The sequence below is a fragment of the Notamacropus eugenii genome, chromosome 2, assembly GCF_028372415.1.
Source record: "Notamacropus eugenii isolate mMacEug1 chromosome 2, mMacEug1.pri_v2, whole genome shotgun sequence".
Lineage (NCBI taxonomy): Eukaryota > Metazoa > Chordata > Mammalia > Diprotodontia > Macropodidae > Notamacropus > Notamacropus eugenii.
Window position 1 is genome coordinate 357,835,993 of NC_092873.1, and position 70,939 is coordinate 357,906,931.

The window sequence follows — 70,939 nt, forward strand, 5'->3', positions numbered from 1 at the left end:
GTTTTCTTGGTAAAGATACTGGAGTGATTTGCCATTTCCTTCTCCAGTGAGTTAAGGCAGAGGTTAAGTGACTTGCCCAGGGTCACATAGCTAGTAAGTATCTGAGGACAGATTTGAACCAAGATCTTCCTGATTCCAGGCCTGGTGCTCTACCTACTGAGACATCTAGCTGCTAATAATAATAGCAATAGCTAACATTTAAATAGTGCCTACCATATAGAAGACACTGTGCTAACTGCTGTACAAGTATTATCTCATTTGACCCTCAACAACCTTGAAAGGTAGGGGATATTATTATCCCTATTTTACAAATGAAAAAACTGAGGCAGACAGAGGTTAAGTGACTTGCCTAAGGTCACACAGCTAGTACATATCCCAGGGCAGATTTGAATTCAGGTCTTCCCAACACCAAGCACAGACCTGTATCCACTATACCATCTATTTGCCTCCAAACCAAACTGACCTACCCAAGATCACCCATTTAATAAATGTCAGAGCTGTGATTTAAACCCATGTGCTTTAAAACTAAATGAAATATCCTTTCCACTGTACCACACAGCCTCTATGGTGATATACACATGCCTCCCTGCAATTAGTTGATGACTTGGTTCACCAAGAATTAGCCATTACCTTCTGCTGGAGTTCTTCAATAGTCCTGAAATAAGACTGATAATCAGGACATATGGTGGGCATTTGAGATTGGCAGGTTTCTTGAATCTTGCTTTCCAGATTGGCATTCTCTTGTTCCAGCTGGCGCACTTTCTCCAGGTAGTTGGCCAGGCGATCATTGAGGAGCTGCATGGTCTCCTTCTCATTGGCATTGAAAATGCCATCACAGTACCAGTTGCAACCCCCCACAGAACAAGGGATGCTGCAACTTCCTGGTAAGGAGCAGGATGGATGACAGCTGCTCGGCCGACAGGGAGATGACAGGTAGGTCTTAGGGAGGCAACTGGTTGGCCGGTAGGTGGTAGGCAAGCAGACACCGGGCACATAGCCCATGGGCTGGCAGATGTAGGACGTGAAGACCTCCGGTCTACAGCTCATGCTGGTGGAGCAGACTGAGGCAGCCCTGGTACAAGCCTTGCCAGTCCCCAGAGAGCCAGTGGCAGTGACACAACAGTTAGATGTCATGGTATGAGGTACCTGTTTGGCTGGTGTCTACTCAACTTAATCTTCTAAAAGCCTTATATACTACGGAGGATAGAGAAGAGGGGGCGTCAATCATGAAAGTTCCTGGGTGATATTGTTTGTGTTTAGACTCAGCACCCAAGGAAGCTAGTAATTAATTTGTTACTTAATTTCCGGAGGTTCCATTGCTCATAAAATATCCTAGGCTTGTCATTTAAGCAGAGAGGACTCGGAGCTCTGACTATTGATAGTCAGAGTAAGAGCTTCTGGACACATCTTCAAAGGCTGGAATGACCCTCATTACAAGGGTGGGGCATCACCCACCTTCCTAGCCCCCTGGCAAAGATGGACATGGCCCCCGCCTCTTCAGGGCCCTGGGAAAGCTTTCAGTCAGGTAGCACACTGATCATTGCCCATAAAAAGGGCATGCTGAAGACCTCTTAAGACAGAATAGTGTGGGAGGAAGAAGTTATAATGAAACTGAGATTGAGAAAATGTAAATGAGACAAGGGAGGAAAGAATAGAATGGACCAGCGGAGGATGGAGAGGCTCTTAACAACCTCCTTCAATGTGGGAGAAGAACTATGTTAGGCAGGACAGAAACAAAGACTTATGAGAACAGTGGGGACATCTGTCCAGTAGACTCCTATTGGGAATGGGAAGAGCTAAGGTTTCAAGCTTGGAGAAACAGCCAAATATTATGGGAAAGGACTTGCCACCAGAACACCTACTTTTGCTTTCCAGTTGATGAAAAAGAAAGACAAGCCAAACATTTAACAACTGGCTTTCTAGAGAGAAAAAAATCACCCACAACATAGCTTAAAGTTTAATCTGAATTATTAAAATTTTCTTCATTACTTTCTTAAATCTAGACAATCAACAAAATAGATCAAGTCCTGATTATAACATTTGAATATTTTTGAACATTTGACACAATTGAACATTTCCAAGGTATAAATGCTCACGCTGAAAATTTAACAGTTGGCTTTTGCTAGCTGGTTCAAGCTGGCTCCAGCACAGCCCTGGATATAGGGAACTTTAGGAAGAGAGAAAGACAGCTCACAAGAGATTCTCCCTCCACCTTAAAGGAGCAGCCTTCCTGTAAGTGAAGAGCTATCTTATCATATGAAAGATTAGACTTATTCTACATGGCCCCAAAGGATAGAACTGGCACAGAAGTAACAAGGTAGAAACTGCGATCTGACTTCAGATCAATCTGAGAGTGAATTTCCTACCAATTAGAGCTGTATAAAAATGAAATGGGATACCTCATAAGATAGTGAGTTTCCCATCACTAAATGTGTTCAAGCAAAAGCATGATAAATAGTCAGAGACATGATATAAGAAATCCATTTATCAGGAAGAAAGTCTCCTCTAGATCCAAGTCCAAAATTTTAAGATGCAAATAGAATAAACGAACATCCTCAGAATAGGCAGCATTCCCTGATGTAACATTAGTCAAGGAATGAAGTCAGAGAATTGTTATTGTTCAGTCATTCCTAACTCTTCATGATTCCATGGACATAGCACCCCAATGTTGTCCATGGAATTTTCTTGGCAAAGATACCAGACTGATTTGCCATTTCTTTCTCCAGTGGATTAATGCAAATAAAGGTTAAGTGATTTTCCCAGGGTCAGAGAGCTAGTAATTGTCTGAAATTGGATTTGAACTCAGATCTTCCTGACTCCAGGTCCATCACTCTATCCCCTGAGCCACCTAGCAGTTAGAGAATAGGTGTCTCTAATTACAAAATGGAAGAATTCTAGATTGACAATAAAGATATAAGTTTGACCATAACACTGCAGGCAACCTAGGAATAGCAGTGGGGTTACTGCCTGAAAAGTCAGATCCATAGAATGCTAGGCCTGATCCAGTGGCCAAAATATTGGATCTTGGAACCACTATAGACCTGACTGAGCAAAATTTCCAGAGTAATAAAGGAATCTTGGGGGAAAACAGAGAACAATGAGAAGAAAATCAAATGGCAGAGACACCTGTCTGGATTCATCACAGAAGAAGGGAGGCTATTCCTAGAAAGAAAAAGTCCACTGGTTTCAAAACATTTTATGACTGAACCAAACTGATTTAGAAAGAAAAGATATCATGGAAATACAAGGTAGTTCAAAGACTGCATAGAGGTAGATGGGAAATGGTTGGACACCCCTCTGGACAGGCCTTCCACATCAGTGTTTGGTGGGACCTCAATCCAAATAAACATTAAACAACTCTATGGAAGCAAAATACCAGTTTAGTTTGTTTGCTGGAGAAAGTGGAGTGAAGGAGAGGAAGTCAAAGAACGCAGAAACCTATTAAAAAGCCCTTGGGAAGAAATGCTGGTGAAAATCTGGGAACATAGATAAATGGATTCCCATCATAGATCTGTAGCTGGAAAGAGTCTGAGAGTTCTGATTTGGGGAGGCAACAGAGCACAACGGAAGGGATTTTTATATTCAAGTTGGAGAATCTAGGTACATATCCCACTTCTGGCTCTTCCTACCTGTGTGACCTTGGGTGACCTTCCTGGATCTCAGTTTCTTCATCTGTAAAATGAAGGCGTTGAAACAAAGCCTCTAAGGTCCCATCTATGATGTGAAATGTCATTTAGTGCAAGTCCATCTCATTTTCCAGCTCATAAAAAAGAGGCCCAAGAAGTGACTTGTCCAAAGGCAAACAGATAATAAGTATCAGAGGTCAGATTTGTAGGAAGCAAAGGAAAAAGTTCCATTTCCACAGGGTCAAAACTTTCAGTGGGGAAAGTTCATCAGAGTTGTGACCTAGAAGAGTCAGGTAAAGAAGGTCAGAAACTTGTGCACAGGCTTAATGAGATGTTTGAAGAAAAGCCTATCAGAAAAGAGAACATAAAATCATTGTAAGAAGCCACCAAAAAGAAAAAACCCAACTGTACTTGTTAATGATGTACAGTGGGTGTGTCAAAAGATTGTGACCTGCAAGAGAACAGACCAATTTGTCCCCTGATGGGAGGATCTGTCCTGCACTGACTATAAAAATGCCCTCACTTCATTTCTCTCTCTCTTTCTCTCCCTTTCTGAAAAAGGGTAGAGTTCACCTTGGTCAAAGAGTTCAATTCCTCTGAACTCTACTTTAATAAATTTCTTTGATACCTTTTTGTGTGTCAAGAGCATTTTTAACAGATTCGAAACCATCTCTTCTATCTCCAGAACTATAACTCCTACCACTACATTAGACTGCCTCCCATTGGGTTAAGGAAGAGGCAGCTAGGTGACACAATGAAGTGAATAGAGTACTGGATCTGGAATCAGGAAGACCTGAGTTCAAATGTGACCTCAGACACTTACTTAGCTATGTGACCCTGGCCAAGTCACTTAGACCTGTTTGCCTCAGTTTCCTCATCTGTAAAATGAGCTAGAGAAGGAAATGGCAAACCACTCTAGTATCTTTGCCAAGAAAACCCTACAAGGGGTTACAAAGAGTATGACATGACTGAAAATGACTAGACAATAAGGTTAAAGAATAAGAATGTGGATAGTTTCTGGAAACAGCATCCAGGAGGGTGAATGATCTGAGAGGGAGAAAAAAAATACTGAGGTTTTCTTATGAAAAATGAGCCATTATTGCTGCTGCTGACAGATTTACCCTCTGGGATTAGTCCATTGTTTTTTCTCTTGGGATAAATTCAACAATCCTTGTCTGTCTCTCTCTACCCCATTCTCTCCTAGGTTCAGAGGAGATAATTGGATTTTTCAGAAAACCTAGCAACTAGGAAAGTGTGGGTTTCCCTCCAGGGCCCTCATTTGGCTGTTCATTCACTTCTTGTCCACTCATCTTTAATTCAATTAACAATCAACAAGCATTTATTAAGCATCAATTATGTGAAATACTGTGCTATTTCAACTTACATTTATCAAGTGCCTACTATGTGCTAAGCACTGTATTAGGTGGTGGAAAATTCAAAGATAAAGTGGATCCTATCTTCTAAGAGCTTTGGTAGAGGGAGAGAGGAAAGGGAGGAAGGGCAAGGAGATTGTACAATAACATGTACAAAAGTAAGCAAATACGAAGCATTTGTTGTTCAATCTTTTTAGTCATGTCTTATTCTCTGTGACCCCATTTAGAGTTTTCTTGGCAAAGATATTGCCATGGTTTGCCATTTCCTTCAGCTCATTTTACAGGTGAGAAAACTGAGACAAAGAGGATTAAGTGACTTGCCAGGTGACACAGCTATTAAGTGTCTGAGGCCAGATTTGAATTCAAGTCTTTCTGACTCCGGGCCGGACTCTACATCCACTGCAGCACCTAGATGCAAAGTAATTTCAAGAATGAGAGAGTCCTAATTAATACCTGGCTGGGGAGAAGGGGGAGAAAGCTTTATGCAAGCAGTGACATATGATTTGAACTTTAAAGAAAATAAGGGCGTCTACAAGACAGAAGTGAGAGAAGACATAGAATGCTTCCATCAGTTTTCATATCATCTCTGCACATGTTTCTTGTGCATCATTTCATCTTGGCAAATCATCTCTACATCACTGACCAGACTTTGATTCCCCTCCTTTCAATGTGGGAAAGTTCTCTGCATAATAAAATGCTTCCTAGAACATAAGAAGGCCTAAATTCAAATTCCCCTCTGATACATACTTACTGTGTGACTGGGAAAATCATGTGATTTTCTGTCCAAGAGTATTATTTGACCACTGCCCTGACTACACTCTTCTCCCTTCCAATTTGTTTCATTTCTTCTCATTTAAAGTCAGAAGGGACCTTAGAGATCTGTATCCAACCCCTTCATTTTACAGAGGAGAAAACTGACCTCCTGTACCAATTCAACTCTATACTCTCCACTCAATTATCCCCAATCACACCTTGCCAAACAACTTTGATTATTCCTGCCATTCATCCCCTTTGTTTCTACACCAGTGCTGCTGAATCAAAAAGCAGGAAGTAATGGAACTGGGTGGACCCATCTCACTACTAACTCATGTTATCTATTCTCAGCTGGATGAGACTAAGGAGAGGTAAATAGCCTGAGGTAGGCCAGGTGTGATAGTGAAAGGAGTTAAGTGGTCTGGGGTGGGTAAAGAGCCTCAGTGAAAGGAATGTTGAGTATCTAGGTGGTCTAGGATGGGGCAGATGCCTCAGACAGGACCCTAGAGATCTGGGCCACTGAAATGTGTGGGAAAATTGAAGGACTGGGCTGTTTTCAAAGACATGGTCTTTTTGGGGGGTCCAGATTCCATCACCCCATCATCCCCTTGACATCATCCCCTACTGTTTCCTCCACTGTAGTCTCTAATGAAGAGATGGCCCTTCTTCCTACCAAGGCCAACTCCCCTTGATCATCCTTACCCATCTTATCTTGCAGATTTCCGCCCTATCATCCTCTCTTCTCTTCAGTCTTTCCCTATTGTGGAAAACATCTACAAGGCATATATGCATACATGCATACATACATATATTTATAAATATATATTTATGTGTACATGTGTATGTATGTATTATGTATATGTACATATGGAGTGTAGGGTGTGTTCAGGGAGGACCAGTACCTCTGGTGTGATAGCTGCCGAGTCCTTTTTGGGGCTCTTCCCACCTTTCCACCTTCCACCTGTTCCACCTAACTCTCACCTGTGGCCCCAAGAAGCTGCAGCATGCTCAGCGGCCACATCCAGGTAAACTGTTTGGGCAGGCTGGCCAAACCAGGTTGAGGGTAACCAAGGGGATCCAACCCATTGATGAGTTAGGGAGGGTGTCTACCCAAGCATATGAAGACTTCGTCTGGTGGAATGGGCAGATGGGAATAATTTGTTCCAACAGCCATGAAGGCAGATGAAGCAGGCAATGTGGGGCACTTAGAGCTTGGTTAGACACCAAAGATGCCAAGGTCACCCACTGCATCCTGTACCATCGCCAGCCATCTTGACTCTGTCCTGTCACTGGACTATGATGACTGTGGAGGAGAGAGTGAGGCTGACAACTTCGTGCAACTCTGCCTCACTGAAATCCAATTTATGCAGGAATAAAAAGACATCCCCCAAAAGACATCAAGCATATGTACATACATGTTGTATACACACACACACACACACACACACACACACACACATGAGAAATGTTTAAAAAAATAATAATGTTACTATATCCGTGTCCTGGTCTGAAATTCATGGTCTCACACGAATGAAAAAGATCTAAAACACTTCCTTGAATTGAAAACAATCAAATTCACAAAGAATTCCCTTAAACCAAGAGACTATCTTATTTGTGGTGACTCATCTAGGAGTGGAAATGTCTGTATTTCATTCAGTTTAAGAACTGCAACTTTCAGGTTCACCTTTGACCAAGACAGGAGAATGTTTACAGGGAGGGAAGGTCATTCTCCCCAGGTACAGCCAATAATGTGGACATTACTATTGTTCCCTTTAAGCAAATCAAAACCACTAAATCCTGAACTTTTTACCTGTCTTTTATCCTGCTGAAGGAATTTTGTCTTTTGTTTTCTGAACAATTAAAAAAATGTAAGAAAACATTGCCTGAGTTAGGAAGAATTTCAATTAGCAGGGCAAGCTTTGCCCACTTGTAATTAACTCTGGGTAGTAATAGTAATAAATAAGCTGTCTCTGACAGACTTTTGGCTACAAATACGGTGTACTAAGTTGTTGGGTTTTTTCCATGTATCTACTGGTTCCTTCTCTGGTGCCCACATACACACCCAAATTTCCTCCTTTCTTTTGTAAGGTACCAACTTCTTTGTTATGAGGATATTTGGGGTGCTGAAGTAGAAAGAAAAGGAAGTTTGTCTGTGGAACACTAATAAAAATCAGCTTGAGAAGAGACACAGCCCATCATATAAAAGTGCTTGAGGAAAGAAATAATTTGTTTTAAGAGGATCAGAATGAAAATGGTCTTTCTCAGCAATAAGAGCACTGTCTGTGGTGAGAATCAATGCAAGCAAGGCCTTGTTTTTCATCAGTTCATTTACTTATTGAATGTTTTCAGGTCTTTGAAATTTGTAGTTAAGAAATTACAAATTCCAGAGTTTTTTGCAGACTGTGGGAAGATTGTTATATTGTCTTTGTGCTGTAATTAATAGAACTACAGATTTGAGGATTTTTTCAACAGATATTATGTATGAGGCATTGATTTGAGATATTAGAAGACAGAAAGAAGATTCCAGGTGAGCATATAAAGTAGGAAGAGAAGAAGAATGAGGAGGAGGAAGAAGATGAAGAGGAAGAAGAGAAGAAGAGGAAGAAGAACAAGGAGGAGAATAAGGAGGATGAGGAGAAGAAGAAGAAAAAGGAGAAGAAAAAGAAGAAAGTGATTAAAGAAGCTGCTTTTAAGAAACAGAGTATAGAAGTGGGAGTATCTGAAGCTAATGAGAAGAAGTGTTTGATTGGAGGAGAGTATTGGCAGGTAGCCAGCTGGAGGAAAGCAGAATCTTCTCACTGTGTAGAAAGAGCTAATTGAGCTTATTGCCCTATATAGCCTGAAAGGGGAAATCTCACAGGGGCACCTGTATTGTTTTGTCCCACCCTCTCCAGCTTAAGAGAGAGGAGGTAAAAGACAGGATTTAAATTTGTTGTACTTGGAAGATATGAAGATCTTTTTTTGCTAAAAAGAACTTAAGCCCTCCTCAGCAAGGGTAACTCTGCCAGAAGAAGTTGGCACTGCCTCAGTGACCTATAGATAGTAGAGAAGAGCTCTTTCCTAGAAGGACAACTGTGAAGACCAGAAAGGAAGCAGACAGATAAATAGCAAGGAAGTCTTTTGCCCAGCAAGTGACATGTGGCTTAAACTGTTCCATAAAGATATCAAAGAGTTTCCCTAGGCACAGAGGTTTCCCTACTCATGTGACTCAATGTTCAGTTTCTTTAACTGTATGTCCACTCCACTCCCATATCCACTAGACATCTTGTACATCAGTGGGAAAGTGTGATCCAGGTTTATGCGTAGACTGTAATGTTTTGATTTTTTCCTACTTTTACCTTATTCTGAGTAAATGTAACGGCCATTTGGCCTTTTGCCTTCTAATGAAAAATGTTATAATTATTCTTACTTTTGCCTTATTATTAAGTGTTTCATGCGTAAGGGTCAGTAGTATCATTGTGACTGATTTTTACAGATGGGAAGCATATTCATTGGGACTCAGGAGTTACAGTGGCAAGGAATAGAAGTCTATCAACTTCTCCCATGATATTGTTTCTTTTTCCAGAATATCTCTTGGATACATACCTTTGTCTCTACTTACAGAAAGATCTAGTCTAGATACAGTTTAGTCTTATACAGTTGTCTAGATTCAGAAGTGGTTAAATTATCTGGACTCAAAGACTATTGGTTAAGAAAGAAATGTGACAAATCTAGAGAAATCTATACCTCCCCTATTAACTCTAGTAAATAACTGAAAACAGTCCCCCCAAAAAAAACTAATGATAAGGAAATTTGAAAAGACACAAATGTAAGCCCCTCCATTCAGTCTAGAAGTGCAAAGGACAGAATCAGCTCCTGACTGAGGATCATGCAAACAAGAAGCAAAAGGGGGGCCACCAAGGACTGAACCACAGGGGGCCACCAAGAGACTGAGACAAAAGCCAGGGATTGAAGCAAAGGGTAGAACTTAATACCAGAAAAAAATTTGAAAATTTAATTTTTTTTAAAAAAACTCAATTCCAGCTACCCTCTCTAGACCAGCAGTGACATTGAGATTATGGAGAGGACAGGAGCAAACAAGACCAACCCAACCGATCTAAGTGATCTCAAGGGGACTGGTGGCTCAAGCACAAAGTTCTAACAACTAAGGCTGAAAATATAAATAAAAAGAGTAAAATACAAGAAAACTACTGATTAAGAGACATACAAAAGGTAAACCAAGAAAGAGAAAATAACCCCACAGCTATAGACCATTGTAACGGGACAAGTTAGAGCTGACCCCTGCCCATCGCAGGACGCTACACCGAGAGCCTGCCTAGGTAACATAGGGGCTTGTCAGTAGGGGTGGAACTAGATGGCGCTAGGAGGAAGGGTCTCGTCCTTGTTGGCAACGTGGCAGTTCCAGATACAGTTCCAAGTGCGTGGTGGAGAAGACATCCATATAAGGAAAAATGTTAGGTGATAGGTTCAATGTATATACTTAGGTATGTTTACATCATCAAGACTCTGTATGTATGTGAGCTAGCTGGAATAAACGGAGTTGATCGCCATCTTGCCTCCTGCCTCATTCATTACTCACTAGATCAAGACTCTTGCTGGACAAGAGTCTTGGGTTTGGGGTTTCGGGGACCCGTGAACCCCAACAGAGCATCTGATGGGAAAAAATATTACTTGACCACAAAGACTTCGAAAGTGAATAGAAGAAATGAAATGAAATAAAAAAATTAAATAAGAAATAAAATGAGAGTTTGGGGAAGAAAATATTGATTGATTGGCTAATAAATGTTTGTTGAATTGAATTATTCTCTGAATTTAGGAATCATTTCTATAGCAGTTCAAGAAACACTTCCATCCCTCTGCTGAATTCACATTCTACAACTTGAGAACCATCATACGGTGATATTAAGAGAAGTACTTTGTCTCCATGTTGAAGTAAGAAAATATGGAAAAAATGGAAATGGTTTTTAGATTGTTTGAAATTGAGCAAGAAGGAAGAAAGTGGCAAAGAACTGTAGGATGTCAGAGTTTTCTATGTCAATCCAACTCCCATATTTACCTATGACATAGAGGGAGAAAATAACTCCTCTAAGGTCATAGAACTCCTAAGTGGCAACTCTGATGCTAGAGTCCAAGTCTTGTGACTTTCAACCCAGGTCTCTTTAATAACGTGATCTGAACATTAAAATACGTGTGTATATGTGGTTGTTCAGTTGTGTCCAAATCTTTATGACCCCATGGACTTGACCATGTAGTTTTCTTGGCAAAGATACTGGCATGGTTTGCCATTTCTTTCTTCAATGTGTCCGCATTTTACTGATGAGGCAAATAGGAGTTGCCCAGGGTCACACAATTAGTAAGTGTCCAAGGCTGGATTTGAATTCCAATCTTCCCAACTCCAGGCCAGTGATCTATCTGTCATACCACCTAGCTGCCCCTATATGTGTGTGTATGTATCATATATGAATGTGTATATGAAATACAGACATAGTATCTTCTAAAGCACTGAGCACTAAGATAAGGAGGGAAAGTAAAAGATAGTTGGTATCTTGTGGTCCTAAGATACTATGAGCCTCCTATTTCCTTGCCCACCAAAAAGCAGCCCTGCTTCTCACATCCCATGAATAACTAAATTCTAGTTGAGTCACCCCAGCTATTCTGAAAGAGAGATACCATGACTCTAGCTGGAATGAGTCCAGGACACACTCAGCCAAAGGCTGTCCCCTGAAAGGGGGTCTGAAGAAACAAAAATTCCTTCACTCTGATTTGGATAGAGAAAAATAACTGAGTTTCAGCCAGGGAAAGACCACAGATAGTCAAGAGTAGTCTCACTCTGGAGAGGCCAGATCTGTATCCCCCTCTCCCCCTCCCCCATCCATGACACTTGCAAGCCTTGAGATTCATCCATTTAATCAATCCTTCTGCTTTCAAGCAGCTCTTAGGCAATAAACCAAATAAACAAACAGAGCAGCCACTGTGAAAGCAGGCATGAGATGCCAGAGCAAAATCACCTTTATTAGCCAGCTAACAAAAGCACTCCTATGTATTTCAGAATCCATTTTGACCAGTATCCAGAAGCAAAATATGATACAAGAGATATCCTGAGAACAGAGACCATGACACCCATTGAAATATTGAAATGATGAGGAGTTGGGACCTTCAAGAAAACCTAGCCTTAGGGATTGTTTTAGAGTAAATCTTTAAAAATTTTTCTTTTTTAGCCTTCCCCAGAAGTGGGGTCAGTACCAAGGACTGCATGCCACACCCCAAAAGAGTAGGATTGTGATTGAGCATTTTTCACCAAACAGAGACCCTGAAATAAAAGATCCTGAAGCTTCTCCAAGCAGCCTGACTTCAGTATCGGCCCCCAGGGCAGGGCACGCAGACCACACGTGGTGCACAGGCTGTCCGGGTCACACTGGGGCTGCAGGAGGCGGCTGTGGGGCAGGGGAGGCATGGCTTGCAGGGTGAGAAATCAGGGGTACAGGGGTTACAGGGGAGCCTAAGACAAAGAAAAAGATAGAAGGGTTAGTGCCATTATTCAAAGAATCCTTTTCAAAACTCAAGTCAATAACCTAGAAGAAGAAAACGGCAGAACTTGGTAAATGGTATTCTGGACCCTCCAGAACACTTACTTGCAGTCTTCACTCTCCAGTAGGCCTCGGTATGTGGCGATTTCACATTCCAGTCGGGCCTTAACATCCAAAAGGACTTTATATTCCTGATTCTGGCGTTCAAGATCAGAGCGGATGTCAGCCAGCTGGGACTCGATGCTCCCAATCATGCACTGCATCTGGGACAACTGGGAGCTATAGCGACCTTCAGTTTCTGCCAAAGTGGATTCCAAAGCATCTCTCTGGGGAAGAAGAAAGTGGCTTTGATGATCCTTTAGTTCATTCCCATTTGACAGCCAAAATTCATGCAACTCAATTCAATTAAGTCCCTGCTTTGTGAGAGGCAATGTAGTATCAATGCCTCAGGGGCTGGTTTTGGAGTTAGAAAATCCTGGGTTCAATTCCTGACACAAACTAGATATGTGGCCTGTGGAAGTCATTCAACTTCACAGTGCCTCGAGGCAACTCTGTAATGCTATCAATTATAAAAGAGTCCCTGATCTGCATCAGTGAATGGTTTGCACATTAATGGTCTGGACTGACCAAGTTCAAGATGCAATTGTTTAATGTGCTGGCTGCTAGGGAAGAAGCAAAGCTTTGTCTTAAGATTCACTTAGAAGGTAGGAAGGACTAAAGCCATCCCCAAAACGTATTTGTCATAGTGGAAAAGATGGGATTTCACTTGCATATGGAACTCCCAGAAGAAACTCCCCCTAGAAAGGAAAATTGACACTTTCTTCTCCACTTATAGTCTTAGCAAGTGCCAGGAGCAATGAAAGGGGGGATATTCCCCCAGAGTCACTCAGCAGCACGAGTCAGAAATGGGTCTTGAATGGGTCTTCTGGCTCCAAGGCTACCCCCCAACCCCCATGCCTTGCTGTCTCATTTGGTACAGACTAAGCAAATTTCCCCATGCATGAGGTTCGAGAATCCAGAAATGGTAATCTGGGAGAGTGAAAGGAGCTGGCAGCTTACCTGGCTAGGCCATGATAGAATGAATTTGCCAAACAATAGGCACTGGCAAGGTCGCACAAAGTTGGCACATGCTAGATTGGAAATCCAAATAAGCATCTCATTGAGATCAGTCTATTATTCTCCATGTGTCACCAACCTCTGTGACCTAGACAGTATCTCATCTGTTTCCTGACATCTGTGAGTAACTAGTAATTACTCATAAGCTTTATCTGTTCACTTACATAAACACAGAAGCCATTGCTGGGACTTGTCTAGTCCTCCTAGGCTTTGAGTCTATAATCACTCTGTGTTTTACACAAGATTTAAGATTTGGGCTCAGGTGCCCTCCACATGCCTTTGCATGGGGCCTATGACTCCCAGAGAAGCCCAGATTGGGGGTATTTACTGCATTTTGTACAAGGCAAAAAATTCAGGGGTGAGGGTGGGGGAACAATTAAGTGTCTATGCAGCTGGATTTTAGAAGATCTCAGTGGTGGTGCTCACCAGGCTGTTCTGGGCCTGCAGTTCGATCTCCAGGGAGTTGACAGTACGTCTCAGCTCGATGATCTCTGACTGGCAGCTCTGCAGCTGTTCTGAGCTGGATACCACCTGCTGATTCAGCTCCTCTGTCTGAAACACCCCCCCCCCCCCCAAAAAAAAGGACTGGGTCAAGAGCCAATCACTTAGCACCAGAGATGCTGAGAGGCAAGAGGTGCCAGTGAGTGGTTAGTCCCCTACCTGTGTGTTGAACCAATCCTCAGCATCTCGGCGATTGTTCTCCACCAACGTCTCATACTGGCACCTCATGTCATCCAGCACACGGTTCAGGTCAACAGGAGGGGCGCAGTCCACCTCGATGTTGAGCCGGTCTCCAAGCTGACAGCGCAGCGTATTCACTTCCTGAAGCAAGAAACAAGTATAAGCCAAAGATATCACAGACTCTCACTAATCCAGCCTCAAAGGCTGGTCTTTACCTCCTCATGATTCTTCTTGAGACAGAGCAGCTCTTCCTTCAGGGACTCCACCTGGGCCTCCAGGTCCGCCTTGCACAGGGTTAAGTCATCCAGGATCCTGCGCAGGCCATTGATGTCAGCCTCCACCAGCTGGCGCAGGGACACCTCTGTCTCATACCTGTGGACATAAAATAGTCCCAGAAATCAGCCAGCAGAGTGATGCAAGATAAAATGCCTATTTCCTAGACCTAGAGATGCAAGGGATCTCAGAGACCACCTTCCTCGCTTTACAGATGAGGAAACAGAGACCCAAAAAAGATAAACAGTCCAAGATCATACAAGTAACTTCAGAGGCAGGCTTTGAATTCAGATCTTCTGAATCCAGCCACTGGGCTCTTCCCTATGCCATCTTGCCTCCAATTTGGAAACTAGAAATCAATACACTTCCACCTGTACTGGTGGTATTTCATAGGCTCATAAATCAAGAGTGAGAAGGGACTCCAGACACTATTTAAAAAAAGGACTCAACCTTTCTTTGTGTCATGGGACCCTTTAGCAATCTGGTAAAATCTATGAACTTATTCTCAGGAAAATGTTTTTAAATACATCAAATAAAATCCACAAAATTAAGTCTATTGAAATAAATATTTCTTTAAATAAATATATTTTATTGAAAAAAATCTGTTTTTACCTTCCAAGTTCATAGGCCTCCTGAAATTTACCCATGGCCTTTCCTTGAACCCCAACTCAAGAATTGTTTATCTAATTCAACCTCCATATTTTACAGATGAAGAAACTAAGGCACAACACAGCTGAGTCTTTTCCTAAGAACACATGAATACAAAGGATCAGAGGCAAGATTTAAACCTAGACCCTCTCACTCCAATAGACTTTCCACTACACTCAATCCAAGTTTCCATTCAAAACACTTAGTTGCAGCATTATTAGCACCATGGCTCTACCAGGAAGGTGGGAGGATGTCTAGGGATAATGCCAGTTCCCTGACTCTTCCAGAAAACTTACTTGGTTCTGAAATCATCAGCAGCCAGCTTGGCATTGTCAATCTGTACCACCAGCCTAGCATTCTCCGCCTTGGTACACAGAGTCTGAAAACAAAAAGCAGAATAAATTAATGAATAAATTAATGAGCCTTGGAAATAATGCGAGGTAGAGGCCAGATGGAAATGGATCAGACTCCTTCTGGGGCATTTCATTCCAGACTCCTAGAGAATAAAATCTTCATCTAGCTCAAAGGCAAAAGGAAAGAGTCTAAGTGTCCCCTAGAATCTGACTTTTTTCTTCTGTTTGCATATGTCTCTCGCTAACCATAATTTCAAGGAACATGAACTGAGGAGAGAGTAAATGTCTCTATCTAAGCAATGTAGTACAGTGGAAAGGGTGGCATGTTTAATGAGGACCTAAGTTAAAATTCTGGATCTGATGTGTACCTGCCTAAAGACTGCTGGGGGTACAGTGGATAGAGCATGGAACAAGAGTCAGAATGACCTAAATTCAAATGGGGTCAGACACTTTTCTAGCTGTGTGACCTTAGGCAAATCATTTAACCTCTGTCTACCCCTGTTTCCTCAACTGTAAAATTGGACTAATAATAACACCTACTTTCCAGGGTTGTTGTGAGGATTAAATAAGATAATATTTGTAAAGTACTGAGCACAATGGTTGGCACACAGTAGGCACTTGATAAATGTTTAGATCTTTCTTTCTGTTCTTTCTTCCTTCCTCCTTCCCTCCCTTCCTACCTTTTTTCTTTCCCTTTTTTCTTTTTTTCCTTTCTTCCTTCTACTTACTATCTGTGGGATGTCAGGCAAACGACTCATCTTGTTTAGTGATTTCAGTCATATCCAACTCCTTGTAAACCCATTTGGGGTTTTCTTGGCAAAGATTTGCCAAGTAGTTTGCTATTCCTTCTCTACCTCATTTTACAGATGAGAAAACTGAGGCAAACAGAGTTAAGTGACTTGCTCAGGGTCACACAGATGAAAATGGATCTGAGGCCAGATTTGAACTCATGAGGATGAGTCTTCCTGATCCCAGTGCTCTATGGGCTTCAATTTCTTTATCAGTAAAAATGAAGGAGTTGAACTAAGATCTCTTTCAGCTCTAAATCTAGGCTTCCATGATCCCAAGTCATATCTACATGCCCTTCCTGGTCTGAGTGAATGTTAGGAGGAAATCTGTTGTATGGTATCTCCTGGGTTTTCAGAAGACATAAAATCCAACTCTTATGGAAGCATGTCTCCATGGTATAGTGATAGCCTATTAGTGTCTGAGCTCTTACCTTCTTCTGGAGTTCCTCAATGGTCCTAAAATAGGACTGATAGTCAGGGCACATATAAGGGACTTGCTGCTCACACCATTCTCGGATCCTGCCCTCCAGGTCCGCATTCTCCCGCTCCAGCTGGCGTACCTTCTCCAAGTAGTTGGCCAAGCGGTCATTCAAAAACTGCATGGTCTCCTTCTCACTGCCATTGAGGATACCCTCACCAAACCAGCCTCCAATCCCAGAATAGCTGGAAGAGAACCCACTAGTGGGAGGGCAGAAGGTAGGCAACCAGCTAGCTGTCCTACACCTCGGTCTGCTTAGGCCAACAGAGCAGGTTGAGAAGCTCCGGCCCCCATGAGAGAGACTTGGGAGCTTACAGGAGCTGCTAGAGTATACTGTGGATACTCGTGTGGATCCCCCACTTGCCCCATACAGACCCTTGAGAGAGCCAGAAGACAAGGCAGTTTTGTGGCCCTGGGAAGCCATTGTACAGGCACAATGTTGCTTGTGGATCAGGGTAAGCAAGTCCCCTAGATCCTGTAAGCCCTTACCTGACTCTGCCTCTTATATCCCCATACCAGTGGGCGTTGGCATATTACAAAGAGTTTTCTCCTCATTAAATTTAATACTAAATTTCTACCAGAACATCTCATTAGTCTGTTATTTAGCTGCTCGTGAATATTGCCTTGCCTCGTAAAAAAACACACTCCGTTTGGTTGACTGCTAAGTCAAGATTCATCTCTCCCACTCCATGTTGCTGGGATGAGAGTCTTAAGTTAATTCTTCAAAGGGACCTGTCATCAGAGTCCAGACCTCAGTCTCGTTAACCAAGCGTGGGAGCCAAGGTCTAGAAACTGGCATCCATTCCCTCACTTTCACCAGCTGTTTCTCCTTTTATGAGCCCTAGAGCATAGAGGCTTCTAGGCTAGCTCCAGCTTAGCCAACAGGACATCTCCTTGGCAGTTAACATGTGAATTTACCAAGTAAGAAACTCTAGGAGAGAGGAGAAGAGATGGTGAAGACTCTTGGGTGATCTGGCAGAAACCAGGAACAAACTCTAGCTCTGAGGATTTTCTATTACCATAAGACCTATTTTAGTTAGTGGTGGAAGGTTGAGAATAGTCTTAGACTTCATGAAGCCCTAACAGAAAGGCAGCTGGGTAAAGCCATGGATAGAGCACTAGTCTTAGAGTCTGGAAGACCTGAGTTCAAATCCTGTTTTAGACACTTACTAGCTATGTGACCCTAAGTTGCTTAATTTCTCTATATCTCAGTTTTCTCCTCCATAAAACAGAGATAATCATAGAGCATACTTCACAGAGCTGTTCTAAGACCCAAATGAGAAAATATATATAAAGTGTTTTGCAAACGTTAAAGGTTTATATAAATGTTAGCTATCATTATTCATGTAAAAAGTTATCTCATATGATAATTACCCATGCTGATTTCCATCACTATGAAATTTTTAAATACATGTTTTAGTGATGCTTTTTTAAAACACTAATATCACTTCTCAGTGATGCCACTATGGAACCTTTCTGGGGGCAAGTAGAAGGCACAGCAGTGCTAAACCTGGATTCAGGAAGAGCTGAGTTCAAATGTGGCTTCTTTTTTTTATTCTAAATCATTTTGTTTTCAGTTTTCTACAATCACTTCCATATATCTTAGATTTTTTCACCTCCCTCCCCCTCTTCAAGATAGCATGCAATCTTATATAGGTTCTATACATACATTCCTATAAAATACTTTCACTTTAATTATGTTGCATAGAAGAATTAAAATAAATGAGAGAAACCATAAAACAGAACAAACAAAACATAACACAAGAGAAAATCGTCTGCTTCATTCTGCGATCTAGTTCCATAGTTCTTTCTCTGGATATGGAAGGTGTTTTGGGAAGGAGTCCATTGGGAATTTTTTAGGTCCTTGCATTGCTGTGAAGGACTAAGTCTACCAGAAAAATTCCTGTGGTTGTTGCTGTGTACAAAGTTCTCCTGGTTCTGCTCCTTTCACTCAGCATCAGTTCATACAAGTTCTTCCAGCCCTCTCTGAAGTCTTCCTGTTCATCATTTCTTACAGCACAACAGTATTCCATTACATTCATATACCACAACTTATTCAGCCATTCCCCAATTGATGGGCTTCCCCTTGATTTCCAGTTTTTGGCCACCACAAAGAGAGCTGCTATAAATATCTTTGTACATGTGGGACCCCAAATGTGGCTTCTGACACCTACTAGCTGTGTAACCCTAGACAAATCACTTAACTGCTACCTACCTCAGTTTCCTCAACTGCAAAATGAAAATATTAATAGTACCTACCTGCCAGGGTGGTCATGAGAATGAAATTAGATATTTTTAAATGCCTAGTGCATAGTAGGTGCTTTAATATATGCCTGTTTTCTCCCTTCTTTCCTACTTAACAAAAAAAAAAAAAGGCATCATTAAGCAGAACCATTGCACTGACCAGAGTCTTGAAGTCCCTCATTTTTTTCTTTTATGTTATTGTGGTCACCTAATAATTCATTCTCTTGGCTCTACTTACTTCACTCCTACCATTTCTGAGGGAAGGTATATATTCTCCTCCTCTCTCTGGTTGGTAATTTAAGAATGCTATTCTTTTGAAGTCATGGATATTCTTGTTTCAGAGACTTTCAAGAGATTCCACATGATCATTGAAAGCCCATCATGGTCTGGCTTGAACTTATTTTTTTCCAGATTTACAGGACAACGACTTTCTAACTCCGGGTCCAATGCTCTATCCACCAAGCCACCTACCTGCCTTCTGACACTCAATATTCTACCAAAATAATGCCTATACTCAGTATTTCATCTCCTGCCTCCATACCTTTGCATAGGCAGTACCCCTTGCCTGGAATGAACTGCCTTCTCACCCCAGTTTCTTAGACTCCCTAGTTTCCTTCCAGGCTCAACTGACATGATACCTCCTTATGGGAGATATTTCCTGATCTCTTAGTTGTTAGTATTTTCTACCTCCTCAATTTCATATATAATGTTTATATTTTACATATTATTTTATATTATATATTACAAAAAATTATACATATAGAATTAATTATAAATATTCTATTTTGTTTGCATATTATATATTTATACATATATATTTACACATTGTATTTCCTTCAGTTAGCTCCTTCAGAGTAGGAATTTTTGTGTTGTTTTGTCCATGTATCCTCAGCACCCAGTAGCACCTTGCTCACAAGTGGGCACCTAGCGTATATCTATTGCATTGGATTAAATTACAACATGCACATTTGCTACAGCATGTAAGTAACTGAATGACACTGAATGACATTTTCAAGAAGAAAATATGATGTAATAGGGAATGTTGAACTAGGAATCAGGACATCTTGGTTAGAGTGGCATTTGTGACACCAACTAGCCGCATGTCTTAAAGCAAGTCATCGCTCCCCTTTGGGTCTCAGTTCCTTCATTAGTAAAATGAAAGTGTTGGACCGGATGATCTCAAAGATACCTTCCAGCTCTAGGCTTAGGATGTTTTTTTTTCCTAAAACTGAAAAATCAATCTGTATTTCAAGGGTAAAAGGTTAGAAAGGCTCATAAAAAGAAACTTAGAGACTGTCAAAGAACTTCAAGATGATCTAGCTGAATTTCCTCATCTTACAGGTTAGGAATCTGAGGCTACTGCTACCACTACTAGATATAATGATGGAGAGACAGAGAGATAGACAGTGAGAGAAAGACAGGGACAAAGAGGGGAGAGAGACAGAGAGAGAGAGAGAGAGAGAGAGAATTTATTAAGTGCTTTCTATGTGCCAGGCACTATTAGCTCTTGAAGGTTTGCAAAGCACTTTGCATATATCATCTCATTTGATCCTCACAAAAATTTTGGGAGGTAGGAGCTATTGTTATCCCCATTTTACAGTTAAGGAAACTGAGGCTGAAAGAGTTTAAGTGGTTTTGCCGGGGTGACATAGTAGTAAGTATCTGAAATATGAATTGAAACAAAGTCTTCCTGACTCCAGGTCCAATGCTCTATCCTCCAAGCGACCACAAATTCCTGGAACAGGGAAGTGATTTGTCCCAGGTTGCACAGATTATCTGTGGTAAAGCCAGGACAAAAAGCCTAGCAGATCTTCTGAGTCCAATGTTTTATTTATCATACCATGTCTCCTCTAGTGGAAATGGAACAGAATAGAGAAAAATCAAAGGATATGGAGGAAAGTGTTGAAAGTTGAGCCACATAATTTAATGACTGACCAATCATGGGGTTTGGGATGGTTTTGTCTTTCTTTTAGGACACATGCTGTTTTCCCATAACTGCCTTCATCCCAGGATGCTGGAACAAATCATTGTTGACAGGTCCAAGAAAAAAGATGAGCTTTGTCAAGTCTGACAATGGAAAAATAAATGCCTCACCCTGGCATCTGTCTGTCCCCAAGGAGGGGTTGACACTGATTTGTTGTGATGAGACTCTTATTGCTAAGCAACTGTTGGTTATATGTTTAGGAGAGTTTTGAGCACATAGAATACATCTCCAAAGGGGTTTGGCCAGAGCCCCCTGTTTGAAGCAATGTTTAGGGGGCCTCATGAGTCAACATGTCATCCCCATGCCCTAGAGGTCCAGGAAAAGAGTGCCACAGCACATCGAACACAACCACAGGGTTTTGATTGGGTGCCAGCTACCTCTCATCATTGGGAATATATTTGTGCAAAAGGACGCCACTGAGACGGAGACCAGAGAGAGCTCTGATTTGTTCTCATTCCCCATGCATGTGAGAACAGGTCCCTTCTCCATCCCTTGGAGGCCTCCATGGGGTAGACTCTCTAGAATGAGCAAGACAGCTTCTCTTTTGATCCCAGCACTCCAGAGAGATCAAGGCAGAGAAAATTCTGGAGGAAAAGTCAGTGCTATTTTCAGGATGTTTCCAGAAGAAAAAGTCATCTGTGAAGTAGTATGTATATTTCCTTGCCTAGTAAATATGAGTTGCTTAGAAAGGGTTTCAATGAAGGAAAAGAAAGGGGGAAGGGGAAGGAAACAGCATTAATTCTCTTGCCATCCCCTCTCTGTCTATTCAAATCCTACCCATCCTGGAGGAAGGTGTTAGAGGTCATAAGAAATCTTAGCTGCTCAGTAGGATAGGCATAAGGACTTCACCTGTGATTTCCTTAGTAAGGGGGAACTTCTGGGACCAGAAACTCCCTCTAACAAAATCATTATTACCAATCATTATCTTTCCCCAAATACCTCTTCTCTTCTAAACTTGCCTCTTACTATCAAAGACAAGTCACCCTGACTGACAATCTCCAAGCTATTTTCAATTTCAGTCACATCCTTGCCTTCCATATCCACTCTGTCCACAAGTCACAATATCTTGTGTATATGAGCCCCTCCACTCACACAGCCACCACCCTGGGGCAGGTTCACCTCACCTCACCTCTGGACTATTGCAATAACCTATTTATTGGTCTTTCTACTACAAATCTCTTCTCATTCCAGTACATCTGCCATTCAGGTGTCAAAGTAATTTTCCTAAAGCACAGATCTGACCATGCCACCCACCCTCCTTACGCAATAAACCTTAGGGGTTCCCTATTACCTCCAGGATCAAATAGAAAATCTTCTGTTTGGTTTTTAAAGCCCCTAACAAGTTGTGCACCCTCCTGCCATTCCAGTCTTTTTATAATCTACTCCAAACTTCTTACACTTCAAACATCCAGCATCCTCACACAGGATGCTCTCTCTCCCAACTTTTGTACCTTTACATTGACTGTCCACCATACCCAGGATGTTCTCCTTCCCCATTTCTACCTGCTGGCTTTCCTAGCTTCTTTGAAGACTCAGTTCACATCTTGCCCTCTGTAAGAAACCTTCCCTGTCCTTAATGCATATTTACATAGAGGATAGATAGATGGTAGATACTTAGATACATAGAGGATATAGATATGTAGACAGATGGATAGATACTTAGATAGATAGATAAAGGATAGATAGATGGATACATACATAGACAGAGGATAGATGGATGATAGATAGACACATAGATACATAGATAGATAGACAGACAGATAGATAGATAGATAGATAGATAGATAGATAGATAGATAGATAAACAGAGCAAATGTTTATTAAGTGGCACTATGTTAAGCATTCAGTTTACAAATATAAGAAAGCAAAGTGGTCTTTGCCCTCAAGGAGCTTATATGCTAATGAGGGTACACAACCCATGAACAAAAGATGGAGAAAGATGGGCTGTAATGTTGTGGAGATAGCTAAATAGTGAGGAGGCCTTTTTCTGGGCAAGATGTGGCAAAAGCTCCTTTATCAAGCCCAATATTCCAGTGGCAGAGTCCAAGGTTCCAGTAGAAGAAGGTTGAAGAGGGATGGTCAGGAGTCTGACACATAGCACAACAAAAAATTGCTATAAATTTTGAAACATTTTTTAAATGAGCTTAGATTTTATTGATCATGGCAGTGTTTACATGCCTTTGAGAAACAGTAAAACTTTTAAGACATTCAGTCTATAAAAGGCATGTTTGCTTATATATTGTACAGAATCAAACTAATATTTTGTTGGAATTAAATAAAGGACAAAGCCCAAGGCATGCTCCACATAAACTCGCAGGCCCTTTGCAATAACTCCAAGGCCCCTGAGGATCTGTACTCCAGAGACTGGAAATAACCACCTTATCCTATTCCCTACTTTATCCTATTCCCTACTTCATTGTTTAATTCAATTAAACAAACACTTATTAAATATTTATTATGGACTAAGTGCTAAGCCCTGGGAAGACAAAAACAGAAACAATCTCTTATCAGAGTTTACTTCCTACTGCAAGGGGTGGGGGGGTTGTGGGGGGAGATGAGGAGAAGGGGTTATGTAATATGTACACTATTAAGTAAGTAACAAGTATTTCTTTAGCCACTGATTTGTGTCAAATGTAGTATCTAGAATGTAATGTATCTAGTATTTAGTAATGTATCTAGTATCTAGCAATGTAAACCAGGTCATTACAGCAAAGTAATACCCTGGGAAGAGATAATTTCCAAAAGAAGTTGTATATGTGTTCATCCTTCGTTGCTGCAGAAGACCATGCCATCAGAGAAATAATGACATGACTTGCACTTGACTTTGTTTTGAGTGAGGGAGGGCTGTGCAGGTCATCAGCCTCATTTCTCCTCCAGAGCCATTGAATCCAGTGATGACGGGAGATGACCCAGGATGAGGCAGTTGGGGTTAAGTGACTTGCCAAAGTCACAGCTAGTGAGTGTCAAGTGTCTGAGGTGAGATTTGAACTCAGGTCCTCCTGACTCCTGCACTGGTGCTCTATCCACTGCACCACAAAGATGAACACACATATCCCAAAAGAAGAGATACCTAATGACTGAGGGATCAGAAAAGGCCCCATGGAGGAGATAACATTTACATTCTAATTTGAAGGAATCTAAGGATTCTACAGAACACAGTAAGAAAGGAAAGCATTCAAGGCATACAAGTCCACTGATGAAAAGCCACTGAGGTGGGATATGGAATGTTGTAAACACTGAATGGGCTACCAAACCAGTTTGACTGGAATACAAGTAACATGAAAGGAGAATAATATAAAATAAAACTGAAGGTGTAGGTGGGAACCAGACTGCAGAGGGCTTTAAATAATAGGCTAAGGATCTTATGTTTTACCCTAGAGGCAAAAAGTAACCACTGATGATTTTTTTCAGAAAGGTTGTGACGTGGATATATCATATCACAAGGATAATCAATTGCTGAAATTCCTAAACAGTAAACTTTATGAGAGCAAAAGAATGTGTCCTATATAATAATCATTATGTCTCCCTATTCCCTCCTCCAGTCCAAGCACATAGTGAGTGCTTAATGGACTTTTATTGAATTAAGTTAAATTGAATTCTTAATATCTCTTTCAACAACCATTCTGAAACATTTTGAGGGGAGGGGGTCTCAAGATCCCTTTACATTCTTAAAAATTTTTGAGAATCCCAAATAGCTTTGTTCAGGTGGTTATCTCCATTAATATTTACTATATTAGGAATTAAAATATCTTGGTATCTTTTTATTTTTTGTATTTTTTCCAATTACATATAATAACAATTTTTAACATTTTGTTTTAAAATTTGAATTCCAAATTCTCTCCCTCTCTCCCTTTCTTCTCCCCTCCTTAAGAAAGCAAGCTATTTGATGTAGATTATACCTGTGCAGTCATGCAAAACTATTTCCATATTAATCATGTTGCGAAAGCAAATACTGATCAAAAAATAAACAAGAAAAATGAAGTTTTAAAAAGTATTCTTTAATCTGCATTCAGACACCATGAGTTCTTTCTTCACAGGTGAACACTTCAGTATTATTATGAAAATAGTTTTGACTTTGTAGACCTCCAGGGGTCCTCTAAGCATACTTTGAGAATTGATGCCCTACAACATCACACTAGGTTCCTAATAGCCACAGAACACATCACAAAGTCACAGAACGTGGGAATTCCCTCATCTTACAGATAACAAAATTTAGTCCCAGAACAGTTAAGCAACCAGGATCACACAGCAAACAAAAGGCTGAGCCAAGACTCAAACCTTCAGGTCTTCTGATTCTAAGGCCACAACCAACTAAGTATTTTGTAGAAACAATGAAATGATCATAAAAGAGAAGAAGGAAAAGAGGCAAAGGAACTAGGTGGCCTGCAAGTAGCCCTCTGAAGATTAAGATCATAGACTCACAGATTTAGCAATGGAAAAGATCTTCGGATCCAACCCCTTCATTTTGCTGTTTGGGAAACCGAGGCTCAGACAGATTATATGACTTGCCAACTGAGTCACCCTGGTTAAGGAGCAGAGCCAAGATTTAAACTCAAGTCCAATGCCAGTGGTTTATTCTACTGTTCTAGAGCACTTTTAGCATTAGAAATTCCAATTGTACTTTACATGTCCAAAGCCAGAATAGCCAATGAGGAGAAGACTCTGGAAAAGCAGTCCCAAAGCAAAAACTACATCTAGAATCTCACTTATGATTTTTTGAAAGATAAACATAAAATAAAACTTTTTATGAATGTTTTAAACATGGGATTAAAACACCCTTTAGTAATTTGAAAATTTGATTAAATTTTGATTTGTCCTTTCTTTATGAATAAATAAAAATACTCATCTCAATAATGCTTAGAGTAGAATAAAAAAATGCACTATATACATTGCGAAGTACCCCCAAGAGAACCCTCTGTTCCAGCCAGGCTAGTCTGTCTACCCACTTGTCTCCTACCTGTGCCTTTGCTCATGCCAGTTCTCCCATCTGAAATATCCTTCCCTTTGCCCTTCCTCCCTATATATCTAGATACTATCTATCCTTCAGGGTTCAGCTCAAATCCCACTTCCTCCATAAAGTTTTCTCTGATCACTCCCAACACCATCCCTCTGCTGTACTCCCAGAGCTTTTACTTTTTTTTAATTTTACTTCTAGTTTTAACTTTTTTTACTTTTATTTTTTTAATAATTTATGAAAGCATTTCCATAACATATCATAATAAAAAAAAAAGATGATTTCACATGAAACTATAAATCTGTTGCATATGACTTGGTACTCCTTTTAAATATACAAAAAAGTTATCCTATAAATTTTTTTCTTCCCTCCCTTCCACCCTGCCCTAGAGTCTTACTACTCCAGATCTGGCACCCTATCCACTTTGCCCCTAGCCACCCTAGAATAGTTCAGAAAACATCAAAGTATTTGTTGAAATCCCCTAGAATGAGGGCAAAAGTTAAGATAAAGAGGGAGACTCTAAACCAGGCACTAAACTCATTGGGAAAGGAGGGAGAACATCCCGAAGGATCAATATATTATAGCTGCCAGGATGCTGATTTGTTAACAAGTTTAGATAGAGTGTATCTCAAAGAAAGAAACAATGCTAAATGATGGCAAATGAGGAAAAAATCTAAGAATCTGGAAATAATCGTGGAGAACAAGGGATATTCAAACTCCCCTCACTAAGACCAGTAAGTCAAGGGGTATGAGACAAGATACAATCAGAACCAGTAGAGAGAGCATCAGGCCTGGCATCAGGACAGCTCATCTTCCTAAGTTCAAATTTGGCTTCAGACACTTACTGACTTTGTAGTCCTGGGCTAGTCATTTAACCCACTTTGCCTCAGTTTCTTCTTCCATAAAATGAGCTGAAGAAGGAAATGGCAAACTATATCTTTACCAATAAAACACCAAATGGGGTCACAAAGAATCAGACATGACTATAAGACAACTCAACAAAAGCCAGAAGACAAGTAGGATGGTGAGGGACCTCTCCTCCAAGCCATATGAGAAACAGATGAAGGAAATACAGACATTTAGAAAAAGAGAAGATTCATAGAAGATAAGATTTCAAGCACTCAAGCCTGTCTCATGGAAGATTCAACTTGATGTTTGATTTCAGAGGGCATATCCAGGAGAAATGAAAGGAAGTTGGCAAGAGACAAGTTTAGGTTCTATGTTGGGAAAAACTTCCTAACCATTAGAGCTATCAAAAAGTGATTGATTGATTGATTGATTGATTGATTGACTGATTGGGCTTAAATAGGGAAGGAGTAGGGCTCTGACATATAGGGAAGATGAAGAGGAGAAGAAGCCATGAGGAAAAGATCCAGGAAAGCTGAAATCCAGCACTGAAGAGACTACTGTCACATCTCTTCAGTAAACACAGTATGTCTTTCATACCCATACTCCAGAATCAGCTTGGTGCAGGAGAGACATAATTGGACAAACGTCAGACAAAAAGAACCTTGATTCTGCCACCATCAGGGTTGTGACAATAGAAAAAGTGATGGAGTGGAATCAGAAGACCTGGGTTTGGATTCTGACTCTGATATTTATTAACAGTGCAACCATGGACAAGTCATTTCCCTTTTCTAGGCCTCAGTTTCCCCACCTATAAAACTGAGGCAGCTAGGTGGTACAATAGATAGAGCTCTGGATCTGGAGTCAGGGAGACTTGAGTTCAACGAGTTCACCATCCTCACTCTCCATATTGAATCTGTTACTACGATATGTTGATTTCGCCTTAGCAACGTCTGTGGAATACACCACCTTCTCTCCTCTGTCACTGCCATCACCCTGAGACAAACCCTCATCATCTCATCTGGATTATTACAGTAGCCTGCTGGTGAATCTGCCTGCCTCAAGTCTCTTCCAACTCCAATCCATCCTCCATCCAGGCACTAAAATGGTTTTCCTAAAATATGTCTGACCAAATTACCATCACCCCGCCACCCCATCCCCCATTCAATAAACTGCAATGGTTCCCTATCACCTCCTGAAGCAAAAACAAAATATTCTGTTTGATATTCAAAGCCCTTCACAATCTAGTCCTCTCCTATCTTTCCAATCTTCTTTTACTTTCCTCCTGCCCTACATGCTTTGATCCAGTGACACTGGCCTGGTTGTTCCATGAACAGGCTGCCCATCTCCCTGCTTTGAGCATTTTCCCTGACTGTCCCCCACACCTGGAACTCTGTCCTTCCTCATTTCCTATTGGCTTCTCTGATTTCCTGTAAGTCCCCCCAAAAAAAATTTAAAATTCTATCTTCTACAGGAAGCTTTTCTCAACCCCTCTTAATTCTAGTGCCTTCCCTTTCTTAATTATGTCTTGCTCATTCTGTACATATCTTGTTTGTATAGGTTTATTTACATATTCTCTCCTCCATTAGATTAAAAACTCTTTGAGGGCAGAGACTGTCTTTTGCTTCTCTTTGCATTCCCAGCATTTGGCACAGTAGATGCTTTAAAAATGTTTGTTGACTGACACTAACCTAAGCCCTTTTCAACGTGACATTCAACACCCCTAAGTTAGTAGAGTGTAAGGCCATTGTGGGTAGGCATTGTTTTCCTTTCTGGCTCTGTTTCTATCCCCTCATGCCTGAAAAGTGCCAGTAAACACTTAATGAATGTTTATTGAATTGACTTAAGCCAGAGAGAAGCAGGAAATTCCTGATGAAGCTCCCACCTTTTCACTTAAATTAGGACTTTCTTATCTCACAGCCCCAGGGAGTGTGGAGAAATGGAAAGAAATCACAGAGAACCAGGTTTGCTGTGCCAGAAGAATAAGATTTATTGGAGAAGTTATCAAAGGAGCTTGCTTACAGTTGAAAAGATGTCAAAGCTGGAAACATGAAAGAAGACATCTTATAAGGGGAAAAAAAAACACAAAAATAACTTGTTAGGCCCAGGAGAGACCCCCTTGCAATAAGGAATTCCATCTGACAGAGTTTCAGCAGCATGATGAATTTGAGGTTTCCTCCCTGCTCAGTGCCAGGCTGAGACAGCCAGGTTGCTTACAGGGGCCGCTGCTGGACATGTTCTCTGGAAGAAATGACTTTCCCATCTTTGATCTCCTCAGTGATCGTGCGGATCTGAGTGCTGATCTGGGAGCTGGTGTTACAGGAGATGCTTGGGGGGCAGGGCACGCGGACCACAGGCTTATACTCTGTGGCACAGGGGTAGGCAGGAAGCCTGAGAAAACAGAGCCATCAGAATGTGAATTTCACAACCAAGAACTTGGTCAAGGTTTGGGTAAAATGAAAGGGTCAGCAACTGAGAGATTAGTAAGGAAGATAATGGCTAGAATGAGTTTGCAAGTTATTGCTGCTTTCTGTTGTCATATAAGAGGGAAGATTGTGGCTGGCAGAAAATTGTTAGAGGATTCATGGTACTGCATATATGAAATAACTATTTTTTTCCTTTGTAAAGTATAAAACTCCAGATTTCTTGAAGAAGTCTCAAGAAATCTCTGAATCCATTCCTTTACAGCTTGCTCAGAAAGTATCTCATTAATTGACCTCATTCATTGTCTCACTTATTGGGGATTGAGTTTCATTACACTCAGTGATATAGCTAGGAGAGGACCACTGGAGTCTTTTCCAGGGTACTAACATCCACGGGCGTACTACTCCCCATTTCATGTTCTTTCCCTAGGCCCAGGATCCTTTCACAGTACCGTGCATGCCTGCTACCACCTCCCACTTCTTCATCCTCTTTTCAGGGATCATGGGCAAGGAGTGGGTAGTATTGAGGGTTCACCAGCCTGCCCTGGGAACCAGAATTTCTAGCTACAGTTCCTGACCATGAGTTTGGTCTTGCCAGTATCCTGGAACACACACTTACTTGCAGTCTTCTCCTTCCAGCAGACGGCGATATGTGGCAATCTCTGACTCCAATCGGGCCTTGACATCCAGGAGGACCTGATACTCCTGGTTCTGCCGCTCTAAATCACAGCGGATCTCCGCCAGCTGAGCCTCCACGTTGCTGATCATGCACTGTAGCTGGGCCAGCTGCGAACCATAGCGGGCCTCTGTTTCTGCCAAAGTGGATTCCAGGGAATTTCTCTACAAAGAGAAAATAAGGAAATCACATTAGTTTCCTTCTAGGTTGTTGGGCCTCTTTATGGCAATTCCGTTGGGCAGTCCCTTGGGGAAAGGCTAGAATCTCAGTGGTCACTGAGAAGGATACCAGGTGTTCCCTAGGAATTCTAGTCCAAGCTGCTCACCATGCTGTGCTGGGTCTGCAGCTCAATCTCCAGGGCGTTGACATTGCGTTTCAGCTCGATGATCTCTGTCTGACAGCACTGGAGCTGTTCAGAACTGGACACCACTTGCTGGTTCAATTCCTCTGTCTAAAACGGACGCAAGACATCAAAGCCTGGTCAGGAGGGACAACAGTCCTCTAAAAATCTCTCTGCTTGCCTCCCCCCAGGTACCCACCTGGGTGGTGAACCAGTTCTCCACATCTCTGCGGTTATTCTCCACCAGGGCCTCATATTGGCATCTCATGTCATTCAAGATCTTGTTGAGGTCCACAGGTGGGGCAGCATCCACCTCAACATTGAGCCGGTCTCCAAGCTGACCTCGAAGAATGCTGACCTCCTATAAAGATCAGAGTACCAGTTAGTTTCAATTCCTAAGCCTGCCCATCTCCACTCCATGTTCCAAACAGGAATATAATGACTTCCCTCAGAGGGAATCTTAGAACCATTGAAATCTGGAAGAATTGGGTTCAACTTTAGGAGCATCCAGGTGATATAGTAAATAGGGTACTGGGTCTGAAGTCAGGAAGACATAAGCTTAAATCTGGCCTCACGTGCTTCTTAGCTGTGTGACCTTGAGCAAGTCACAATCCATTTGCCTTAGTTTCCCAGTCTATAAAAATGGGGATAATAATAGCACCTACCTCAGAGGGCTGGCATAACAATTAAGTATGATAATAACTACAAAGCACTTAGCACAATGTCTGGCACAGTAAGCACTGCATAAATGTTAGCTATTATTATGATTGTTATTCATGTCCTGATTCTGACACACGCTGTCTGTTACGCTGATCAGTCAGTCAGTAGGTATTTAATAAGTATCTATCTGCCAGGTACCATGCTAAGCTCTGGGGTTACAAAGAGAGACAAAAGATAATCCCTGATCTTGAGGAGCTCACAAGATAATAGTCATTGAATTAACCTCTAGCTGTACTAATTACAGAGGATGTATGAACCCACTTAACTTTGGATAAGGAAGTTCCTCACTGGAAGGCCTCTACGTTAATGAAACTACAAGTCTCTCTTTCTATCTAGAATCATAAGATGTTGGAACCCAAAGGGACCTTCAGAGGTCATGTAGTCCAGTAGTTATGAACCTTTTTTATGTCCTGGACCCCTTTGGAAGTCTAGTAAAGTCTACGGAATCCTTCTCAGAATCATGTTTCTTGTCAGAGATTAGTGAAACTAAAGGTCTAACTTTTTCTTCCCATCCAAGTTCCCAGAGCCTTTGAAATTTCTCTATAGACCTCAGATTAAGAACCCCTGAGAATGTTGAAGTCCTTAATCCTTTTATTCTGGCATTAGCTCTTTTCTAACCTCCTCATGGTTCTTCTTGAGCGAGATCAACTCCTCCTTCAGGGACTCAAGCTGCATCTCCAAATCAGCCTTGAGCAGGGTCAGCTCATCTAGGATCCTGCGGAGGCCATTGATGTCAGCCTCTACCAGCTGGCGCAGGTTCAGCTCAGTCTCATACCTACAATTCAATTCAATGTGCATTTATTAAGTGACTATTGCATGCCAGGCCCAGGAAATAGTCAGACAATATAGGAAAAGGGACTAGGTCTGTAACTCCATTGACAGAACTCCCAGATGAGCAAATTCCCTCTGCCAATGTAGGTCAGCAGCACCTCTGCAACTTAGGGTCTTAAAGAGCTACCTAGAGAATCAAGAGGTGAACATGACTTGCCCAGAATAGCATAGTCAGTATGTGTCTGGGGCAGAGCTTGAATCATGTCTTGTTGGTTCCCAGACAGGCTATCTATATAGAACATCACAGCTGTCTCTGGCCAATGTAAGGAGTCCCTTCCCATTGTCCTTCATCTAAAGTCTAATTTGAACATAAAAACACCACTATATTTTTCATGTAGCTTTTCTCTCTAAACTCTAAAAGGGAAATAGTACTTCCTTTTCTCCATCCCTTTCCCAAAGCGTCTTAGTGTTTCCTACTTGGTAAATCTGTAAGTCCTTGGAGATGGTAAGAACGGTAAGGAGGATCGTGAGAACCCGAGGAATTCTAAGTCCAATCTTTTTTTTTCCAATCTACTAGCTGCCCAAGACTGGGTATGAAGGGTGAAGCAAGAGGTGAAGGGTATTTCTCATTAAGCCCCACTCACTTGGTTCTGAAGTCATCAGCAGCCAGTTTGGCATTATCAATCTGCAGAACCAGCCTGGCATTTTCAGCCTTGGTCAACAGGATCTAGAAAGCAAGTGACACCACGGAAGTCAGGGCAAAAGGACCAAGCTCTGCTGAGAGGGAACAGGCCAACAGAGTTAAGACTATCTTTCAGATCATAGTCTACTTCTTCCTGGGACTTTATCTTATCCAACCCTGAGCCTTCCTCTGAGTAGGTGAGAAAAGATAGACACCCATGAGGTGATCAGCTTTGGGCACCCTTCAGTAATCCTCAAGGTCAACCCCAAGTCAGATATCACTTAGTCTACACTCCTTATGGATGCTACTCAATGGTAGGGCTCAACCAATCAATTTAAGAATTTAATAAGTGCCTAGGCACTGGACTAGGCACAGGAGATACAAATAGAATGGAATGAAATGAAAAAATGAAAGAAAATTAAATGAAAAATGAAAAAAAGTCAATGAGATTATTTGGGAAGCAGAGCCTCTCACAACAAATACTTATTAACCACCTACCATGTCCCAAACACCTGTACTAAGCTCTGGTTTTCTTCTAACTCTATCCAGAAGGATAGAATCCAGTTCCTAGCATGCCCCATACAGAGAAGAGGGCTCCATCTTAGGCACATGGTCATTTAGCAATTGGAATTGCTTTTGTCTGTTACCTTCTGCTGGAGTTCCTCAATAGTCTTGAAGTAGGATTGATAATCCGGGCAAATGTATGGGATCTGAGAATCATACCACTCCCGGATCTTCTTCTCCAGATCTGAGTTTTCCTGCTCCAACTGGCGCACCTTCTCCAGGTAGTTGGCCAGGCGGTCATTCAAGAATTGCATGGTTTCCTTCTCATTGCCATTGAAAACTCCTTCACCAGCCCAAAAGCCATTCCCACCAAAGCCAGAGGTGTAATATCCATTGGACAGGTAGGTATTGGGAAGGTAACTCCCCAGGCCACAGGAGCCCAGCTTAAGAGAGGAGACCGAGCCACCACTACAGGAAAGACTCGGAACCCTGCAAGAGCCCAGGGAGCGAACAGAGGAGACCCGAGAGAAGCCACCACTGGTGCCACAGACTCCCCTGAAAGATCCAGTAGAGAATGTTGGAGTGCAGAGTTGGGAAGTCATGATGTTAGCAGGAAAAATCTGCAGTTTAGTTAGGAAGACTAACTTCTGAATTCTCCTTCCTCCAGAGAACACTTATATACACTTTCTTTTGGGTGTTGGCACATTGGCAAATTGTCTTCTCTTGGGAAACTTTAGTCCCATTTTAGAAGGTTAATCTCATTAGTATGTGATTCTGATAACTATCCAGGATTCCTAGTCTCATAAAAAGTGTTGAATTTGGTTTGCTAAGTCAGGACTCTACATGGCTGTCATTCCTTAGTGGAATATGATTTTTATTGCAGCTTCAAAGAGTCCTTACATCAGATCCATTAACAGGGAGTGTCTTTATGGGCTAACACACTTGGCTCCTGCCATCTCTGAGAATGTTCCAATGGACTCCATCTTTGTCCCTTGGACTTATTCTTCCCCCTACTAGCTCACCTTCCCCAAAATGGCATGGGAGAGACAGTGAGGTATAGCAGGTAGAGAGTTGAGTTTAGAGTCAGAAAGACTATTCATAAAAGTCCTAGCTCCGTCACTTACTATTTCAGCCTTAGTTTTCTCATATGTAAAATGGGTGTAATAATGCATATCTCTGTCTCACAAAGTTGTTGTGAGGCTCAAATGGGTTGATATATGTAAAAAACAGTTTTCAAACCTCGTTGTGCTATATTAATGCCTGGTATTATTATCATGATTACTGTTATGAGAGACATCATGATAGAATGGATAGAACTTTTAAAGCCTTTCACAGCTAGGCTTCAATCTAGCCTTCTAATGCCATTGTACACGACTCTCTTTCCCTCACTCTACAGTATAATCAAAGTAGGTTTCTCTTTGTTGTCACCCATGATACTCCATCTTTAATCTCCATGCTTTTGCCCTGATCATTCCCATCCCTGAAATGCACCCTCTCCTTACCTCCACCACAAAGAATTCCTTACTTCTTCCGGGATGCATGACCATCTACACCATGTCTTCCTGAGACTCTCAACTGCTGGTTCTCTCCCTCTCAAACTGCCTTCTTTGCATTTACTCCGTATTTGCATCTATTTTTACTTTGTTATATATATGGATACCTGTGAACATGTTATCTCCCCCATGGGAGGTAAGTTACTTTGAGAGTAGGGATTGTGGGCTAGTTAGGTGGCTCAGTGGATTGAGCCCCAACCCTGGAGTCGAGGACATGAGTTTAAATCTAGCCTCTAATACTTGACCCTTACTAGCTGTGTGACCTTGGGCAGGTCACTGAACCCCAGTTGCCTAGGAGAAATGGTGGGGGGTGAGGAACATTTCATTTTTTTGTTTATATGTTCCCAGGACCCATCAAAGTCCCCAGTCCATAGTAGGTGTTTGAGAAATGTTGATTGATTGAACACTTGTACTACCTCGCTCACAAAAATATCAGAATATCATTTACATAAAATGTTTTGTCCACTGTAAAGTACTATATCAGTGGCACCCACTAGTACTTTTAGAGGCAGTGTGGTACAGTGGGAAGAGCAGTGGACTTGGAGGCACATGCCCAAATCCTGGCTCTACCCATTATCTGTGTAATGTCGTTTTTAATGTTGTTCAGCCATGTCCACCTCTTCATGACCCCATCTGGGGTTTTCTTAGCAAAGATACTGGGGTGGTTTGCCATTTCCTTCTCCAGCTCATTTTCCAGATGATGAATCTGAGGCAAACAGGGTTAAGTGACTTGTCCAGGGTCACACAGATGATAAGTGTCTGAGCATAGGTTTGAATTAAGGAAGATGAGTCTTCTTGACTATAGGCCTGGTGTTCTATCCCCTGTGCCACCTAGCTGTCCTGTTATCTGTGTGACTCTGATACTTCTGTCTTCTCAACTATAAAGAAGAAATGGTTAATGTCTGCACTACTTACCTCACAGGATTATTGTACAAATAAATTTATTATTATTACCCATGATCCAGTTGTCTTATAATTTACTGTTTTGATCATTGGAAAGTCTATTCATACATAGATACTCAGTCACAGCTTTGAAGGGATAAAGATCATGGCTTAACAATTTTGGGGAAGAAAAAAAGGGGTTCTGTGGACCAACCACTCAGTCCATCAATATCAAACATTAATATCCATGAATCAGAAAAACATCAGAGTCTTCTGGGTTCCTGAGCACTTCTTCTTTGCCCAGTCATTACTGTGTCCATAACTCTTACTAAGAGTCAATTCTTTATTTCCCACCAGACTCCACTATGTCCCTCTCCCCCATTTGCCTGGTACCTTCTCCCTCTGGGCAGCTAGATGGTGCAGTAGATAGAGTGCTGGGCCTGGAGTCAGGAGGACTCATTCTCCTGAGTTTAAATTCTGGTCTCAGACACTCAGCTGTGCGACCCTGAGCAGGTTACCTGACCTTGTTTGCCTCAGTTCCTCATTCTGTAAAATGATCTGAAGAAGAAAACGGCAAACCACTCCAGCATCTTTACTAAGAAAACTCCACATGGGGTCACTAAGAGTCGGACACAACTGAAATGATTGAACAACAGTATCCCCAGCCCTTAAAGGCACAGTGCCTGGTACATAGGAAGCACTTAACAGATGTTTATTGACTGACTACTGAAGAGAGAGCCAACTGTGGAGCCCTTGTTTCCTGTACCATGTTCAGTTCTAGATCCCACATTTCAAGAAGGACATGGATAAGCTAGAAAGTGTACAAAGGATGATAAGTAGGATGGTGAAGATCACTCAGAGCATGTTATTTGAAAATCAACTGGATACCTGGAGATATTTAGCTTGGATAAAAGAAAATTTAATGGGGACTTCAAGTATCTGAAGGGCTGGATTTGATTTATTTTGCTGGGCCCTGGAGCGCAGAACCAGGAGAAATGGTTGGAAGACACAAAGAGCCAAATTTATACTTAAGATTAGGAATAGCTTCCTTACCATCATTGTTATCGTTGTGGAATTATTTCAGTTGCATCCAATTCTTCATGACCCCATTTGGAGTTTTCTTGGCAAAGGCACTGGTTTGCCATTTCCTTCTCTGGATCATTTGACAGGTAGGGAAACTGAGGCAAACAGAGCTAAGTGATTTACACAGCTGTCTCTGAGGCCAGATTTGAACTCAGGTCTTCCTGACTCCAGGCCTGGAGCTCCATCCAGTGTGCCACCTATCTACCTTACAGTCCTCACCATTAGAGTGTTCCAAAATGGGCTACCTTGAGAGATGGTGGATTCTCTCTCCTTAGAGGTCTTGCAGCAAAGGGTGGGTGGTCATTTTTCAGGCATACTGTAGAAAGAATTTCTCTTTGAGTTCGATTTGGACTAGATGGACATGAACACCTATGAGGAAAGCATGCACTGCTCTCCCAGGGACATTCAGCAGTCTGGATCCAGGGGGTCTAAACTAGCATAGACTGATCCCATTGCCTATTGGTCCCATGTCTGGTACTCTCTTCAAAGCTAGATTCCAAGGACAGTACAAGGGGAGGAATTCCCCTACATGGTCAAAAGAAAGCTGCTAAGCAGAGGTAGAGGGAAAAAGAAAGGACTGAGAGGAGAAAGAAAAATTCAACCTGACTTGAGAAAACAAGATGAGATTTGAGAGATGCTTTTTTAAAAAATCATTTGCAAATGCTCACAAACTAGTTATGGTTTCCTAGGGAAGTTTTTATGGCAAATCTATGCCTCTCAAGTTGTAATTTCCCAACCCTTTTAGAGAGTTTAATGAGCTTCTCTCAGACATTACTCAAAGGCTATGATGGACACACCTAACCCTGTCCCGTGGGTATCTCACTAGAGCTACTCAGCTCCCCACCCAGGAAGAACCAAATAAAGGGTCCAGTGGTTCTCCTTCATGACAAACTTCCTATTCATGGGAACAAGAGAAGCCAGAGTTAACCCTTCCAATTCATGTCCAAAGAGTCAGGTTTACAGAACAGACAAGTATTTAGAGGTAGAAGGGACCTTAGAAGTCATCTATCCCAATCCCCTCATTTCACTGATGAAGAAACTTGAGGCATAGTGAAGTTACATGACTTATCCCAGGGTCGTATCACTAGTCACGTTAGGTGGGATTTCAATCCAAGTCTTTCTGATTCTAAATACAAAGCCCTATCCACTACATTATACTGCCTCTTGAAACTTCTCCCACAATTCAGTCCCAGTGAGATTTGAACTAAAAATGCCTGGTTTAAAAGACCAGTATCCCTAAGTTACACTTGGGCTTTATCCAGGCTCCCTGTAAAGGCTAAATCATAGAAAGTGTTGGTTAGCAAATTATCAAATTCCCTCTCCTTCTGGTCTGAGGATCTCCATCTGAAGTAGGGAACCCAAGACTTTGAGTCACTTTTTCATTCTGTTCAAGCTTTGGATGGCATATGCCAAGCAGGAATCAGACATGCTTCTTTAGTTTGTTACCATGAGCCTAGGGAGAAAACAAATTCTCCAGTCTCTTAATTTCTATTTTTGTTTCAAGAATCCTTGAGGGCAAATAACAGGGCTAAAGTACAGAGGTGTTGGGTATCCCAGCCTGAGCAAACTATGGTACTGGATGCCCTTAGTTACCTCTTAATGGATACATGTTCCAAAGATTATTTAATAAGTCATTTCCCAGAAACAAATATTCTGGATAATTCTCTCAATGCACAAAGACAGAAAGGTGTAGTGGGTTAGAGGACCCAAGCTGATGCCTTGGGTAAGTTACTTAGGTTCCTCAAGCTTCAGTGTCTTCATCTGTAAAATGGGGGTGTTGGATTAAGTCAGGGTTTTTAACCTGAGGTCAAGGGATTCACAACACACAAAAAGCTTAAGGACCTCTAATTCTATGCATATGATCCTATGATCCAGGATGTTATTACTTGGCTTCAATTCATTCCAAAACAGTCAGATTCTTGTGGGCTTGTCTCACTTAGACCAACCTATTAACCTGTTCAAAATAGACCTTACAATTCCATGGTTATTTTTGTTGACACTCAAAGATGGATCCAGTTCCTTATCCACCCAAGTCATGAATTCCTCTGGGTCTCAGATCATCCCTCTAGACCACTAAAAAGTCCTCCTTTTGCTTTATTCTCCATTCAGCTGCTTTTCTCTTACAGAACACAGCTACTCTTTCCTCATCCCTTGCTGAGTCCATGCCATGGTCCTGAGGATTTATGTTTCAGAGTCTATAAATTGTTCCTTATGGCCAAAAATAATATCTTTCAATTATTTAGTGTCTAGTCCTAAGATTCATCAAGCATTTGAAATACATTTTTTCATTTGTTTCTCACAACACTCCAGGAGGTAACTACGATTAGTGTCACTATTGTACAGATAAAGAAAATGAGGCTCAGAGAGTATATGACTTGCCCAGGATCACTTGGCTAACAAGTGAGTGAGACAGGTCTTCCTGAGGTCAAGTCCAGCACACTACCCACCAGGCCAACCTACCTTTGATTGGACATAAGGCTGGCAAGGACTTGGGAGAGCATCTAGTTCAACCCCATCACTTTACAAATGAAGAAACTGAAGCCCACAGAGGTGAAGGAACTTGTTCAAGGTCATATAAAGTAAATGAAGGACAGTAATAGAACCAGGATTCAGACTCAGATTCTCTGATTCCAGTTCTGTTAGGGCTCTTTCTGTCTAGTCATTTCTTTTTTTCTCCACAGCTAAACTTTCTTGCCTTTTTGTCACCAACTAAATCCAACTCACAGTATGCTAATGTTTCTGGAGGCTTTGCCTCCTCATCCCTCCCCATAATCCCCACTCTCTTCCTGAGCAGTCTCCTGGCCTGTCATGATTCTGGCTTCCTGGAGGAAGCCCAAAGGCAAGAGAAGTCAGGTCTAACTCTAATCCATGGACTTGCACCCTTCCCCACGCTCCAGGTCTCCACAGACTTCCATTGCTTGGATAGAACCTGTACCCAACAGATTAAGCAAATAAAAAGACAGGATAACTAACCAAATAAGTAAACATGCTCATGATCATTACAGGAAGTCTTGGTTTCCTAGGATCATCATCCAGGGCCAAAAAGGACCTTGGAGGCAAACTCTAGCATCTTGCTGTAGGTCTTCCTATTCCCCACAATCCTCCCCCAGTGCTAGTAGCTTGCACATACATGCACATGCACACACACACATGCACTCACACGCACACATGCACACACACTCTCACACGCTCACATACGCACACACACACTCATGCACACACATGCACACACACGCATACACACACACATGCTCACATAAGCACACATGCTAAGTGATTTACTTACATCTCAAGCTCCGGAAGCTCATGATTCTTCCACCATTTCAGGCTCCATTTCCAACCTGCCTTACTTGCTTAGGAAGATCTTCAGACACTTGAGCCCCACTCACCATCCTCACTCACCTCTCCAGTTTCCTCTCTTCCTATTCTCCAGGCTCCTCCTCTGATGCTATCCTATCTCTTGGAATGGGAGATGCCATAGCCTTCTCCCTTACAAGATCCCCCCTACCTTGCCCTTCTCTCTCTCTCCCCAACACTCTCCCATCTGTCTTTTAGCCCAGCACCTATTCATTCCTTTATTCCCTGCCTTCTCCCCCCACCCATATTTTATGGACTAACACGCTCCTCAGCTATCATTTCTCTCACTAATGTGCTTGGGGAATCTGTGGTTTTGAAAGATGTAAAATCAGGCCAGACTGCCATTAGAAGGCCATGGGTTTCAATCAGCTGGTCTCCTTTGATTCAGGCACCATTTAGCATCTTCCTCTTTGAGTGATCTCATTAACAGGAGTTTACTGGAGGTGGGATGCAGCCTGTCTGTCCGTCTTACAACCAACATCAGCTTGCCTAGAAACCAAATAAGATGGCTACAGACTATAATTACCCTTTTTTAAACAAGGAATTTTACTTTCAAATGACCTGAGATGCCCAGATGAAAGGCATCATAGAAGCTTCAGTGCTATTAAGGTCATTCATAAAAACAAACTAGAAGAGTTAATAGCCACCCTAGACCAACTTCCCAAAATGCTAAGCCCCTACAGGTGCCTGAATCAGTCTCAGTAGTGCCCATCCACCTTCCCACTTTCCCTCAAACACTTCAAGAGAGTTGAATGAAAGGAACTTAAGCAAGGGGTGCAAAGGATCCAGCTATGATCTGCTCCCCAGAGGCCACTGCTAAATTTTCAGTGTGAGCATTTGCACCTCAAAAATCAACAATCTCTACAAATCAGGGCTTGATTCATTGCTTATTGATTGTTTAGACTTAAGAAAGTGTTAGCAGTGCAGATTAAACTAAAAAGTGTGTGTCTGCATCCTTTTTTGGGGGGTTGGGTTTTGGTGGGGGTTTTTGGTTAAACATTTACCAGTATGTCCCTGGATGTAAATTGAAAGTCCAGGCTCACAAGAAAAGTTTCCCTCCTCTTCACTGTGACTGCTACCCATGGGAGTCCATTCAGGGATCAGGTTCAGGACAGGAAGGGACCTCACAGGCTATCTAATCCAACTCCTTCATTTTTTCACAAAAGAAAATTGAGTCCCAGGGAGAGTAAGTTCCCAAGGTGTCAAAGGTTGTAAGTAGTGGAGTCAGGATTTGAACTCCTGTCCTCATGTAGAGCTCCTGCCATCAAATCACTGAAGAAGAAAGAGCAGAAGATCATAGATCTAGAGCCAGAAGGTACCTCAGATGACTTCTAGTCCAACCTCCTCATTGTACAGATGAGGAAACGGAGGCTCAGATGAGGAAAGAGAGGTTAAGGGACTTGCCCAGGATCACATAGCTGGGTGTCCCTATAGTGAGATGAATCATGCCAAGCCAAAGATGTTAGTAAGAAAGGTCCCATCTACACCACATTTCCAGTAGGACTGTTTGTGTTCATGGTAGCAAAGCATGGGAAACAAACTACAGATAGTGGGGGAAGGAGGCAGGAAGACTCATCTTCATGAGTTCAAATCTGGCCTCAGGCACTTACTAGCTGTGTGACCCTAGGCAAGTCACTTGACCCTATTTGTCCCAGTTTCTTCATCTGTAAAATAGACTGGAGAAGGAAATGGCAAACCACTCCAGTATTTTTGCCAAAAAAACCCCAAATGAGGTCATAAAGAGTCTGACGCAACTAAGCAACAACAAAAATGGGTACAGGCCTGGAAGGAAAGGGAACAAGCATTTATTAAATGTATACTTTGTGCCAGGTACTGTGCTAATCACTTTATAAATATTACCTCATTTGATATCACTCTGGGAGTCAAGTTCTATTACAATGCCCATTTGAGGAAACAGAGGCAGGCAGAAATTAGGTGACTTGCCCAGGGCTCATACAGCTAGTAAGTGTCTGAGGCCAGATTCGAACTCAAATTGTGATGTGTTCATGTGATGGAATTATTGCATGAACTTTAACAAATGACCAATATGAAGGATGTAAAGAAGCATGGGAATATCTATACGAATAGATGCAGAGTAAAATAAAATCAGGAAGATGATATTCACAATAACTATAGAAATGAAAATGGAAATAACAAAAAAGCCTGAATACTGTAAAATTAGAGTGACTAAATTGTACTGTAGAAAAGAAATGAGAAAATGCACCTGCTTGCCCACTTTGTGGTGGGGGGTGGGAGTGACCGTTTTCTTTTCCATCAGACTCAGGTGACATGTTGATCAGTTTTGGTGAAGTGCTTAGTTCACTCTCTTTAACCTGCTTTTCTTTCTATTGTTGTTCAGTCGTTTCAGTCATGTCTGACTCACTGTGACCCCATTTGGGGTTTTCTTGGCAAAAATACTGGAGTTGTTTGCCCTTTCCTTCTCCAGCTCATTTGACAGATGAGGACACTGAAGCAGAGAGAGCAAAGTGACTTGTCCAGGGTCACACAACTAGTAAGTATCTAAGATTGGATTTTAATTCAGGACTACAGGTCTGACACTCTATCCACTGTGCCACTTAAGTGCCCTTTGAGGGTAAGGGGAGCTATATCAAGAAATGATTGTATAAAGGCAAAATATATCAATATTGTTTAAAAAATACAAAAAAGAATAGGAATAGTCAATGTTGAAGGGACTATGAGTAGACAAACTAATACATTTTTGGTAAATCTGTAAAGCAGTCTAAAAGTTTTGCATTTCCATTTGGAATTCTGTAAGAAAAGTCACCAAATTTTCCTTTTTAGCCAGCAATCTCACCACTAGGCATAAGTCCCCAAGGGAGTTAAAGACACAACTATCCATAGTAGCCATCTTTGCGGTAGCTAAGAAGAGAAATCAATGTACCTGCCCAGCAATTGGAGAATGACTGAAACAAATTATGGTATACGACTATAATGGAGTGTTATTGTGCGATAAGAAATGAGGAATATAAGAAATTCAGAGAAATAAGGGAGAACACATATTAATGGGTACAGAGAATAATAAGAAGAGAAGTATGGAGGCAATGATTAAAATGGTATAAATGAAGTTTAATACACCAGTAAAGGTTCCAGATAAATGATAATGAAATAGATCTTCTCCCTTGTGAGAGAGAGGTAAGGAACTACTAGTACAGAATACTAAATGCACAAGGTCTCTGTGTCAAATGTTGCTTAATTGTTTCCCTTTGTCCAAAGAAAGGATCCACTAGGGTGAGAAGGAAAATGTCTGATGTAAAGATAAAACACATCAGTAAAACAAACTTTAAAATTTTTAAAATAAAGCCATGTGTTAGGACATTCATAAAAGGGGAAAGCAGGTAAGTGGAACTAAGGATAGAGCTCCTGGCCTGCAGTCAGGAAGACTCATCTTCCTGGGTTCAAATCTGGTCTCAGACACTTATTAGCTGTATGACCCTGAAGAAATCATTTAACCCTGGCTGCCTCAGTTTCCTCATCTGTAAAATGAGGTAGAGAAAGAAATGGCAAACCACTCCAGCATCTTTGCCAAGAAAACCCCAGATGGGACCAAAAAGAGTCAGACACAACAGAACAACAACATAAAGGCTGTTTCGAAAAATTGTGCCCATCAACTCATTTTCACAAGTCCTTCTTTGAAAATAGGAGGGTAAATGTATGAAGCATGCAGAATAAAAATAGACATGGAGGACATGGGATGAATTTTAGTTCAAAAAAAAGGTGAACATCATTGTTTCTCAAAATGGAAAGAAGTTCGTTCAGAGAGAGACTTTGCTTTCACAGCTTCCAAGAGGAGTTCACAAATGCCTTTATCAGGCAGAGAAGACACATACACAGAAGGCAGATAAAATAAGGCATAAAAAGATGACAGATAGAAGACTGAGGACAAATATAAAGGCTGAAACTGGCAGGAATTTTCCACGGGACTGCTACTGCCAGGGTATGTTAGGAAAGAGCCTTCAGACTTGGTCCTTCCCTAGTTCCATCTGTCCTTTATTCAGCCCTTCCCTCTGAGAATACATGGCATCCATTGGTGACTACTACTTTTCCTCTTAAAGGGTCCATTGGGTGTACACAGGATTATAAGATTTACTATCAGAAGAGACTTTATAGATTATCTGTCCCTCCTTTCATTTTATAAATGAGGAAAATGAGACCCAGAGAGAAGAAATTTCTTGCCAACATCATATAGGTATCAGATTCAGAATTCCAACCTATGAGATCTGAGGCCAAATCCAGTGTCCTTTCTTTCTCCTAGTTGAAATAGTGGATAGAGTGTTGGCCCTGGAGTCAGGAAGTCCTGAGTCCAAATCTTGTTTCAGACATTTACTAGCTATGTGACCCTTGGAAATTCACTTAACCTCTGTCCTCCTCATTTTCCTTATCTGTAAAACAGACCTGCACAACCTGTGGCATGCCAAAAGATTTTGAGTGGCCCGAAAAAAATGTTTGTCCTCTCCATTTTTCACAGGTCACCAGAAATCTTTGGGCATGACACAGGTTGTGCAGGCCTGCTGTAAAATAAGGATAACTGAGATTACATGTTACATGCTTTACAAACCTCTAAGTGCTATATAGATAGTATCTACTTCATGGTATTTGTTATTACTAGACTTCACCTGGGTAGAAATATATTGGTGGAAAAGGGAAGCCCTGGCACCCTCACCATGTGCCCTAGGAGAATGCCTTCTTCCATGGGATTTTTTAAATGCTGGGACCATTGGGCCCAGCTTGCTCTAGGGAGAAGGAAGGAATCTCAATCAATTATTACTCTCCAGGCCTGCCTTGTCTAAGACAAGACAGGAGTGTAGGAATGGACTGGATAAATCAGGACTGGAGAGTCCAGTCCTTCCCTCCTCACCCTCAGCATATCCTGCAACTGAGGATTTGTTTCTCAGTTGCCCCCTCCAGGACTACAGGTGGCAGTCTTGAGGTACGGAGGGAGGACCAAGGAAGGGGTGTAGTCTCTGGTCCAAGGTGGGGCCCTAGGGAGGAGACTGTACTATACTCAGAGCAAGTTTATGGAGAATTTATGGGAGGCCATGTAGAAGAGTCACACAAGATGGGCAGGCATGGGTGGGGTAGAATCTGACTCTTGGAAGAAGTGTCCACATTAATGAGATCACAGATCCATTAGTATATTGGATTAAGGAAGACAGGAATAAGGCACCAGTCAAGCAGCCTCACTCCTTTTCCAGTCCCTAGGACACGTTGTTGTTGCATGGTTGTATCTGACTCTTTGTGACTTTGTTTGGGGTTTTCTTGGCAGAAGTACTGGAGTGGGTTTGCCATTTCCTTCTCCAGATTATTTGACAGATAAGAAAACTGAGCCTCAAAGGGGTAAGTGACTTGCCCAGGGTCACACAGTTAGTAAGTGTCTACAGCCAGATTTGAACTCAGGAAGATGAGTCTTTCTGACACTGGTGCTCTGCGCACTATGGTGCCACCTAGCATCCCTGCAGGTATTAGGTATATTGACTCTATATTTCTGCTCCCTTGTATCTTATAGCCCACATTTCCCTAAGACAGACTCCTCAACACTTTCTTACTCTTACCTTCTAAAGAACTTCAGACATTTGGCCTGTGCACCACCCCGCCCCCTGACTGTATAGACCAACCAACCAAATATTTAGGGCTGGGACTGGTCTATGTTGTATTTTTTAGAGTCCTCAAAAGAATCGAGGCTTAAAAGAGGCAATGTGGACATAATGGAAAGAACTCTAAAACTGGGAGTCAGAGGACCCATGTTATAATCCCATTTCTGATGCTTTCTAGCCATGTTACCTTGGGAAAGTCCTTTTAGTTCTTTGGGATCAAGGACCTCCATAAAACAAGGGGTCTCTAAGGTCTCTTCCAGTTCCATGCTCCTACAGGTATCTGTCAGAGTATGTCAGGACAACAAGGATTTCACTGTGCTAAATGCTGAGAAGATAAAGAAAGGCAACATAATCCCTTCTCTCAAGTTGCTAACAGTGTAATATGTCTCCTTCACAGTCTTATCTGAGAATCCCAGAGCCTTTCCTCTCTTGGTGCTTTATTTAAGGAATCTCTTGTATTGATTCTCAGGGATAATGCTAGTTTCCTAATAACTGTGGGGAGTACTTCTGAGAAATGAACTATGTGTCTGCACTGGCAAAGGAAGGAGAGGAGAGAGGATTTATGGGAATGGCAGTTGGATCTTTCTCCCTAGAATGCAAGTAATGAACCCATAACCTCTATCCTCAAGAGAATACAAGGAAATGGGGCTGATGAAGAAAAAACCTCCAACATCAAACTAGCCTGAAACTCAAGTCTCTTCACTCTGTCTGAGCATCTGGCCAGAAAGGAACCTGCTTATTTATAGTAAACCTGGTGAGTGAAACTGACAGGAAAGACTGGTTATTGACAGAGATATCTCTGGAGATCCCTCCCCCTGTCCTAAGGGCTCCCAGTGGATGGAGTGAAGCCTTGGCTACTCCCAAATGTTTCCTTCTCCCTCTCTGTTCTCCAAAATGGAATGGGAACCTCCTTTGCCCCTTGCTCTCAGGTAGAATGGCATTTCATAGCAAGCTCACGAGAGATTCCCAATCACACCATGATTATTGCAAAGTAATTCATGGAAAGTAAGATACAGCCTTGCCCTGGTGATGAGGGGCCACACACACCATGATGACTTGGACACTCTAAGGACAAGCTAAAGACTATCCAGCTTGGAGGGGAGGATGCAGAGGGCAAGGGGAAGGGTTTTTTTCCTCATTAGCCAATACTGGTATGCCCTGCTGTAGGGACAGTCACCAGAAAGTCATTCTGATCTTTTTTTACAGACAGATACCTTGCCACTTGCCTAAAAAACAGGGACCAGAAACCACTCTAAGCTCTGAGTGACAATTGTGAAGAAATAAAAACCATCAAGGTCACTGGCGGGACTAAGTTGAGATTGACTTTGCTTATCCTAGGTTCAAGAATAGAAACCTATTCCATAGCATCAGAGAATCTGGTACTAACAAGGACCTCAGAGATCATTTAATTTTACCCCATCATCTTATGGAGAAAAAACTGAGGTCCAGAGAGCAGAAATCATTTGCCAAATTTCAGAGAAAGGAAGGAAACAAAGTGGAATCACATTCCCCGGGATCTGCTCTAACAGGCTAGCTACCCAATGCCTTGCCAGGCAAAATGAGCATGTAATGAGCGCTTGGGGCAATTCAGACTCTAGAAATCAGATCGATATCAAAAATACGTTTGCAGAAACAGCGAGAAATCTTTATTGAATGACTTTCATTTTATGAGACAGGAGAGACAGAGAAAGAGAGAGACAAAAGAATACCCTCCCCTTTCCTGACAGGGAACATCACAATGAGATGAGAGAAGCAGCTAAGAGAGAAGAGCCATCGTCATCTTTAGCCCTCCTCTGGTGAGTGACTAGGTGCTTGCTTGTCAGAAGCTTATGATTTTTTTCATTCCTCTTGACTTCTCATGTGGGGTGACTGGTGAAGAGAGGAGAGGGCCAAAGGCTGCGCAGATTTACAGCTTTTGTGTATCTTAAACCCGGCGGGTTCCAGAAGTAACGCTAGTGCTGCTGCTGCTAGTGACAGAGACTGTGAAAGGAAGGAGAAGGTTTCATTCAAGAAAGTCATCTTCTGCCCCTGCTCCCCCAGAAGGGACATCTATCACAGATCATGGAACAGTTCTGCAGGGATAGCCCACAGAGGCACCTTAACTAAATGAATGATCCAGCAAACAAAAACCATGTCTTTCTACACCAAAGGAAGAATAACTCAAGCTGTCTCAGAGATTACTCAGGTAACTGACAGGGAGAGTGCCATTTGGCCATAAATATGACAGCCTTTATAGCTGGAGTATCCCAATACTTGGAGTGCTTGGAAATTCAGAGCTGCCTCCTTGCCCTTAAGGAAAGGGAATCCACTCTCCCCAACCCAATTCTACCCCACCTAACCACACCCAGGCCTAAGCGCTGGGTTCTCTTACCTGATCCAGTGGCAGGGAAGCCAGTCATCCTATAAGAAAGAGAAGAAAGATCAGAATACATTACAGTTCAGAAACAGGGCAGAAAACAAGATGTATCTTCCTTTTCCAGTTTCCTGAGAAGCTAAATCAGTCTGGTCTGAAAACCCCTGGATTTTGCTCATTAGCAACTCAGCTGCCCCCTAGATTGTGAAGGAAACCCTTCTGTCATTGTTAGGTTTTGATTTCTGTCTGAAGGGCTCCTTCAGGAGAAAAGTTTGGCTGTAGGGACAGGGAATCATTTACAGAAAATGCTGAAAGTCATGGATTTTTAAGAATCGGAGAGGGGCGTGGAAATCATTTGTCCAATGCCCTAATGCTTTCCTCAATGTTTCAGTGTAACCTCAGTGACCATCCCCCACTTGGACCTCACCCCTAGAGCCTGTGAAAGCGACTTACAGAATACCATAAAGTATGTTATTGCTGTTAATTAAGCTTCCCTGAATTCAGCTGGGTTTTCTTTACTCTGGAATGTGCTAAAATAAAAGACAACCTGTGCAATCAGAGGGCTAGACTACAAAGCTAATGCCAGCTCTAAACACTTTGAAAGACTTTATTGCCAGATGAGACAACTGCCCTGAACTGAGAAACAGAAGCTAAGTGTTGTAGTCGATAGATAGAGCACTGGGCCTGAAGTCGGGAGGCACTGTCAGACACCTTATTGCTATATGCAAGTGGACAAGTCACTTAACCTCTGTTAGCCTCAGCTTTCTCAGCTATAAAGTGGGATAATAATAGTAATAACTGTAAAAATCAAATGAGATAATTTGTAAAGTGCCTGATATGCAGTGGGCACTATAAAAATGCTCATTCCCGTCTCCCCCTTCCCTAATACAAACTTTGTAGCTTACTAGCTACGTGGCTTTGGACAAGTCAGAGGATCATAAATTTAGAGCTGGAAGAGACCTTTAAGGCCATCAAGTCCACCCCTCCCCCACCCATACATGCACCCTATTTTACAGATGAGGAAAGTAAAGCACGGATAGGTCAAGCAGCTTATCCAGAGTTAATGTCTGGGGGATGATTTGAATCCAGATCTTCCTGACTCTATCTAAATCCAGTGCCCTGTTATAGAACATTGCCTCTTGAGTCACTTCCTTTCTCTAAGTTTTTTGTGAAGTCCCAGAATGATAATATCTGGGGGAGCACCCCACAGTGCTAGGTACATTATCCCATGCTTACTTGGAGTCCTGGCCTTCCAGCAGACTGCGATATGTGGCAATCTCCTGTTCTAGTCTTGTCTTGATGTCCAGCAGCATCTTGTATTCCTGGTTCTGGCATTCCATTTCACTACGGAGATCACCCAGCTGGGCCTCGATGCTGCTGATCAGTCCCTGGATTTGTTGCAGCTGCATGGCATAGCGACACTCTGTCTCTGCCACAGTAGTCTCCAGCCCGGCTTTCTGTTGAGGAAATGGAGAAGAGGGTCAGTAGGTGAATAGAAGCCCTCTGCAGAGTCTGGGAGGTACGGAGTCACCCAGGAGAGGATTGCCCACATACCATGCTGATCTGAGACTGCAGCTCAATCTCCAATCCCTGGAGCGTGCGTCTCAGTTCTGTGATCTCGCTCTTGCTGGTCTGGATCATTTCAGTGCTAGAAGTGACCTCCTTGTTCAGCTCTTCACTCTGGGCGACAGGAGAGAATCAAAGATAAAGGATATGAATGAAGATTCATTCATCTTCTGTAAGAGCAGAGCAAGATGCTACATCCTCAGATTTGAGAAGAAGCCAGGTCTATAGACTTAACAGATAAGAATACCTTCTTCTGGAACCAAGCCTCGGCATCCCGGCGGTTCTTCTCTGCCAAGGCCTCATACTGCTCTCTCATTTCAGCTAGAGTACGGGTCAGGTCAATGCCAGGGGTAGCATCCATCTCCACATTGACCTGGCCCACCACCTGGTTGCTATACTCCTTCATTTCCTATAGAGACAAGAAAAACCAGAACACTCATACCTCCTCTTCTCAGCTCCTACAGTAACCATATCTCAGACTGAAGTTTTGGCAGGGGTGCCCAAGCTCCAGGGGGATGCCATTCTGTCTGGATGAAGCCCCCAAACCCACGGGCTCCACTGCCTCCCACCCACTGCCTCACCTCCTCATGGTTCTTCTTGAGGAAGGCCAGCTCCTCATTCAAGCTCTCAATCTGCATCTCCAGGTCAGCCCTGGACAGGGTCAGCTCATCCAGCACCCTGCGCAGGCCGTTGATGTCAGCCTCCACACTCTGGCGCAGGCTCAGTTCATTTTCATACCTAGAGGGCAAGAAAAGCCAAAATTTAAATAACCCTGTGAATGAAATTACACCCTCCCCGAGCTCTGCTCTTTCTTAGGGTACTTCTTATGCAGGATTTCTCAAAACCCCACCCTTCCAGTTTGACAGATGGGTATCTGCCTGAAATAAGAGACAGTTAAATAGGTAAGAGGAGAGAGAGAGAGAAAGAGAGACAGAGACAGAGACAGACAGAGACGGAGAAAGAGAAACAGAGGAAGGAAAGAGAAACAGACAGAAACAGACAGAAACAGAGAGAGAGGAAGATAGAAAGAGGGAAGGAGAAAGAGAGAGAAGAAATGGAGAGAAAGAGAAACAGAGGAGGGAAAGAGAAAGAGGGAAAAAAGAAAGATGAGAGAAAATGGAGAGAGACAGAGAGAGAGGCAGACAGAGACAGAAATAAGAGAGGAGAGAGAAAAATAGAGAGGAAGGAGAGAGAAAAAAAGAAAAGAGAGAAACAGAGACAGAGGGAGAGAGACAGAAAGAGATAGAGAGGAAATGGGGAAACAGAAAGAGAGAAACAGAGAGGAGGGAAAGAGTAAGAGGGAAAAAAAGAAAGACTAGAGAGAGAAAAACTTACTTGAGCCTGAAGTCATCAGCAGCCAACCTGGCATTGTCAATCTCCAGAATGATCCCAGAGTTTTCAATAGTGGCTGCCCTGATCTGTGGGAGACAGGAGGCAGTGATCTCTAGTCCTTCTGGCTTTATGCAAGAACTTGGATACTACCTAGCTGTATGACCTTAAGCAATCACTTCCCTGTCCCTAGCCTCAGTTTCCTTCTTTATAAAATGAGTGAAGATGGACTCTCTGATCTCAAAGGTCTCATCGATTTCTGGCATTCTATGTCTCTATAATTCTAAGTGTCAGTGGAGAACGGAAAAGAAGACCTGAAAAAGACTCTGCACATTCATTTTAAGGAAGAGATTCCTATCTCAGGAAGATAGGAGGGCAGGGAACGGCACCAGGGTTCTATCTTCTTTTTTCCAAACAAACATTCCCTCTTATCATCAATTGTGTAACATTCCTCAGGGTGGGAGGATTGCTCTCTCTAATGGTCTGTGGTCCTGCTCTCGGGAATGCTGAGAAACCGCTCAGCCTACCCCTGCATTTTTAAAAATATCTCAAGTACAGCCAGACCCCTGAGGTTCCTAGGAACACTGCGTTTAGAGCTCAGAGGAATCTTAGAAATCACCTAAGGAAAAGCAGCATGCTGGAATAGACAGAACACTAGAAATGGAGTCAGGAAAAACTGAGTTCAAATCCTACCTCAGACATTTACTAGCTATGCGATTTTGGACAAATCACTTAAACCTTTCTCAGTATGTTTCCTCCTCCGTAAAAAGGGGATGAAATAAATAGCACCTACTTCATAAGACTGTTCCAAGGATTAAAAAATTAATGGATGTAAAGCACTTCGCAAGTCTCAAGTTGCTAAATAAATATTTATTACCGAGTCCAACCCCTGCATTTTACAGAGAAAGAAGCTGAGATCCAATGAAGTTAAATTGGCATCAGAGAGATATATAACAGCTCCTGTTTAGAATTCCTGTCTTCTCATCCGGATTTCAGAAATCTGAGGACTCAACCCTACCCCACCCTAAGTGAGGACTCTGCTCTTGTCTCAGCACGCTGTCAGGAACTTACATTCATTAGAGGGGGATTAGGGATCCCAAAGAGGTCGGCTTCTATTTGTCAGTGCTTCCCCTTTAATTTGATTACAACTGATCATGAAAAAGTAAGCAGGACAGCAGGAAACCATCTATTCCTTGACCAATGACCTGGCGTACATCCTTCTGAACTCTCAAAACTGTTATCAGTTTCTAAAGAAGCCAGGAGGCTTGAATTACTAGGATAGAGTCCCTTAGAAACTGAATGTTTATGAAGCAATAAAGCTTTCCACTTGAGTAATAGTCATAGTAAAAATTAACTGTGGGATAAAATGTATAGCATAAATAGCCCCATTAGGAGCAGAGACCACACGGCAAATCACTAGAACATCCCCAGGAGGGAGGATGAGATTCTAACCTCAGTATAACTGTCATTGATCCCTGAGATTCTATGACCTTTGACCTTGGAGAGAATAACCTACTCTGTTCCTCTATATGCCAAAGTCTTACCTTTTCCTGGAGGTCTTCTATGGTCTTGTAATAAGGACTGTAATCCCTCTCAGGGCTTGTAGGACTTTGCTTTAGGTGCCAGTCCCTGATCTTGACCTCCAGGTCAGCATTGGCCTCCTCTAGAGCCCGAACTTTATCCAGGTAGGAGGCCAGGCGGTCATTGAGGTTCTGCATGGTGATCTTCTCATTGCCAGTCAAGAGGCCACCATCTCCACCAACCAGGTCAAAGCCACCTCCAAAGCTTCCTCCAAAGACTCCTCCATATCCACCTCCAGCACCACCACCAAAGCCTCCACCAAAACCACTACCAGCTCCTGCACCAAAGCCACAGCTTATTCCACCACCATAGCCCCCCACTGACCCAGAGGACACAAACCTAGATGAGCAGCTAGACATACCCCGACCTCCTCCCAATTGGCAAGAGCCACCACCAAAACCACTTCCATAAGTAGAAGATGAGGTCTGAAGACGGCAACTCATGGCTATAGCAGCTGGAGAAGCTGGGTTAGGCTTTTGTTTAGATTGAGCTAGACCCAAGGGGATGTGACTCTGCACTGAAACAGGGCTTCTTTTATACACCTTCCATGCAGGTGGCCCCTCCTCCCTTCCCCACCCTCGAGGTCCATGCCAATGACACTCCTGTTTCTCTAAAGCCCAGTTACCTTTTTGCGTTTCAGGGTGGGTAGTGGCTTTTGGGGGGTGTTATTTTAATCCTTTAACAAAGGAGATGATTCAGAGTGAATGATGTTTTGCTTGAGACTACCTTTTTAACAACTGAATTCATTTCACCTCTGCATTTAGGAGGCAAACTTCCATAGGTCTTCCAGCCCCACCCAATATTAGAAGGACACTGTGGAAGCAAATACTTGCAGAGATGCCTTGTCGATGGAAAGCAGCCCTTTGCATTCATAGCTTTTCAGCAGGACCACAACCTTCCCTGATGCTGCCTCCAAACATCACTATGAGCCTCATTAGCTACAATCTTTTTTTCTTCTTCCATTCTGGGTCCCAAGATGTCTGATACAGACTCCTTCCCTCCTTAGTGCCATAGAATCAGGTGAATACATGTATACATACACACACACACACACACACACAGACAATGCAATTGCAATCAAACAGTTGATTATCATGTCTTCAAGGCCATCTCATAATCTCACCTCCGATACTTATTTTGTGATCTTGAACAAATTTTAACTTCTGTGAGTCTCAGTCTCTTCAGTAAAATGAATCAAGGGATCATCACAAGGGAAGGGACCCCAGAAGTCATCCAGTCCAACCTCCCTATTATATAGATGTAGAACCATTGGTTCCTAAGAGCCACGAGAGCCCAAAGGATTTGTTCAGGGTTACACTGGTAGGAAGTAGCAATGATAATAACAGCTGATATTTTTCTATGACACTAGGTTTGCAATATTTGACCCTCAAAACAACCTGAGGACAAGGGAGGAGTGCTAATATTTAACCTATTTTTCAGGTGAGAAAACTAAGTCTAAGAATAGGAGCCTTATAGCACCTACTACATCATTATGAAAATGAAAAAAAGTTTATAAAAATCTTATGAATCCAAAAACCTAGTCATAGCTCACTTTAAAGTGATATCACTTTAAATCACTTTAAATATGATCTCATTTCATTCCTACAACAGCCCTGTGAGGTAGGTATACTTACTATCCACACATGATAGATGAGGAAACTGAGTCTAAGAGAGGTTAAGAAGCTCAGGGTCATACAGCCAGTAAGGCAGCTATGTGGATAGAGTACTAAGCCTGGAGTCAGGAAGACCAGAGTTTAAATCTATCCTCAGATGCTGGTTGACCCTGGGCAAGTCACTTAGCCTCTGCTTGCTTCCTTTTCCCTGTTGTAAAATGAAGAAAATAGTAGTTCCTACCTTCTAGGGTTGTTATGAGAGTCAAATAAGACAATTGTTGTAATGTGTTTAGCACAGGACCTGGCACATAGTAAATGTTGTATACATATTAGCCATTATTGTAGTAAATGCCGGAGAAAGAATTAAAACCTAGGTCTTCCTAATCCCAACTTGACTCCACCAGTCAAGGCTGCATCCTTAAAGATTTTGAGATCAGAGTATTAGAGCCAGGAGGGATTTTAGAGATCTCATTTTACAAATTAAGAAAGGACAAAGAGAAGTCAAGTGACTTGCCCAAGGTCACACAGCTAGTAAGTGTCCAAGTCCATATTTGAACTCAGGTCATCTTAACTCCTTATCTAGCACTCTGTATACTGCACCACCAACTTCCTCAGAAATAATACATATAAAATTAACAGGGATTTGTTAAGCACTCACTATATGCCAAGCCTTTTGCTTAAGCAATGGTAATACAAAGAAAGACAAAAACATGGACCTTATCTCAAGGAACTTATATTCTAAAAAATGTGTTGCAAACTATAAAATGTTATTTAAAATAAAGTATTATTACTATTGTAGAAGAGTGGTCGACTAAAAAGTGTCCCTGAATAAGCAAGTTGAACTGGTTGTGTTTGTGATTAATGTTAAATTTTTTGTAATATTAATGTTCATATTTTATCATGTTAAAATAATAAAACATTTTAAGGGTCCTTACTCACCGCACTGAATTTCCAGAATGAGAATAACCCTGAGAAGCAATGAAAATCTCCACCTGCATAGAGTGAACAGAACATGAGACAGACATCTGCAGCAGTATTGACAGGGAGATTTAAAATGCCTAATTGGAAATGAAGCAAGAGAAATGGACTTCTTCATCTAGAATCATTGTGGAGTTAGCTTATCCTACACTGGACACCAGAGAAGAGAAATCTTAAGAACTTGGTCCAGATCTGGGAGATTCCCTCAGAAACCTCTGTCTGCTGAATGCTGAATGCACTCATTCCCTATAGCAGGCCCTGGAGTGAAATTTATTTTCACAGTTCAGATCCATAATGACTGGATCATTGCAAGGAGAAGTTCTTTGTCCAAAAGGAGAGAGCTGAGAAGAAAAAGCATCTCTTCCCCCTTGGTCGCAATCCAAAGTTTGTTGGATTGTTCCAGCAGATTGTTCCAAAGATTTCCACGTTAGAACTTTGGTGCTCTAGTCATAATGGAGAAGATCAAGCCATAATTAAGGAGTCCCAAGAGACTGAAGAATATCAAGACCTGGCCAGCAGGTTTCTAGAGCTACTCAGGGGAAAGACGTGCTGCAAAGAGAGATGGGAGTGCTCTTGAAAAATGGGGGTTTTGAAGGAGTAATAATGGAGCAAGAAAGAGCGGGGATTTGACATGCCCTCTTAGAAACAAATGAATTCAGGAAGGGAGGGGATGAGGAAAAGGCAAAGAGTAAGAATGGAGCTATGTGGTCTCAGAACTCTAAGCACCATTTCCCACAATGACCCACCTCAGTCCTTACAGTTTCCATGATGTCCGTTTTGAAGAGTCTAGTTTTCACAAGATGTATGTTGTCTCCATGCACTCCCACAACAGTCCTGGGGGACATCACACAAAGGAGATGGTGTAGATTAGCACAGGCTATAGACTTGCATCACATGACCATAAAAGGGTCCTCAAAGGTAATCTGGGTTAAGTATTTCATTTTACAAATGAGGAAACTGAGGACCAGAGAGACCAAGTAATTTGCCCAATACTACACTGGTCTAAGTAACAGAATTTGGATTTGAACCAGGGTCCAGTGGCTCCCTCTTACATACAGGATCAAATATAAAGCCATCTGGCATTTAAAATTCACAAACTGGTCACTTCTGATCCTTCCACTTTTCATACATTTTACTTCCCTCCATAAGATTGCAGCCTACTATTCAGCAAGCCTACTTTGTGTTCCTCATGCACAACACTACATTCTCATGTCTTTGCACTAGTTATTCCCCTTAACTAAATGTGCTTCCTCTTCACCTCTCCTTTTTAGCTTTGTTTCTCCAAAAGGTTTTTTTTTTTAGTCCCCCAAAGCAGTTGGTGCCCACTCCTCTGAGTATGTAAAATAATGTCCTTTCAAGGTACTGCCTTTCCTATGGAGTAGTTTGGTGCTGAAAGAGCAAGAAACAGGATTTTGTGTAATTACAAAGAAACAAAACAACTGATGAAGGGCATAAGGCATTATTCATTTAATGGATAAAGAGTTTGGTTCCTGTCCAGGAGAGACAATTTAAAAATTATGGGACTACCTGAAAGCCAGGATCAAAAAAGAGCCTAGACATCATCTTTCATGAAATTATCAAGGAAAACTGCTTTGATATTCTAGAACCAGGGGGCAAAATAAATATTGAAAGAATCCACCTATCACCTCCTGAAAGAGATCCAAAAAGAGAAACTCCTAGGAAGATTGTGGCCAAATTCCAGAGTTCCCAGGTCAAGGAGAAAATATTGCAAGCATCTAGAAAGAAGCAATTCAAGTATTGTGGAAATACAATCAGGATAACCCAAGATCTAGAAGCCCCTACATTAAGGGATCAAAGGGTATGGAATATGATATTCCAGAAGTCAAAGGAACTAGGACAAAAATCAAGAATTACCTACCCAGCAAAACTGAGTATAATACTTCAGGGGAAAAATGGTCTTTCAATGAAATAGAGGACTTTCAAGCATTCTTGATGAAAAGACCAGAGCTGAAAAGAAAATTTGACTTTCAAACACAAGAATCAAGAGAAGCATGAAAAGGTAAACAGCAAAGAGAAATCATAAGGGACTTACTAAAGTTGAACTATTTACATTCCTACATGGAAAGATAATATTTGTAGCTCTTGAAAACTTTTTCCAGTATCTAGATAGTTGGTGGGATTACACACACACACACACACGCACACACACACACACACACACACACACACAGAGACAGAGAGTACAGGGTGAATAGAATAGGATGGGATCACATCTTTAAAAAAGTGAAATTAAGTGGTGAGAGAGAAATATATTGGGAGGAGAAAGGAAGAAATGGAATGGGGCAAATTATCTCTCATAAAAGAGGCAAGTAAATGACTTTTCAGTGGAGGGACAAAGTGGGGAGGTGAGAGAAAAAACATGAAGCTTACTCTCATCACATTCGACTAAAGGAAGGAATAAAATGCACACTCATTTTGGTATGAAAACCTATCTTACAATACAGGAAAGTGGGGGAGAAGGGGATAAGCAGAGTGGAGGGGATGATGGAAGAGAGGGCAATGTGAGGAGGGAGCAATTAGAAGTCAGCACTCCTGGAGAGGGACAGGAGGGCAATGGGGGGCAGGATAGGATGGAGGGAAATACAGTTAGTCTTACACAACATGACTATTATGGAAGTCATTTGCAAAACTACACAGATATGGCCTATATTGAATTGCTTGCCTTCCCAAAGGGGATGGGTGGGGAGGGAGGGAGGAAGAAAAGCTGGAACTCAAAGTTTTAGGAACAACTGTTGAGTATTGTTCTTGCAACTAGGAAATAAGAAATACAGGTAATGGGGTATAGAAAGTTATCTTGCCTTATAGACAAAAGAGAAGATGGGGATAAGGGAAGGGAGGGATGTTAGAAGGGAGGGCAGATTGGTGATAGAGGTAATTAGAATGCTTGGCATTTTGGGGTGGGGGGAGGGGAGAAATGGGGAGAAAATTTGGAACCCAAAATTTTGTGGAAATGAATGTTGAAAACTTAAATAAATTTTAAAATAATTTTAAAAAAGAGTTTGATGCCTGAAAGGAGTAGGAAAGCTATTTTGGTTCAATAAAAACCACTAAAATCCATGTGTAAAAAAAGCACAATTTTCAGACAGAAAACAATTTTCACAGTTTTCAGTGAGCAGTTCCACTGCAAAAGAGTCAGGAAATGAACTGTGTCATTGAATATAAAGGCTTTAATTGCCTTTGAAAGGATGTCAAAGTGATACTTCTTTCGTATGTGGACAATTTGGTGGTTTAAAGAGACAGAGAAAGAACTTTTATTTATTAAAAACTGATAAAATTCTAGCATAAAGAAGCATAATTTCACAAGGCAGAGATTGCTAAATTGTACCTTTTTGAAGACTATGAAATGACTGAAGCTGCAAGATGCTGTGTATGCCATGTGGGTATCTGGTTGTCACCATCATTAGAACGTAGACTCCATAAGGACAAAGACCAATTTTTCCTGTCTTTGTACCCTCAAAGCTTAGTGCAATTTCTGATGCATAGTAAGCATTTAATAAATGTCCATTGATCAAATATCTGAATGAGTGAGTAAATGAATGAATTAATGAAGTGTAATAAGGGGCAAATGAGTATACCCAGTATGTTCAGCTAACATAATTTTCACACAGAGGAGACTGTGGAGCCTGCTTCCAGAAAAGCATGTAATGGAAGGGCTTGTTCTCTCATTTAGAGAGACATTCTTAAATGATTCCAGTCTATTATCATATGATACAGGTTGTTGACTGACCACAGAGCCAGAACTGGAGTTCATTCAAAAGTTACTAACCAACCAAAGAAGAGGTGGTCCCAGCTGTGTTCAAAGGAGAAGGCCAAGATTAAGATGGTGGAAAGAGAGGACTCAGGCCTTTATCTCTCCACTTGTGGCATTGCCATGGGGTCAAGGGTCAATCCTCATCTTGCTTCTGTTGTTGGTGTGTGTCCTCTTCCCTCTTTAGGGGTGAAGGAAGAGATGATTATGAGCTAGAGAGGTCTCTCTCACCAGACCAATTGCTAGCAAGGGCAGAAAGTATTGAGCAGTCTGTTTAACCCAATGTAGATTGAAGATAGTCAAAACTATGCCTCTAAATTCTAATGCCTTCCCTCTCCTGATTATTCCCAGTTTATCCTGTCTACACCTTGTAGGTACACAGTTGTCTGCATGTTGTCTCTCCCATTCAATTGGGAGCTCCTGAGAGCAAGGACTCTTTATCTTTCTTTGTCCCCTCAGCACTTAGAACACTGCCTGGTACATAGTAGGCACTTAATAAGTGTTTACTGACAGATTGACTTACAATGATTCATCCATTCGTTATGATAAATTCAGAAGTGAACTTGGTAGGGTGAATACCTTATAGCAATTGTATTAAGCTTGAGTCCCCTCTTCCCAGGAACCATGAATGAATGAGGGGAAATTGTGTCTCCAAGAGCAGAGGAGCAAAATGCTTTGTAACTTCTGTTCCTGCTATATCTGTAAAGTAAATATCCCTTTGTAATTACTAATTGATGTCAATTTGTTAAATGAAACTGGAGAACTAATCATTGATGGTTGGTATTGAGGATGTTACACTAGAATAGGGGCTTGAGCTGTTGACATCAGAGATGAGACGCACTCATTTTCTTAGGGCTTCCTCTAGAACCCTAAAAAAGAAACATATCTGGCCTCACTGTAAAAGGGTAAGTAGTATAAATAATAATATAATATATTAATGTAATATAATAATATAAAAAATAAAAGAGTAATTACAAAGGAATGATGCCAACTTTACTACTTGTTTTACCACATCCATGCCTGCAAGCTCTTTTAATTGATTACACAAACAAGCAGAAAAAAGAGAAAGAAAAGAAAAAGAGAAAGAAAAGAGAAAGAGAAAAAAAAGAAATTCTTAGCATCAGAGATTTACCATCCTTGGCAAAAATTCCCAGTTCTGAGTTGGAAGTGACAAGTTCTGATTTATTGCTTCACCGAGACAGGTCACTACAGAAAGACAAGGTCAAAGTTGAACAAAGAGCTGAGGCAATATATTTCTCTGTCCTCTTTGCCAAGATGAGGAATGAGGAATGTAGATTTTCTCATATGCTATCAGCCTCACTGAGTGGGTGTGCTGTTTAATCTTGCTGAATAGATTATTTTTCTCTTTGTTTTTTATTCTATATTACAAGGAGCATATCACTAGATAGGGGAGGGGAGAGAGAGATTCAAAAAATAAAAGTGTTCTAAAAACAAAAATATAGATAAAAATATATATTAAAAAATTGGAGGATGCCAGGGGGGGTTTGAGGGCCTAGGTGAAGCAAAAGATTCAGCCTGACCCCAATAGTTGCCCCATCCTCCCCAATCTGATGGCTCAGCTCTTTCTCTGTTGAGAAAAACAAGGTGACCTCTCCAAACTTTTAAAACTCATGGCTCAACACAAAAGCCTAAGATTTCTGAAGGATCAAGGCTGACAGGGGAATGATTAATGTGATTTTGGAAACTGCCAGACCCATAGAGTCTATCACCAATCCTTTCCAGGCTGATTAACAGGTTAGGGCCAACGCCTCTTAGTGAAACAATGCGGTATATCCACCAAAGCCCCTGTAATACAAACAGAACAGGAATAGCATGCCCTCACCTAGGTCAGGTCAGCTCTCTACCCAACCTGGGGATTGAGTTTTGCTGACACACACACACACACACACACACACACACACACACACACACGCCATAGGAAAATGACTTCCTCTAGCTCTCAAAGAACTTAGCTTCCAGAGATATACAAAGGCCTTTCACCATAGAGTCTTCCTCTAAAATGTAGCCCTTCTCCAATGAAGATAAAAGAACAACTGGACCCAAAATGAGCCCCCCAAGGAGCCCGAGCTGGCATGTTCCAGAGAGGATCTTAGGGACCCCCAAAGTTCTTGTTTCCTTGTCCCCACCTAGATTTATCCAGGGAAATCTCCAAAATAAAATTTACAGAATCACAGAATCTAAAAGTTGGAAGGAATTGTAGGGGTAATCTAGTCTGCTTCAACCACAAAAGGAAACCCTACTGTAGGACTTCTCCAGCTTTTGCTTAAAAGGCTTCCAAGGAAGGAGAATCCACCACTTCCAAGGCAGTCCTTTCTACTTTTGGATGGCCTTAGGTGGTACAATGGAAAGAGCACCAGCCCTGGAGTCAGGAGAACCTGAATTGAAATCCAACATCAGACATTTACTAGCTGTGTGACCCTGGACAAGTGACTTAAGCTTGCTTGCTTCGGTTTCTTCATCTGTAAAATAAGCTGGAGAAGGAAATGGCAAACCACTTCAGTATCTCTGCGAAGAAAACCCCAAATGGGGTCACAGAGAGTTGAACACAACTAAACAACAACAAATTGTCTTTGTTTTGTTTTTTTGACATCAAGCTTAAAATTTCCTCTTTGCAATTTATACTCACTGTTCCGGATTCAGGCTTCTGGGAAGAAACAGATAAAGTTTAATCCCTTCTCCACAAGACAGTCCTTCAGCTTCTTGACAGCTCTCATGCCCCCAGTGCCTGGATCACTTAGGTATAGCTCATTTCTAGGGTGCTCCAAAAGAGGGTAGAAGGGTTCCCAAATCCTATAAAGGCACTCGATGTACAATATGGTCACTGAGTATATAGTACAGGCTTCATTCCAGCCTATGGTGAAGAGCATAGGATTTTCAAGGAGTCCACTGTCCTCAGCCGTTTTGGACTTTCAGGGGAGCAAAGATAGAAAGTAAGGTAGGGACTTAATCATATCTTTTCCAGTGGCATGAGCTCGAATTTAACACCTTCCCTTCCCTCCCATCCCATCTCCTGAAGCTCTTTAAACAGAATGGATTTGACTAGGGCAGTCACAGCTCCCCTTCTCTTGGAAGGTTTTTTCATAATAATAATGATAATAGCCACATTTATGTAGAGCTTCAAAGTTTGCAAAGGAAAGGGGGAAGGGAATAAGCATTTAATGTTGTGGTTGTTAAGTCATGTCCCAACTCTTCATGATCCCATTTAGGGTTTTCATGGCAAAAATATTAGAGTCATTTCCTTCTCCAGCTCATTTGACAGATGAGGAAACCGAGGCGGAGTGAAATGATTTGTCCAGAGTCACATAGCTAATGTGTGTCTGAGGCCAGATTTGAACTCAGGAAAATAAGTCTTCCTGACTCTAGGTCTGACATTCTATCCACTGTGCCACAAACCTGCCAAGCATTAATTAACCTACTGTGTGTGAGGCACTGTGTTAAGCACATTATAAGTCATATAATTTTCCCACATATGTAACACATAACATGGAGCATATAAAGCACATATATAACATGTACTCATATTTTATAGATGGTTATATAAATATATAATATGATACATAAGGAAAAGTGCTACAAAAACACAAGATATCATTAAAAAGAAAAGAAAATAAACAGAAAGTGCCAGAAATTTATTATATATGTTATATGTTATTGTAGGCTAATATAATATATGTGATTATATAACATTATGTATTATATACATACATCTCTCACCAGATTTTCACAATAGATACTATTATTATTATTACCCTCTAGGAAGCTCAGTCTTGGCCCCTACTCCTATCCTGACTCAAGGACCTTATTATTTTTTATTCTCCATTTTCCATGACCTCTCATGCATCCAAGGCCATAGTCTCAGTTCTCCATTCTCCAAATACAAATCCTATTTCCTGCTGAGGGACAAGAGAGGGAAAGGGCTGGTCATCCCTTTCCACCTTCCTAATTAGCAAGGAAGATCCGACCTCATCATAGGAGGCAGGTAGGGGGTGTGTCCAGAGTCTATTTAAGAGCACATCCTAGGTATAAGTCAACCCTTGGGTGTTCTTACAGCAAGCCCATTCAGAGATACTGCAGTTCACCCAAATACAGATATCTGAGTGGGATATATATCTCTACAAAACTAGGAAAGAAAGTAGGACTCCCCAAGTTGCAAGGTATCTCTGCTTATGTGCAGTCTCCAGAAAAGGTAGCCCATTGACTACCTAGCTAAGACAGAAGAGAAAGAGAAACTCCTCATCCCTCTCCAGTACCCTGCAAATTACAGCCTTCTAGGAAGACAGGAACAGCTACCTGCTTTCTCAAGACTCAGTCTCTGCCTCCTTTCTAATCACCTTTCTAGCAACTTGCTTTTGCAAACTAAAATCCCTGTTTATTTAAATGGCTCAGAACTTCAGAGAGCAAAAAGGCAGAAACCTCTGAGTCATAGATTCATAGAATGACAGATTGGAAAGGACTTTAGGAAACAGAAATATAGAATGTTAGGAATGGAAGAGATGTTATAGATCATCTAATTCAACATTCTCATTCCACAGATGAAGAAACTGAGGCTTCAGGAGCCAGGCTGGACCAACCCAGGGCCAGAATGGGAAGGTCAAAAGTACTTTGTGATTTTGAAAACAACGGAAACCTGACTGGTTGTAACAGCTAGCTACTATACATACCTACAGAAGGATCTCAAGAGACACGAGCTAGACATGAAGAAGAGCTTTCTGATAGTTATAGATGAGAAAAGACAAGACAGCTAGGTGGAGAGATGGATAAAGTGCCAAGCCGGGAGTCAGGAAGACTCATCTTCATGAGTTCAAATCTGGCCTCAGACACTTAACTACCTGTGTGACCCTGGGCAAATCCCTTAATTTTGTTTGCCTCAGTTTCCACATGTGTAAAATGAGCTGGAGAAGGAAATGGCAAACCACTCTAGTAGCTTTGCCAAGAAAGCTCCAAATGAGATCACAAAGATTTGCACATGACTAAACAACAAAAAGAAGAAAAGATTGCTTGGAAGAAGTTAGAGGATTTTTTTTTCCAAGATGTATTGGATTAACAGACTTTAGTACTGGGAACCGATGGAAGGCAGGGGAGGAGGCCAAATGTGAGCTGGTTCAATAGAAAGGACTCTGAGATCAAATCTGACTCAGACGTTTACTATATGTGTGATCTCAGACAAGTCACTTTGATTTCCCTCCCGACTCTTTGATCTAATGGCTCCCTCATTCTACCACCTTCCTCTAGTCCTAGGAGTTTCTGTTCTGGGAGAGCTTCTTCAGTGAGACTCTCCCTGCCCTGAGATTCTGAACTAAATACCATCTGCCATAAATATTTTTTTTACCAAGTATTTGTTTTACCAACAAGCCAAAGGAACCCAGGTAGGTGCTCAGTCCTGCCAAAGCAGAAGGGGAACACATGGAGAATTTGGCTTCTGCTCCAAACTCTGAGACGAGCCTGAAACCGTACCAATGATAGGCACTGCCTTACAGATTCAGTGAATCCCTTTTTTATTCTCATTACTGGTACTTTGAAGGAGAGAAGGAAGAGGCTTGGCTAGTGGGAGGGAGCATAAGTAATGATGGCTGTGTAAGAATTGCCCAAAAGGTCATAGAGAGAATCAGGCTGAGCAAAGTCAGGGCTGGGGAGATGGTTTTCCTGGCTAAAATGAAGAGCAGAGGCATGGAGAAAAGGAGACACCACAGACTGGTAGAGGGAAGGGAGGTATGGGTAGTAGAGATAGGATCTCCATATACCCTCTGAGAAGGCTCCTGCTCCCCTCATTCCCCTGTTGCTGATATATATGTATATATGCATATACATGTATGTGTGTATATATGTGCACATGTGTGAGATGTGTGTGTGCATGTACACACATGCATATATATATATAACTCCAATATATCAAAGACCTATGACCACCACTGAGGAATTACCTAGGGCTCATAGAAGGTAAATCTGTGATCATACATGACCAAGTCTTAGAAGTAAAATTTGAACCTAGAGCTTCTTAACTCCAAATCCATCATTCTATCTGATATGTCACACTACTACTTCTCTGTTCACATGCAATAGATCATACGATCATAGATTTAGAGCTGGCAAGGACACTAGAGGTCACTGAATCCAACCCTTCATTTTACAGATGAGGAGACAGGCCGTGAAAAGTTAAGTGGCTTATTCAAGGTCTCACAGCATGTAAGTCTCAGAGGTAGAATTTGAGCTCAGATCTTTCTGACTCCAAGTTCAAAGTTTTATCTGTTGTGTCACACTGCCCCTCTTACATGCAATAGAACATTAGGCTGGGAGCTAGAAGGGATCTTCAAGATGATTGAGTACAATTCCCTCATTTTACAAATTTTACAGGAGTCCAATGACTTATCCAAGGTCGCACAGCTCATAACCCTCTGAGATGGGCTTTGAGCCTAAGTCTTCCTGTCTTTCAGTCCAGAACCCTATGCTCTACACCAGGTTTTTCTCTTTTACATGTAATACATGAGGAGACACCAGTGCATTGGGCAACAATAAATATGGACAAACCACAGAAGTCCCTGAGAATGAGAGGCTAGAAAAGCTTGAGAAAGGGGGAAGGGAGAGAAGATTGGGTGTGAGCCCAATGCTGGCTCAGTCATTTCATAACCCCCCTGAATACTAATTCAAGAAAAACTGGACCCACAGCAAAAGAGGATTTGCAAACTGAAGAAGGAAAAATTTTATTTCACAGAAAGAAACAGTACAGTTGAGGACTGGTTACACAATATAGTTGCTTTCCTCAGCTTCTACCTTAGGAACTTACTGCTGAAAAGTGGGGTGCAGTGGTTGGGGAGAAAGGAGAGGAAACACTAGGGAGTACTGAACAGGGCATGGCAGACCTACACTGACCATCCCATTCCCAGGGCAAACACTGGAGTTTCTACCCTCCTTCCCACTGTGACTGCTCATGGTCTCAGCCAGGCAGGTGGGGGACTTTCTCTTTTTCCTATAGTGAAGATTTAGACTTCCTTTTCTTGGGAAGAAACCACCTTTCCATCCCTGATTCCTTCATGGTGATGTGGATCCTACTGCTGTTACCACGACTACATCCTCCACTAAGGGAACCTATAGGGAGGAAGTAGAAAGTAGAAATTACTATGAGCAGGAAAACTCATCTTTCTCCAGATTCAGGCAAAGTCTTTGCTCAGATCTGAGAGAGGAGGGAAACTCTGAGAGCATCCCTGATAGGAAATCATTCATTTACTCACTAAACATTTACTTAGCACCTACTCTATATGACACTATGCAAGGCACGGAGGGAGAGGAATACAGATAAGACAGTTCCTGCCGTCAGTCATCCCTAAATCTATGAAGGGCCATTTCCAGTCATCCTGATGAATATCTGATCACTGGATCCAGATGACTCTGGAGAAGAAAGTGAGGCTGGTGACCTTGCTCAGTCCCCCCTCACTCAAATCAAAGTCAACTGAAGTCATGTCATCATTTCACTGATGTCATGGTCCTCTTCAAAAAAGAAGGACAAACACAGCAATAATAACAACAAATCTATACAGAGGTCTTAACACAACACATATGACTAAGGTTGTGGTTTGTCCTTTGTTCTTGAAGAGGGCTGTGATATCAGGAAGATGGTGCCATGACTTGCCAGGGAATTGGATTTGAGTGAGGGAGGGCTGTGCAAAGGGACCAGCCTCACTTTCTCCTGCAAAGCCATCTGGATCCAGAGGCAAGATATAGATCAGGATGACCAGAGATGTCCCCTAGCACAATGCAATTTGAAAAGGGATGGGATAGACATGTCTTAGGAGCTAGACCATAAAATTTGGATATTCTGAGCTGCCTTGGTCTTACTCATAAGATCATCATACATTTTAAGCTGTAAGAGACATCAAAGGTCCTCTAATCCAGGACTCTCATTTTATAGGCAGGAAAAGCGAGGCAAAGGATATACAAGCAACATGCCAAAGGTCAAACAAAGAATAACCATCAGAGTCAGGATTTGAACCTACATTCACTGCTCCAAGGCCCAAGCTCTTTCTACTTTACTACAGAAAGCCTACTGAAAAAAATGGCAAATAGCATCTCTGAGCTACTGTCAAGCAACCTATCAACAAGCATTCACCAGACACTGACTTTTTGTCAGGCTCTGTTAGGTTCTAGGGACACAATTTGGCAAGTTCCTTGGAGGATAGAGGGTGGTACAAGTCCTAGACAATCCTTTGTTCATGGCTCATATTCAATACATCCAATGATAGCCTTTAAGGTTGGAAGGAACTTTATGGATCACTTATTTGAAGAGTTGGAAGGGACCTCGGAAACCATCCAGTCCAACCCAAATCCCCTCTATATTATACCCCAAAAGTAGTTGATCTCTGCTGGACACCCTCCAAAATATCAATATCCTTCCTAAAACATGATGATGGCCAGAGCAGAACATAATAGGCTAGATCAGCATGGGGGTGTGTGGAGCCAGCTTGAACACACTCCAGAGAGATGATTATTAAACTTTTTGTACGAGTTTTCATACATACCTCAGAAATCAGCAAACTATAAATCAGGGCTTGATTTATTGTTTTATTAATTGTCTAAACTTAAGAAGGTGATGCAGACAATATAATAATGTAGATTAAACTTAGGAATGTGTCTTACACATATATTGGGGGGGAGGAACTTTGTTATTAAACATTTACTAACATTCTACTGGAATGGCTTCTTAACCTTTTTGTATCACAGACCCCTTTGGCACTCTGGTGAAGTCTAGGAAGTCCTTCTAGAAATAATGTTCTTAATGGCATAATATAAAATACATAGGATTATGAAGGAAATCTATCATACTGAAATACAGTTATCAAATTATTCAAAAAACAAAGTCAAGGAACTGGTTAAGAATCTCTAATGTTGGTGTCTGACCAGGAAAAAAGTACAATGAGACTGTCTAATCCTTAGTACTAGAAGGTTTGCCTTTCTCACTAACAATCGTCTGACCCTGTTCCCCTCAGTTCAGCCCAGTACCTTTCTCAGTGTATGATATTGGCTTAATAAATAGGGAAGGAATGAAGGAATGAAGAAAGAACACCTCTCAATTGGAGGAGGGGGGAACAGAAAGAGAAAGGAACTTATTGGAGAAGAAAATGTAGAACAATGGGATATAGATAAATGGGAGCAGCCACTTTGTAGTGAAGAGGTATAAAGATGTCTCCAATGCTCTGCCTCTCAGGTTCCTGGGAAAAAATCCATAGCCATCTCCATATTTCCCCAAACTTCATCTGGCCCTTGCTCAAGCCAGACAGGTCAAATTCTTTTACCTTCTTTGATACTGAAACCAACTATCCTAGAAAAAAAGAAAGAGGAAGAATTCACTCAATATAACAAATAGAATTAACTGCCCACTATGGGCAAAGCCTTGTGGGAGGTTCCCCCAAGGTAAAGTTCAATGTAGTCACCTTCTTTAAGGTTGACCTATTACATTTTCAACTTGTGACATACACGATGCAAGTATCATTGATCCCATTTTGACAGATAAGGAAACCAGTGTTCAGAGGTGTTAAATGACTTGCTGATTCATAGGATTTGGAGCTTGGTAGAGATCATTTAATCTAAATTCATAGCCGAGAAAACTGAGGTACAGAGAGAGTAAGTCATTTGTACACAGTCATAAAGGAAGCTTATGTTGAAGCCAAGATTCAAACCTACCAATAGATGATGACGACAAGTGGCTATGTTCTCTTTACTGGGGTCCACATGGGCAAGAGCACAGCAGCTGCCATTTGAAGCTCTGAGGAAGCTGGGTAGTCCAGTAGATAGAGTGCTGGGATTGGAGTTGGGAAAAGCTGACCTCAGATCCTGCCTCAGACATTTACTAACTGCATGATCCTGGGCAAGTCACTTACCTCTCTGAGCCTCAGTTTCCTCATCTGTAAATTGAGAGGGTTGGACCAAATCTTTTCAAGCTCCAGTGCCTTGGGGTCCTAAAAGTCTTCTTTCCAACAGCTGGAACCATCAAAGCCAGTTCCCATTAGGTCACTCTCTAGACTGAATTCTCAAACCCCTTTCCTTCAATCCCCCTCCCTTGAAAAGGAATCACAGCCCCATTGATGGTTCCACCAGGAGCATGGTCCCCATTCTCCAGAGTGGCCCCCAGGCCTTTTGCCTACTGGCCCTCTAGCAGGTTGTGGTATGTGGCGATCTCCTGCTCCAGCCGTGTCTTGATGTCTAAGAGCGTCTCGTACTGCTGGTTGTCACATGCCATCTCATTGGGGAGCTCACTCAGCTGGGTCTCCATGTTGCCAATCAGCCCCTGCATCTGCTGCAGTTGAGTAGCATAGCAGCCCTCCCATTCTGCTGAGGAGCTTTCCAGCCCAGTTTTCTGATGAAGGAAAGGGTCTGACCCAGCAGGGATGCAGAAGCAAGGAGTCTGGGAGAGGAAGGGAGTGCCTACCATGCTGAGCTGGGAATGTAACTCAATCTCCAGCCCCTGCAGTGTGCGTCTCCAGTCAGTGACCTCAGTCTTGCTGGTCTTCATCATCTCAGTGCTGGAAGCCACCTCTTTGTTCAGTTCTCCCTCTGCAAGGGTCCCACAAAGATGGATGAGTCTCATCTCAATGGCGGCCCTCTGAGGCAATATGATCCCAAGAGACCACCAAGGAGTCACTGAGAGTCTCAAGGAGGGGGTCTTACACATAGATTCACCTTGCTAAAGAATCAGGTCTCAGCATCTTGATGATGCTTCTCAGCAATAACTTCATACTGCTCTCACATCTCAGAAAGCACACGGGGCAGGTCCACCCCCCCGGGGCTCTATCCATCTCCACATTGACCTGGCCCACCAACTGGTCCTTATACTCTCATTTCCTGAAGGGATGGAAAGAAGAACTCAAATAGGCCATCATGCTTCTAGCCCTGAGGTTTAGGAACTGGCAAAGGAACAATCGATTCTATGGGCATCTTGACATATCATTCTTTAACTGGTGGAGAATGTGCTTCTTCCTTCAGACACAGGGGAGGGGACTAATCATCCAAGTTTGCAGAGGAAGAAACTGAGCTAGAGTGTTTTACCCAAGTTTATTTCCTAGTCCAGTGACCAAGCAGTATAAGCCACCCTTACTCCATTGTTGGTGGCATAGGGAGAAGGAGAACTTAAGAAGTCGAGCTACAAATGTTCTGCTGGGACCTGAGAAAAGCCTTGAACTATAACTCTCTCCTGGTCCCCCAAATCTCTCTGTTTGGACACAAACTAAGGCTACATTCTTGAAGAGCTGAGGTCTTCCTCCAGGTTGTGACTACTGCCAGAAAATTGTGTGACATGAAACCACCCAGAAACTGCCCTGTTATCCCTTAGATCATCCCCTGACTCACTCACATGCAATCCTGGACATGGGGGAAAAACTGGATTAAAGGTCCAGTGTTCAAGTCTTAATTCTGCCAGTTCCTACCCATGGGACTTAGGCAAGTTGGACTGAGGGATCTCTAATTTCTCTTCTAACTAAATCTAAGTCAATGCTCCCACAAGATGAAGGTTTAATGAGCCTCAGTTCATTCTTTTGCCTGCCTCCTGCTTTCCTGTCACCTCCTTAAGGTCCCTTGTGAGGTGATCCAGTTCCTCATTTAGTTCATTAAACTGCCGGTCCAGCTCATCCTTGGCCAGAGTCAGGTCAATAACTAGCCAGCGCAGCTTATTGATGTCACCCTCCAAACAATGATGTAGTCTCAGCTCATTCTCATACCTGGGACATTAAGAAAAAGTTCAGAACCAGAGATAGTGGAGCAGTTGCATTTCTTTTCATGAGAGTTTTGGCCAGAGAGGTGAAGGGGAAGGAGAGATGGAGAGAGAGAATGAGGGAGGGGGAAAGGGAAAGAGGGAGGGAAAGTTGGAGGGAGGAATGGAGGGAAGATGAACAAAAAAACAGGTCATGAGCTGACTTGATTATGACATTATCAGCATCCAGCTGAGAATCGTTAATCTTCTGAAGGATCTGACAATTTTCAGTGGTGGCTCTCTGGATCTACAAAGAGGAGATACCAGAACCTCCTGGAGATCCCCTCTATACTCTCCTTATGGTCTCCTGTAAGACCTTCCTAACCTCCTCCCCAGGCATTCCCTTATCAGGCACTAGTCCTGGTTGAGTTTGCCCAGAAGAGCCTTCAGAATCTAGCTTCAGCCCCTCTAGTGTCGCTGCATAGCAGCCCTACATAGACCCTTCTCCCCTCCCTCTCCCACAAGGGCCAGCCCCAGGCAGCTTCCCCCACCAACTATGCACATAGGAATTTAAGAAAGATTAAACCGTTCTCAGGAATCCCTGACTGAGGCAGCAAAGGTATCTAGCTAGGAGGTTAGAGAATAAGGAGTTTAAGCCTGGTTGATAGTAGGGGAGAAGTCTTAACAATAAACAGAGCTCCTGATTTTAATCTCTCCATTTTACTTCCCCAGCCTACACTGCCTATGGAGTGCCAGAGGGGTCAGAATGTCAGAGGTGGAGAGGCCCTTAGAGACCACCTAGGGCAGG

General features: G+C 42.1%; 4 protein-coding genes and 1 pseudogene across 5 annotated transcripts in view; all 5 read right to left on the bottom strand.

Annotated features, from left to right (window-relative positions):
• KRT32 (keratin 32) overlaps window positions 1-1,134 on the bottom strand; it is an 11,820-nt gene extending 10,686 nt beyond the window's left edge. Inside the window, exon 1 of the mRNA XM_072646429.1 lies at window positions 631-1,134. Coding sequence (XP_072502530.1) covers window positions 631-1,134 — 504 coding nt within the window. The remainder of the gene's footprint in view (window positions 1-630) is intronic.
• Window positions 1,135-11,726: 10,592 nt separating this feature from the next.
• KRT35 (keratin 35) lies at window positions 11,727-25,830 on the bottom strand. Of its 2 annotated transcripts, XM_072646431.1 has the most exons (8): window positions 25,802-25,830; window positions 16,570-16,801; window positions 15,294-15,376; window positions 14,292-14,448; window positions 14,056-14,217; window positions 13,822-13,947; window positions 12,385-12,605; window positions 11,727-12,251 (listed from the first exon to the last, which is right to left on the bottom strand). In XM_072646431.1, exons 2-8 carry the CDS (start codon window positions 16,738-16,740, stop codon window positions 12,104-12,106), a joined length of 1,068 nt encoding a protein of 355 aa, XP_072502532.1. In that variant the 5' UTR covers window positions 16,741-16,801; window positions 25,802-25,830; the 3' UTR covers window positions 11,727-12,103. The 2 variants fall into 2 exon arrangements, with proteins under 2 accessions (XP_072502532.1, XP_072502531.1); XM_072646430.1 differs by lacking the exon at window positions 25,802-25,830 and having other exon boundaries at window positions 16,570-19,567.
• Window positions 25,831-28,609: 2,779 nt separating this feature from the next.
• Window positions 28,610-33,426, bottom strand: KRT36 (keratin 36). The gene is made up of 7 exons (XM_072646432.1): window positions 32,904-33,426; window positions 32,219-32,301; window positions 31,422-31,578; window positions 30,283-30,444; window positions 30,069-30,194; window positions 29,687-29,907; window positions 28,610-29,035 (listed from the first exon to the last, which is right to left on the bottom strand). Exons 1-7 carry the CDS (start codon window positions 33,360-33,362, stop codon window positions 28,858-28,860), a joined length of 1,386 nt encoding a protein of 461 aa, XP_072502533.1. The 5' UTR covers window positions 33,363-33,426; the 3' UTR covers window positions 28,610-28,857.
• A 13,440-nt stretch (window positions 33,427-46,866) lies between these two features.
• Window positions 46,867-52,592, bottom strand: KRT13 (keratin 13). The gene is made up of 8 exons (XM_072646433.1): window positions 52,040-52,592; window positions 50,502-50,584; window positions 49,748-49,904; window positions 49,414-49,575; window positions 49,155-49,280; window positions 48,837-49,057; window positions 47,619-47,647; window positions 46,867-47,227 (listed from the first exon to the last, which is right to left on the bottom strand). The coding sequence occupies exons 1-8, from the start codon at window positions 52,517-52,519 to the stop codon at window positions 47,172-47,174; spliced, it is 1,314 nt and encodes a 437-aa protein (XP_072502534.1). The 5' UTR covers window positions 52,520-52,592; the 3' UTR covers window positions 46,867-47,171.
• Window positions 52,593-65,119: 12,527 nt separating this feature from the next.
• Window positions 65,120-70,939, bottom strand: part of LOC140523063 (keratin, type I cytoskeletal 15-like) — a 7,393-nt pseudogene continuing 1,573 nt past the window's right edge.

What these genes read in the sequence shown, in the direction of transcription:
- KRT13 (XM_072646433.1), bottom strand. Translation starts at nt 52,519, where the DNA reads ATGAGTTGCCGTCTTCAGACCTCATCTTCTACTTATGGAAGTGGTTTT. An exon ending in TCAAGAAGAACCATGAGGAG is followed by an intron (nt 49,576 to 49,747) that starts GTGAGGCAGTGG and finishes TTGTCTCTATAG; the next exon opens with GAAATGAAGGAGTATAGCAA. An exon ending in CTTCCCTGCCACTGGATCAG is followed by an intron (nt 47,228 to 47,618) that starts GTAAGAGAACCC and finishes TTCCTTTCACAG; the next exon opens with TCTCTGTCACTAGCAGCAGC.
- KRT35 (XM_072646430.1), bottom strand. Translation starts at nt 17,040, where the DNA reads ATGGCTTCCCAGGGCCACAAAACTGCCTTGTCTTCTGGCTCTCTCAAG. An exon ending in AGGATTGGTTCAACACACAG is followed by an intron (nt 13,948 to 14,055) that starts GTAGGGGACTAA and finishes GGGGTGTTTCAG; the next exon opens with ACAGAGGAGCTGAATCAGCA. An exon ending in TGCAGGCCCAGAACAGCCTG is followed by an intron (nt 12,606 to 13,821) that starts GTGAGCACCACC and finishes CTTCTTCCCCAG; the next exon opens with AGAGATGCTTTGGAATCCAC.
- KRT36 (XM_072646432.1), bottom strand. Translation starts at nt 33,362, where the DNA reads ATGACTTCCCAACTCTGCACTCCAACATTCTCTACTGGATCTTTCAGG. An exon ending in GCTGATGACTTCAGAACCAA is followed by an intron (nt 31,579 to 32,218) that starts GTGAGTGGGGCT and finishes ATTGAATTGTAG; the next exon opens with GTATGAGACTGAGCTGAACC. An exon ending in CTGGAAGGAGAAGACTGCAA is followed by an intron (nt 29,036 to 29,686) that starts GTAAGTGTGTGT and finishes CTGTTTTCTCAG; the next exon opens with GCTTCCTGCCTACCCCTGTG.